Source organism: Scomber japonicus, chromosome 14 (genome assembly GCF_027409825.1).
Source record: "Scomber japonicus isolate fScoJap1 chromosome 14, fScoJap1.pri, whole genome shotgun sequence".
NCBI lineage: Eukaryota > Metazoa > Chordata > Actinopteri > Scombriformes > Scombridae > Scomber > Scomber japonicus.
In genome coordinates, this window is record NC_070591.1 from 3,566,539 (window position 1) to 3,638,627 (window position 72,089).

General features: G+C 39.8%; 2 protein-coding genes and 1 pseudogene across 2 annotated transcripts; 1 reads left to right on the plus strand and 2 right to left on the minus strand.

Moving 5' to 3' along the window:
- Positions 1 to 5,332: 5,332 nt before the first annotated feature.
- LOC128372456 (immunoglobulin lambda-1 light chain-like) lies at positions 5,333 to 27,351 on the minus strand. Its single transcript, XM_053332523.1, has 5 exons — positions 27,296 to 27,351; positions 26,868 to 27,203; positions 26,404 to 26,448; positions 24,502 to 24,810; positions 5,333 to 5,688 (listed from the first exon to the last, which is right to left on the minus strand). The coding sequence occupies exons 1-5, from the start codon at positions 27,336 to 27,338 to the stop codon at positions 5,447 to 5,449; spliced, it is 975 nt and encodes a 324-aa protein (XP_053188498.1). The 5' UTR covers positions 27,339 to 27,351; the 3' UTR covers positions 5,333 to 5,446.
- On the minus strand, positions 8,776 to 9,630 carry LOC128373206 (zinc finger protein 239-like). The gene has a single exon (XM_053333503.1). It carries the CDS (start codon positions 9,628 to 9,630, stop codon positions 8,776 to 8,778), a length of 855 nt encoding a protein of 284 aa, XP_053189478.1.
- LOC128372457 (immunoglobulin lambda-1 light chain-like) lies at positions 15,912 to 18,906 on the plus strand (annotated as a pseudogene).
- Positions 27,352 to 72,089: the final 44,738 nt, after the last annotated feature.

Here is a 72,089-nt window from a genome sequence, read left to right on the forward strand (position 1 = left end):
ACCCAAAGTGCAACACAAAGAATTTGTTCTGAACTGAGGGCATGTCCACGATCATGTGTCATACAGACAATACGAAGGCTGAATATTTTGTTCAGATAATCATCAGAGAATGATAAAACATCCCAGCGGGGTCAATTCACCCTCTGATGGAGATTTCTGCTTAGTATTTGAGCTTCAATATTAACTGACTCTTTAAGAAAAGGATACACCATGTCTGACCTCTCCTTCAGTCTGCAGGCTTCAGTTAAAAAGGAAGAGAAACTCATGTTTAGTTGAAGAAAACCTGCCAGTGAGCAGGTTAGTGTCACTGAGTATGTTGCCAGGGTAACTGAGTTAATCTGAACTGGCTTTGTGTTTCCTTCAACTCTGAGTCAACTAACTAAACCTGCTTTCTGAAACAGGACCCTGGTAATAGGAGTCACACTGTTGATGTTAATTTTGGTCACATATTGTGTGCTCCCACTGGTTCAGATGATAGTAAAACAAAAAAGATGCTGCCACAGCTATTAGACAATTTCCTGCAATCGCCTGATATTGAAGCAAATCCACATATTGAGAAAGAAAATGTTGATGAAATGGCAAATCATAGCTTAAAGACAATAAAATATAAACAAAGACTGTATGACTTGATAATATAATAAGAAAAAGTTTTAAAAAAACTTTGAAGAAAAGGACATTTGTAAGAAGCCATGTTGACAAGACAGCAAACAATATTTTCATAGCTTACAATATAAACTTAATATGAATTAAAGTTAATAAAGGCCTTCAGCCACATTTTTTATTTTAGTATAAATTGGAATAAAAAATGATGAATCAAAATAAACAATAGTCACTGGATCATAGCCAATATACTGTGACTTTAGTAATGATCATTTAAGAAAAGGTTTGGAGCCAATGGCATAAAAACATCTGGACTTACAGAGGACAGCTTGGAAATAACTGTAAAATGCCCAAACATGTGAAAGAGAAGGATATGAAGAAAACTGAGCTCCACCGCTGATAAAGCTCATACAGATGAACTGTAAGAATGAGTTTTACCAATAGACATTCAGTGCGTTTGTTCCATGAACAGCTCTCGGTTTGCTTGTATCACATTTTTGATGCACAGTCCACTGAACTCTGCATGACTCAGTGTCTAATGTTACTGTATGGATGTGTTTTTATGTGAATGTTTCACATTAAGTGGAATAAACCTATTATAACATAATCTTTTTTTTATGTTCTTTTTTAATCAACTGAAAATACATGTCATGGAGAACCATAAATTTCAAGTGGTGTAGTTAAAGGTTTTTTCTGCAACAGCTCCACCTAGTGGCACTAACAAATCCAAACTAAAATGGGAGGTGGTGCTCTATAATAACTTTGTTATCGACTTTCTGACTCTCCTCCACTTCTGTTTAAATATATTTATTTAAAGCAGTCTTATTATCGTCGGTTTTACTGCAGAATAATGAATAATGAAAGAATAGTAAATAAAGAGGGAGATGGTTTTTAGTTGTTTCCTGTGTTTGGTGTCACTAGCAGACATCCCAACTCTGCCGTCTGCGTGTGTGTTTGTGTGACTATAAATGCAGCGCGCGTGAGAGCAAAGCGTCCTTATAGCTCTGTGTTGCTGCTTATTAGACCGACACCGATCGCACCCCTCCCCCGGACCGACACCAAGTGTAACAACCCCCACAACCCCGGAACGAACCTCCCTGAAATGACTTTTTGCAGGTTGGGACTAGTTCCACTACAGAGCCAAACTTATAAGAAACAGAGAGAAACACTGAACACTTTCTGTAGTTTTTACGGCTGAGAAACTGACCTGTTTATCGGTGGTAGCAGACAGTGAGTCCGGGTTCTGGTTCTCCTCCATGCTGCTCCTGTAGTAGTTGTAATTTGTGAAATCTTCTTCCTCTTCTTCTTTCTTGGACCGACACCAAGTGTTACAACCCCCACAACCCCGGAACGAATCTCCCTGAAATGACTTTTTGCAGGTTGGGACTAGTTTTCACTACAGAGCCAAACTCATAAGAAACAGAGGGAAACACTGAACACTTTCTGTAGTTTTTACGGCTTAGGTAGCTGGTCTAGGCTGGTTTAGCTGGTTTACCAGGCTGCACAACCTGGTCAGGCTGGTCTTACTGGTTTGTCAGTATAGTTGGTCAGCTTGGTGTTGCTCAGAGGAGTCAAACTCATTTTTATTAAAGGGCCACATACAACCCAATTTGATCTCATGTGGGCCGGATCATTAAAAAGAAGGAAGGAAGGAAGGAAGGAAGAAAGAAAGAAAGAAAGAAAGTTTAACTGCCATAAATATTATTTATGTTGTCATTTATGTTTGTAGAATATTTTATTTAAGACTGTTTATTTTTATGCATATTTAATTTCTTTATTCAACACTTCAGCCTAAGAGGAAATAATGTCTCTCCAAGAAGAAGAAGAAAAAGAAATGTTTTGTCGCATGGTGGACACATTCCCTCAGGGGTGCAGCCAGCGAGGTATTTAATTTTCTTATACTGTGTTGTATGTTTCTGTATATGTGTGAAACATGTTTAATTGCGTGTTGTATGTTAACAGTTCGACGGTGATGGTCGTAATAAAATCATCTGTAACAAAGAACTGTGGTCCGTGCCTACCTGACGGGAGTGATAGAAAGTAAAAAAGGAAGGAAGGAAGGAAGAAAGAAAGAAAGGAAAAAAGGAAGGAAGGACAGAAAGGAAAAAGGAAGGAAGGAAGGAAGGACAGATGGAAGGTAGGACAGAAGGAAGAAAGGGAGGAAGGACAGATGGAAGGATGGAAGGAAAGACAGAAAGAATAAAGGAAAAGAAGACAGGAAGGAAAGTGGGCCGGATTGGACCCCTCAGCGGGCCGGTTTTGGTCCGCGGCGGCATGTTTTACACCCCTGGTGTAGCTGCTCTGACCAGCAAGTTTAAAAAAGGAATGAATTTAGTTTTTAGAGAACTTACATGGACTGCCCCATGTAATATACGAAAATTAATAATTTTATACATTTTATTTTATGCATGAGATACAATTAGTTCACCATTTTCTTGTGATGGTGACACATTTATATTTAAACTTACACATTGTGATTTTGGTAATGAGAACAGCAATAATAATAATAATAATAATAATAATAATATAAAATATAATTGCATTTCATTTCCTGTGTGCCAATTTGTGTTGTTAAAAAAACAACTTGTCTTTTAAAATTATTATAATTATTATTACTATTATTGATACTTTACATATGTATGTATTTTATGCATGACTTTATGGAGTTTATGGATTCTTTGGATCTTATGTAATTTCTGTAAACTGCATGTCTGTTATTGGTAAGCCCAAGACAATTTTCCACCATGGTGGACAATAAACTTCTATGCTATTCTATTCTGTTCTATTCTATTCTATTCTATTCTATTATCATCTAACCAAAAAAGTATCAAAGCTAAAGTGTACTCAAGACCATAACAGTTTGACCGGTTAATAGATGATGGATAGATAGATAGATATGACCACTGTAAATTATTTCTGGCATTTCACAAGACGTATTATCACTTCACATGCTTTTACTGTGAAGTTTTACAATATCATAATGTATTCCGAATTTTATTGTGAAATGACCGAAACACGGGAAGCTGCCGTTGGAGTTACGTCACTCTGAAGTCTCCCTGTCGCTACCCGATGTGAGTCGCTGAGACCTTTTTCTTTTTACTGTTGCACTAATTAATAAGGGTTTTGAGAGATTACATTACTTAGACTCTATATATTTTTAAAAAGCCTTTAAAGGAAACATTTATGAGTATTAATGTGAAAAATACACAGACACAAACTTTCCTCGGGTCACGTGTATAATGACCATAGACTGTATAAATGTAATGACTCTACACTCCCTCTGCTGGAGTCCTGCAGTAACTACACAACACTACTTCTGCTGTTAGATTAACATTATACACAAAAAACATGAAAAATAACTCTTCTCTATGGAAGCGTATCTGCATGTGCATCTATGTGTGTGTGTGTATATATATGTAAATAAAAAAGATAGATAGATAGATAGATAGATATTGGTCACTCTGAATCGTCTTTTCTCATACTCACGAAAGCAATGGCTGTAACTTTGTTCATTTGATGTAATATATAATATATGTAATGTTAAGTTTAGTATTGTAATGTGTGATGTTTATTAACTGGGAAGTAGTGTTAAAAGTAATTTGAGAGCTGATGTAAAGTGAGCGTTGCTTAGCAACGATGTGTATCAACTGTTAAGGTAAACGGCTCATTTGTGCCGTGTAGTTTTTTAGCTATTGTTTAAATATTATTCCTGTTTATAAGTTTTCTTTACAGCGTGTCGCTAAGGTTTTGTATTGTCTTTTATTTGCAGGTCACTCGTGGTATTTCAACAGAAAAGAAGGAAATAAAAGGAGCAAGACGCTCTGATCCTGGCTCAAGTGTTATACCTGAGTTTGGCTGACTGTTAAACTGTGATAACGTACACGAAGCACATAACACGCAGGGAGACCAGTACAATGGATTTGTATCATTAATAGTTGTATTACTTTCTTGTTGCTGTTTGTTTTATCATCATTTTTATATGAAGTTGATTTTGCTAATAAAACAAACTCATTTTTTTTATTTGTGGTGTTTCTGAAATCTTTCAACTTCTTCTAAATTGCAGTTTTTACCACGACACTGTCTCTGTGCAAAGTTTCAAATAAAACAACATCCCATGTTTGTTATCATCAATCAGAACAGCAGAACACAAACCATAATGACACAGAAATAGAAACCACTGAGACAAACAAGTCATTTTATACACTGAATGACTTTTGTATTTATGTCTGCTGTATAAATCTAAAAACATTTAGTTTCATTATAAATGTTTTAAATGTAAATGCACCAAACTATTTAGTCTGGATAAAACTACAAGAGCCAATCAGTATTTTAGTGATTTATTTGATATATTTCTTCATTGTACATTCAGAAGTGACTCTATATTGGAAATGAACGAGAGCATCATAAGACTGAAATGAAGTTATATAATCAGTAACTGTTGAGACTTTATATTGTAAATATAAGAATATCATAATTATGAATGAAAAAGAGAAAATGTAACGTTACAGAATACATTAAACACAAAACAATAAACATAATAAAGGTTTGTAAAGAACTAAAAACTAAGTTATATTTCCTGTATTTGCTTTTATTTTCTGTACACATGTCAAAGTTTAAAGCAGGAATCAAACAATCTGAGCTGAAGAAGTAACTGTTAAGGTAAATATAAATGTGTACATATGTATTTATATATTTAGCACAACTGTATCTAACTTGTGCACGAAGAGAGAGAACGTAAAAACAAACACAACACAACGTCATAAGTGACATTTGTGAAGACTGATTAAAGTGATGAATGAGATGAATTGATGAGATGTGATGGTGAGAAAAGGCGAGCAGGAAACAGTCAGTCAGCATGTGTGCAGTTGGTGGACGGTCCCTTGTTTCTGAGGATCATCAGCAGAGAGAGTCCACAGCAGTACACCAGACTCTTCACTATCAGCACTGTGTACAGCACACAGAGCAGCAGCACCTGGTACTGAGACGGGACAAAAGCTGCTGGAGATGTTGGTGGTGGTGGAGATGTTGGAGTTGGCAGAGCTGGTGGAGATGTTGGAGTTGGTCTTGGTGGAATAAAAGTAGAAAACTCTGAAACAGCAAAAAGTGAAAAAGAAATGTCAGCGCTCTGCTCCTCTGCTCTCTCTGACAGCATCTCCAGATGAAGCTGAATCACTGCTGAACACAGTCACCAAGCCTTCATTACCTTGTTCTGTTCTCACTGTGTCCCCCCTGTGCTTGACGTAGCAGCTGTATTTATATGTGCTGTCCTCTTGCTGATGGAGCAGCAGGATGGAGGCGCTGCGTCCCAGCTCTCTGAGCTCCAGCTGCTCTCCCTCAGCAGAGGTCAGCTCCTCCAGCGGGCCGTTCTTCTTCTGTCTTTTCCAGGAGAACTGGACCAGAGGAGGAGACATGGCTGAGGCCAGACACAGCAGGGAGCTCTTCCCCTCCAGGTGGGCTCTGGATGCTGCTGGGTACACGCTCACCAGGGGCTTCACTACCTGCTCAACTGAAGTTTGACAGCAGCAACAAGCAGCACAGACACACATTCACACAGTCAACGGCAGCTTACAGCACTGCACTGCATTCAGTCTGATCCTGGAAACTACATGATCACTAAACTACTCATCAATACACCACAAACATCATCTACTGGACACTGGATCAATAATCATATGTCATCATATGTCATGTAGAAAGATTCAAACACAATGTACCACTCTTTATCAATATTTACCACTACATTAATTACTAATATAATAACATTTGTAAAAGTGAACATATATCATGACATAACAGCCTCATAAATACATTTGGTCATGATTATAGCGCTTTATATAAAATACATTTACAACCATGCAACCGACTCACTCAAAAGAGTCGGTGTTTCCATCACTAACACGACTCAATAGATTAAAGTTCATGAATATTTTACAAACTGCTCTGAGAAAGCAGGAAGCAGAAAGGTAAAGACTAAGAGGGATGTACTGTAGAAGAGGAGAGAGGACAGACACACACACAGAGGTCAGGAGAGGTGACTGAGAAAGGAGGAGTAACAGGCAGGAAACTGTAATCACTCATCAATTTAGTGTGAATGATGAAATCAGTTAAAACATGCTCTCAAACATCTGCTGCTTATCTTGGCAGGTAAGACATGACGGTGTACCTGCAGACGTCCGGAGAAGAGATTCTGGACCACCATCCAGCGTCTCAGGAGGGCGAAGCAGTGCGCCATCAACACTGTGTACGGTGGGGACGGTGCGCTGCTGACCTCGACTCGGGACGTTGTGGATCGGTGGAGGGAATACTTCGAAGACATCGCAGAGGTGGTCAAAAAGCTCCTCAGTGGGAGGGCCCCGGGGGTGGAGGAGATCCGCCCCGAGTTCCTCAAAGCCCTGGATGTTGTGGGGCTGTCATGGTTGACACAACTCTGCAGCATCGCGTGGACATCGGGGGCAGTGCCTCTGGATTGGCAGACTGGGGTGGTGGTCCCTCTTTTTAAGAAGGGGGACCAGAGGGTGTGTTCCAACTACAGGTGAATCACACTCCTCGGTGTCCCTGGTAAGGTCTATTCGGGGGTGCTGGAGAGAAGGGTCCGTCGGATAGTCACACCTCGGATTCAGGAGGAGCAGTGTGGTTTTCGTCCAGGCCGTGGAACTGTGGACCAGCTCTATACCCTCTGCAGGATCCTTGAGGGTGCATGGGAGTTTGCCCAACCAGTCCACGTGTTTTGTGGACTTGGAGAAGGCATTCGACCGTGTCCCTCGGGGAGTCCTGTGGGGGGTTCTCCGGGAATACGGGGTAATGGACCCCCTGATAAGGGTCGTCCGTTCCCTGTATGACCGGTGTCAGAGCTTGGTCCGCATTGCCGGTAATAAGTCGGACTTGTTTCCCGCGAGGGTTGGACTTCGCCAGGGCTGCCTTTTGTCACCGATCCTGTTCATAATTTTTATGGACAGGATTTCTAGGCGCAGCCAGGGCGTTGAGGGGGTCAACGCCCTGGCCTCCCCTCAGGATTGGGTCACTGCTTTTTGCGGATGATGTGGTCCTGTTGGCTTCATCAGACCGTGACCTCCAACTCTCGCTGGATCGGTTCGCAGCCGAGTGTGAAGCGGCTGGGATGAGAATCAGCACCTCCAAATCCAAGTCCATGGTCCTCAACCGGAAAAGGGTGGAGTGCACTCTCCGGGTCGGGGACGAGATCCTGCCCCAAGTGGAGGAGTTCAAGTACCTCGGGGTCTTGTTCACGAGTGAGGGAAGGACGGAGCTTGAGATCGACAGGCGGATCGGTGCGGCGTCTGCAGTAATGTGGACTCTGCACAGATCGATCCTTGTTCACCTATGGTCATGAGCTTTGGGTAGTGACCGAAAGAACAAGATCGTGGGTACAAGCGGCCGAAATTAGCTTTCTCCGTAGAGTGGCTGGGCTCTCCCTTAGAGATAAGGTGAGAAGCTCAGTTATCCAGAGGGAGCTTGGAGTAGACCCGCTGCTCCTCGGCGTCGAGAGGAGCCAGATGAGGTGGCTCGGGCATCCTGGACGCCTCCCTGTGAGGTGTTCAAGGCACATCCCACAGGTAGGAGACCCCAGGGAAGACCCAGGACACGCTGGAGAGACTATGTCTCTCGGCTGGCCTAGGAACGCCTCGGGATCCCCCGGGAAGAGCTGGATGAAGTGGCTGGGGGAGGGAAGTCGGGGCTTCCCTGCTTAGGCTGCTGCTCCCATGACCCGACCCCGAATAAGCGAAAGAGGACGGTACGGTAAGTGGATATCGCCTTCAAAGATGGTGCCCCATTCATTCCTGTCAGCCACATAATATTTAGAGTACACAAGAGAGAAATAAACATGAGGAGGGCTTAACAACAGCCGTTATTGAATCAAGACTATTTTTACAAAACATTTTTCACCTGGAAATCTACAACTTTAAATGAAAGGTCACTATTTCTTTCAATGTGTTCTCCAACTTGATGACGTTTATATATAAAATCTCACAAATACATTGCTTTTCTTAGGAAAAACAAAAATCACACCATCAATATTTTCAACTGTTGTCAATGTAACATTTCAGCTTTTCTACAAACGGGTGGCATGTTAATACTGTCAAAGGTTAAACTTGGTAACCATAACCGCTGATTTGGGATACAACATGAAAACGCAAACACACGTTGCATCATAAATTATCACAAATCATTCTCTCCAGTGTGAATGCGTTGGTGTGTTTTTAGGGAGCTGTTGTGAGTGAAAGTTTTCCCACATTGCTCACACCAGTAAGGCTTCTCTCCAGTGTGAATGCGTTGGTGTCTTTTTAGATGACTGTTACAAGTGAACATTTCCCCACATTGCTCACACCGGTAAGGCTTCTCTCCAGTGTGAATGCGTTGGTGTCTTTTTAGATGACTGTTACAAGTGAACATTTTCCCACATTGCTCACACCAGTAAGGCTTCTCTCCAGTGTGAATGCGTTGGTGTTTTTTTAGGGAGCTGTTGTCAGTGAAAGTTTGCCCACATTTCTCACAGCTGTACGGCTTCTCTCCAGTGTGAATGCGTTGGTGTGTTTTTAGATTACTGTTACAAGTGAACATTTTCCCACATTGCTCACAGCTGTACGGCCTCTCTCCAGTGTGAATGCGTTGATGTCTTTTTAGGGAGTTGTTGTGAGTGAAACTTTTCCCACATTGCTCACACCAGTAAGGCTTCTCTCCAGTGTGAATGCGTTGGTGTGTTTTTAGGGTGCTGTTGTCAGTGAAAGATTTCCCACATTGCTCACACCAGTAAGGCTTCTCTCCAGTGTGAATGCGTTGGTGTGTTTTTAGATGACTGCTACAAGTGAACATTTTCCCACATTGCTCACAGCTGTACAGCTTCTCTCCAGTGTGAATGCGTTGGTGTGTTTTTAGACTATGGTTACAAGTGAAAGTTTTACCACACTGCTCACAGCTGTAAGGCTTCTCTCTAGTGTGAATTTTCTGAGGAATTGGTAAATATCTTGATGTGGTGATGGCTTCGTCAGAGGGCTGACAGCAGTGATATTTCATTTCCTTTCTTCCTGTTTGTTTCTATGACAACAGACAAATACACAGAGAAAGAGAGAGAAAGAGTAAGTTAGATGACAAGTCATTAAAAAAAAACAGAGTTGCACTTTGAGAAATCAAGGATCCAGTATTTTTTAAACTTGACCCTGACTACATCAGGACATCTAGTCCTCTCCTGACCTTTGTGAAGCCATTAATAGAGCACTGACAAAAAAGAAAATGAAAAAACAAGCAATACAATAAGAAAAACGCAAAGAGATCGATATGGACTGTTAGTCGGGAAAAACAAGACATGAAGATGATTAAGGTCTTACTCAGAGATGTGCCACTATAATATCATGGTAATCAGTACTATCATGATAATCGATAAATTCCCTGAAACTCTTCTTTTAGTGTAAAAATATAGTTTAATGATTTTCCAGTTTAACCACAATCACCTCATCCCCTGAGCAATATTTTGTTGCAGCTTGGTTAGACTCTGCAAAAATCAAATCCACAGTTTCAACTCTAAACGACAGCAGGTTGTTCAGTTTAACACTGGAAAATATCTGGAAATCACTTTAAATTAAGCAAAAGGGCCCTGAGAAGATGGTATCCTCACATTTCAACACCCTCCTAATCCTGGTCAACTTGCACAGGTGGGGAATGGGGAGGACCCCATGTGTCAGTTGTGTGGAGTGAAAGGAACACATCCTATCAGGGCATAAAACCTTTTACCCAGAGGAGATATATACGTGGTGCCATGACAAGGTGTTAACATTGCTCACTGACATCTTGGAGAAGGAAAGAAGAAACAAAGGCTGAACAAGGTACCGGTGGTGATACAGTCTACAACCCTAAGACCAGAAATCATCATGTGGTCTCAGGAGGGAAATATGTGGAGCATAAGAACTGAACGCTGCTTCTCCATGTTTAGTTTTGACTCTGGGACAGAAAGCAGACCTGTCCCAGATGACCTGAGAGGTCTCTGGATGTTTCATAACACAGAAGCAGAGCTCCCCTGCTAATCCGAGTCAAACCTCAGTTTTATGCAAGTTGATTGTCTAAACAGTATGCAAGTTATGTAATAGCATTTGTCATGTAAATACAAGACAAATGGTACATGTATGATAAGCCTGTGTAATCATCAGTTAAGAAGATATTTAGTTCCAAATATTGTCACAATTTCTACTTCTTGTAACACTACTGCCCTCTAGTGACAAAATCAACTGTGTGATTATGTTTTAAAATTCATAATGTGTTTAACTTTTGCTCCGTTAACCCTGTAGACGTATTTTAATAATAAATAAAATAAGTAGTTGTATTGCAAAAAATAAACTTTTCTATAAAGATATTTTTCCCATTGAATGGTCTTTTATTTTTAGTAAATATGTATTTAAAATAAATGATAATAAAAAATAACTGAATTATTTCTAAATAAAATAAAAAAAGCGCAGTCCTTCAACTGAGGCTAAACCTGCAGCTCAAGTCACAACATAAATGAATTATTTTTTGTGAGAAAAAAAACAAAATGCAAATAAATGCAATCACTTAACCTGTGGCTCAAGATATCAGAACATAAATAATTGAAAAAAGTAAAAACACTTCTAAGATAAATATAAATAAATAAATGCAGCAGGAGCTTAAAACTGAATCAACAATTTTTGGAGACTTGCTCACTATAGGATGTATTTCCTCCTCGCGCTGCTACTGTCCGTTACCTTCTTCCTCCAAGACGCGGCCGTCTGTCTTTTTACGGTAGCCGTAGTATAAATACAGCCGACTTGGTCCTTTTAGACGGGGGGAAAGTTCGGGGCGCTCGCCTCCTTCAGCCATCATACAGCCTGCAGAGCTACCTGCTTGTAACAGCAACCAGAGTATGGGAGGGGTTGTACTTCACGCTGCAGCTGCACACGACCAGGGACCTCCACTCTCTCTCTGACCAGACGTCACATTAAAAAAAAAAACCTGATCATACCGCAGGAACGGTATGACGGAAATTTTTAGTGGTTTTGAAACCGTGACTTTTTCATACCGTGGTATACCTTGAAACCGGTAACCGGCCCATGCCTACGTGTGATCGTATTGGCGATGAGTGTTCAGTATACAGATATCTTAAAGTGGCATTGACAATAAGGGATTGGTTAATTAAAATAGGCCTGGGGCCTGTTTCAGGAAGCAAGTTTAACAAGCCGAGTTAAAACCTTAACTCTAGGTTGACTAACTCTGAGCTGTCAAACTCAGAGTTTTCAGTTTCAGAACAGCTGATAACAGTTAGTTCAATCAACTCTGAGTGAAGTTTGTGCATGAGGAGATAATAAGCCTTCATCACTGAAACAGATAATATGATTCACCATGACAACAGGAGAAACAAAGAGCTCAGTCCTCCTACTTCTCCATATTCCGTGTATGTGTGTGCGCGGTACATTTAATATTCATGCAGACCCCAACAGGTACAAAACATAGACCTACTTGGCAGCAACTGAAGATGAAATATGAAAATATAGCTCAAACAAATAAGGTATAATTTACAAGCAGCTGTGTTGTTGTTTAGCCTGCCCTACCTTCTTCCACGCAAAAAAAGTCAATTTTTCAGCCATCCCAACACTGCCAGTATTTAATATTGTCGGTTGCCCTGGAAACATGCTCAGCGTCATATGTTATATATAAAACCCAAAGTGCAACACAAAGAATTTGTTCTGAACTAAGAGCAAGTCCATGATCACGTGTCATACAGACAATACGAAGGCTGAATATTTTGTTCAGATAATCATCAGAGAATGATAAAACATCCCAGCGGGGTCAATTCACCCTCTGATGGAGATTTCTGCTTAGTATTTGAGCTTCAATATTAACTGACTCTTTAAGAAAAGGACACACCATGTCTGACCTCTCCTTCAGTCTGCAGGCGTAAGTTAAAAAAGAAAAGAAACTCATGTTTAGTTGAAGAAAACCTGCCAATGAGCAGGTTAGTGTCACTGAGTATGTTGCCAGGGTAACTGACTCAGAGTTAATCTGAACTGGCTTTGTGTTTCCTTCAACTCTGAGTCAACTAACTAAACCTGCTTTCTGAAACAGGACCCTGGTAATAGGAGTCACACTGTTGATGTTAATTTTGGTCACATATTGTGTGCTCCCACTGGTTCAGATGATAGTAAAACAAAAAAGATGCTGCCACAGTTATTAGACAATTTCCTGCAACCACCTGATATTGAAGCAAATCCACATATTGAGATAGAAAATGTTGATGAAATGGCAAATCATAGCTTAAAGACAATAAAATGTAAACAAAGACTGTATGACTTGATAATATAATAAGAAAACGTTTTTAAAAAACTTTGAAGAAAAGGACATTTGTAAAAAGCCATGTTGACAAGACAGCAAACAATATTTTGATAGCTTACAATATAATTTTAATATGAATTAAAGTTAATAAAGGCCTTCAGCCACATTTTATTTTAGTATAAATTGGAATAAAAAAATGATGACTCAAAATAAACAATAGTCACTGGATCATAGCCAATAGCCTATACTGTGACTTTAGTAATGGTCATTAAAGAAAAGGTTTGGAGCCAATGGCATAAAAACATCTGGACTTACAGAGGACCGCTTGGAAATAACTGTAAAATCCCCAAACATGTGAAAGCGAAGGATATGAAGAAAACTGAGCTCTACCCCTGATAAAGCTCATACAGATGAACTATAAGAATGAGTTTTACCAAAAGACATTCAGTGTGTCTGTTCCATGAACAGCTCTCGGTTTGCTTGTATCACATTTTTGATGCACAGTCCACTGAACTCTGCATGACTCAGTGTCTAATGTTACTGTATGGATGTGTTTTTATGTGAATGTTTCAAATTAAGTGGAATAAAACTATTATATTATATTCTTTTTTTATGTTCTTTTTTAATCAATTGAAAATACATGTCATGGAGAACCATAAATTTCAAGTGGTGTAGTTAAAGGTTTTTTTTCTGCAACACCGCCACCTAGTGGCACTAACAAATCCAAACTAAAATGGAGGTGATGCTCTATAATAACTTTGTTGTCGACTTTCTGACTCTCCAGACTTATGTTACTGTATAGATGTGTTTTTATGTGAATGTTTCACATTAAGTGGAATAAAGTATATTTTTGTATAGTTCTTTTTAATCAGTTGAAAATACATGTGGTGGTACAAGTGTAGTTAAAATTTTTTTCATGCAACAGCTCCACCTAGTGGCACTAACAAATCCAAACTAAAATGGAGGTGGCGCTCTACAATAACTTTGTTGTCGGCTTGTTGTCTCCTTCACTTCTTAAAGCACATTGAGTTGCCATTGTGTATGAAATGCGCTATATAAATAAAACTGCCTTGCCTTTCCTTCTTTTTAAATATATTTATTTAAATCAGTCTTATTATCGTCGGTTTTACTGCAGAATAATGAATAATGAAAGAATAGTAAATAAAGAGGGAGATGGTTTTTAGTTGTTTCCTTTGTTTGGTGTCACTAGCAGACATCCCAACTCTGCCGTCTGCGTGTGTGTTTGTGTGATTATAAATGCAGCGCGTGTGAGAGCAAAGCGTCCTTATAGCTCTGTGTTGCTGCTTAGTAGACCGACACCGATCGCACCCCTCCCCCGGACCGACACCAAGTGTAACAACCCCCACAACCCCGGAACGAACCTCCCTGAAATGACTTTTTGCAGGTTGTGACTAGTTCCACTACAGAGCCAAACTTGTAAGAAACAGAGGGAAACACTGAACACTTTCTGTAGTTTTTACAGCTGAGAAACTGACCTGTTTATCGGTGGTAGCAGACAGTGAGTCCGGGTTCTGGTTCTCCTCCATGCTGCTCTTGTAGTAGTTGTAATTTGTGAAAGCAGCGGCGGCGGTGGCGACTGCTGCTGCTGCTGGTGCTGCTGTTTCTGCTTCTGCTACTTCTTCTTATTATTATTATTCTTCTTCCTCTTCCTCGTTCTTGTTTATCGTGGTTGGTCATCCAGCTTTTGGTGCATTACCGCCACCATCTGTTCTGGAGTGTGAAACAGAAACTCTTCTTACAATCTACATTATTCTGGGAAGAGATATAGGCTTCCCCTGTGCAGGCACAATCAATACAAACATTCCTTTGTTCATGTGTCAATCAAGCTCCTTAACAGCCAGAAATAAATGAATGTGATGGTTTTGTATTTGTATTGTGACTGCTCCAGGTATTATTTCCTTTTCTTGGGGTTTCATGATTCTGGGTTCGGCTCTATCAGTGTGGCTGCTGCTCTTTTATAGTCAGCGAGCTGGTTTAACTTTGTACACATTTATACTCTTTATGCACATTTGGGGCCATGAAAACAAAACTATGAAGAGACTAGTAGTAGTAGAAGCAATGTGTTGTTGCAGCCACCAGATGGCAGCAGTGTGAAGGTTTTATCACGGCTGTCTATAGAGAGAGTATGGACAACTCCACCACAGTGCCATGTTGTCACCATGGACATGGGGTGAATCATATACACTGTGTCCTATTCACCAGTAAAATGCAGAGAGAGGTTGGATCTCAATATGATCATAGGCGGAGGTGAGAAGTAATGAAGTATTTGTACTTGGTTACTGTACTTAAGTAGATATTTCAGGTATCTGTACTTTACCTGAGTATTTTTTTCCTATGACTTTTGACTTTCCCTCCCTACATTTGAACACAGATATCTGTACTTTCTACTCCTTACATTGTTAAACAGGCTCGTTACTTGTTTATAAAAAGAAGACATGACGTGTAAATAAATGATAGAAAACATGATAGTTTTCTTTTGGTGATTTTGCACCGTGTCCCCCGGTAAGATGCCCCCCTGGGTGACTGCTCATATCTAAATGTGCTATTGGAAGAAAAGTCCAACAATGTACTACAGCAGCACACAGCAGATAGAGGTAATGTAATATTAAGTGGAGAATGAGATGTAAACTATAGGTTTAAAGTGTCATTAAACGCCTGAACATCATTAACAATATATCATATAATGTGTAAAATGTATTATAAAATGTATTGCTGCAGGTTGTTATTGATAGCATTTTCTCTTATTGTTGCAATATTAAAATTATAGTTGAATAATATTATTAAAATAATTAACACTAGACTATTTTTTCACTCAGCGGAAAACCACACAGCAGCAGCAGCAGCCTTATGTGTCCGCTGCAGGGGCTGATGGGAGGTTTGAGGACCTGTTAGAAACCACGTGGCCCTCGTCTGATCTCACAGCTCGTCCTTGTTTGGCCTCAGCTGCATCAGAGCGCCACTTCTTCCCAGGTTCACCAGAGGAAACACCACTTCACAAAATGCTTTTCCTCCCAGCTGCTGCTCTGTGCTGTCTGTGTTCAGGTGAGTGTTTCCAGCCAATCAGGAGCCTTTAACAAACACTGTCACACTGACCTTCATCTGTGTGTCTGTTTCTCTACAGTGCTGGTTGCCATGGCAGCACAGCTGATTCAGGATGATTTAACATTGACCAGGAGAGCTGGTGAAACAGTCTCCTTCATCTGTCGAGGAACGGAGCAGTGTAGCACTGACTGGGTCTTTTGGTACCAAAAAAAAGAAACATTCACAGTGCTTCTTGAGATGAATAAGAAAGAATCAAAAAACTGTCAAATGGATAAACGTTACAATCATCCACAGAAAAATGATTTCACAGCCGAGAGAAAAGGAAACGGCTGTGAGTTGGTGATCCGGACAGTTCAACTCTCACATTCAGCCACCTACTACTGTAACTGTTTAGTGAAAGGTTCCCACAGTGAGAAATGATTCCTGCAGCCTGTACAAAAACCTCCAGATGTCAAACATTGCTTGTGACAGGAAGAGAGCAGTAAACCACAGCCCAGGTCAAATCAATAATTGAATCCTCTGGGGACCGTGAACGTCTGAACAACATTTAATTACAATCCATCCGTCCTTTGATCCAGAATCAGATCCAATCCATCTGCACTTAAGTGGAGGACCGACCAGCTGACTGACATTAGTATCCATATAGTCACACTGCTAATGTGGCTAAAATCAAATAAAAGAAGAGACAGTCATGTTGATGTGAACATTAGATAAACACATCATGGAGATGAAATATGATTCTGCTTAAAAATGTGGATTATTTCACCTCAGCTGACACTCAACAGCAGACAGGTTTTTGTACAACGCTTTTTCACTGTGTAGGCTGGGTCCGGAGCTTTCTCTCTGGAACTAAACTGTTTGTAGGTAAGTCTAAACTTTCATTTTCCTTCAGTTGTTTTATTGAACAAGTAGAAAATGTGTTTGTAGTTTTAGTTTCTGCTGCTTCAGGCTTTACATGTTAGTTTTGTCATATTTAGTAGAGAATTCTTCATGCAGCCATTCTTACATCAAACTAATCAATAACTCCTGAAAAGAGCTTCAAATCTCACTGCACACCACAAGTTATTCTTTATTTATGCATCACATCAAAGTTTGTTTCCAGCCAAAAAGTCTGATATCAGTAATGTTACAAATAAACAGGATTTAATAATCTCAGTGATTCAGCAGCAGCTGCTGTTTGTTAAAAAACAAGATGATATATGATGTGAAACATCATTTAATAAATGTTCCTAAATGTCATTTTAGAAGCAAATAAATAAATATATTGTGTGTTAAATATACACTATATATTTGTAAATGATCAAATGTATCTCATGATAATTGTGTTTTTATGATGATAAATATGTTTTTTAGTAGAAAATATATTAATGCATGAAGGTAAAATAGATGAATGTTATTACAATAATAATAATTAAAATTAAAGTATATAATTGTAAATCTTAATACACATTTAATATAAATGTAATTAGTAAATGAAATCAATGTGATGTCAATTATATATTATTAAGAATATTTCAGAAAGTATATAGTAGAAAATCTCTTACATAAGAAAACTTATTGTAATTTAATATATATAAAATGAATGTATAATTTCATAATTTCATTAGAACACTTAGAAATATATTATTCTTATATTTATTTGATAAATCTGAACATGTGTTAATTATATTTTATATAAAAGCAGAAATATTTAAAATATTGATGAATTGTGTGACTGATTAGATTAAAGTATATGATGGTAAATATACTTCATATAAAACATTATAATCATTTACAAATATAATATATATTATATGTGAATATAATATATTTTAAACAAGTAATAAAACTATACTTTCAATTTTACAAAGACAAATGTCATATTATATTATGTTGCATTATATTATATTTGACATATTTCTACATGTTGAGGTGATTGGGTTTTATGAATTAAGTATATGGTTGTAAATATATTTTATATAAAAAACTATAATCATGAACAAATGTATTTTCTATGAGGCTGTTATGTCATGATATATGTTCAGTTTTACAAATGTTATTATATTAGTAATTAATGTTGTGGTAAATTTGATAAAGAGTGGTACATTGTGTTTGAATCTTTCTATATGACATATGATGAGCTTCCATGATGCTTTAGTCTGATATGATTATTGATCCAGTGTCCAGTAGATGATGTTTGTGGTGTATTGATGAGTAGTTTAGTGATCATGTAGTTTCCAGGATCAGACTGAATGCAGTGCAGTGCTGTAAGCTGCCGTTGACTGTGTGAATGTCTGTGCTGCTTGTTGCTGCTGTCAAACTTCAGTTGAGCAGGTAGTGAAGCCCATGGTGAGCGTGTACCGAGCAGCATCCAGAGCCCACCTGGAGGGGAAGAGCTCCCTGCTGTGTCTGGCCTCAGCCATGTCTCCTCCTCTGGTCAAGTTCTCCTGGAAAAGACAGAAGAAGAACGGCCCGCTGGAGGAGCTGACCTCTGCTGAGGGAGAGCAGCTGGAGCTCAAAGAGCCAGGACGCAGCGCCTCCATCCTGCTGCTCCATCAGCAAGAGGACAGCACATATAAATACAGCTGCTACGTCAAGCATGAGGGGAGCACAGTGGTGGCCCAAACAGAACAAGGTAATGAAGGCTTGGTGACTGTGTTCAGCAGTGATTCAGCTTCATCTGGAGACGCTGTCAGAGAGAGCAGAGGAGCAGAGTGCTGACATTTGACTCCTTTTCTGTTTCAGAGGTTCCAGCTCCAGCAGCTTTTGTCCCGTCTCAGTACCAAGTGCTGCTGCTCTGTGTGCTGTACACAGTGCTGATAGTGAAGAGTCTGGTGTACTGCTGTGGACTCTCTCTGCTGATGATCCTCAGAAACAAGAGACCGTCCACCAACTGCACACATGCTGACTGAGTAACTGTCCTCCAGCTTTAACTTCTCACTGACAACTGTTAAATCCTGAAGATAAAGTCGACAACTGATCCATCCTGAGGAATGTGAGGATCTCATTAGCTTTTTCTTTCAAACTAGTGACAACAAGTATTGATTGTGGAGACAAACTGCTGACCAAGAGAAATGTAAGAATAAAAAAGACATATCGTTGCATTTGGGTGAAGTAAATCATTTTCACGACATTCCGTCAGATGCATATTTGGTAATCTGCATATAACTTCTTGAGCATACACATCTCTGTTATGTCGATAAACTGCATAACATTGCACTAACATTCCCATCCTTTGATGCTTTTTTCTAGAAACAATCTCATCTCCCTTTCTGCCTTCGACATGTAAAAAATTATGTATACAACACAGGCATAAGCGTTGACAACATATTGTACATCTGAATTTACCTTCCACCATTTTAATAGGGGTTTATCAAAACTTCATTAAGGGTTAGGGTTAGACAAAACCTACTGACCAAAATAAACAAAACATTTAAAAATAAAAGACATATTGTTGGATTTGGGTGAATTAAATCGTCATCAGGAATATTCCTTCAGATGCATATTTGTTAGCGTATAAACAGCTTCTTGAGCATACACATCTCTGTTATGTAGATAAGCTCTGCCTAAGCTTCTCAATCCCTCTTCTGCACTAACATTCCTGTCCTGTAATGCTTTTCTTTGGACATTATTTAGCAACAATCCCATCTCCCTTTCTGCCTTCGACATGTAAAAGATTATATAAACAACACAGGCATAAGCGTCGACAACATATTGTACATCTGGATTTACCTTCCGATATTTTAATAGGGGTTTATCAAAACTTCATTAACTTGCTTTTTTAAATATTATATGTGTTTTTACAGCTATATATTTATATGCAGCCTCAAAAGTAACTTGACCAATCCCTGCACATCAAAACAAACTTTCAACAATATCATAGCTGCTGTTCTCATCTGACTGTCATCATGAACAAAACAGTTTATATTATTTTCCTTTTTTTCCTGCAGTGTGATCAGCATTTTTAGATATTTTGTTAAGATTTCTTGTTGTATAGAAATAAATAAAATTGGTGAAAATAAAAACTGTCATGTCTTACAAGAGTATTTTGTCATTTTCTTGTTTTTGTTTCTGTCACTTTTCCTTCATTCCAGTTTTCAGTCTGATCTATATGTTATGTTTGTTAGCTCAGCTGCTCTCAGTTTGCTTAAAAGTAATAAACAGGATGATTGACAAACTGTTGCTGAGAGTGTCAATTTGTTTTTTTCACCATGATTTACTGTAAAATATATATCACAAAGCAATAGGTGCTGCTTCTGAGTCCTGTCTTGGATCCTCCTTTTGTCAGCAGCTATAAGTGGACAGTACATAATGACACACTAATGCAACCTGGCTCCAAACAACACAAACAGTCAGACAACAACACAATGAAGTTTCAACTTCTACCCAAAGTGTAGAATCAAGCTAACACCAAAGCAGAAGATGCTGTTATTTTTTCTCCTAGACAGATCTTTATTTGTCATTGTACAAAGATACAATGAAAATCTGTTTAGTAGCTCTTCAGTATATAAAAAAGGTGCAATCAATAAATGCACAAGATGAAAGACACATTAAAACACATAAAATGACAGTTTAAAAAGGGACAGACAGCAGAAAGTGAGCAATGCATATGTGGTAATACATTTCAGACTCTTGCAGTTAATACTTCTTTACAGGTTATTGTTTTATATATAAATTACAGAAATATTAGTTGCAAAATGTACTTCAAGTATCTAACGTAAAGTACTTATGATGTAAATTGGCTCCACACAGTGTTTCATAGATCATATACATACATACAGTGGGTCTTGAAATGTTTCATGTTTTATTGTTTGACATTATGAAGTCAAAGGGGATTTAATGTGGCTGAAAAGACTCTTATATGTCAAAGTGAAAATAGATCTCTACAAAGTGATCTTTATCAGTAAAATCTACATCTGAAAAGTAAGTAGTACCTATAGCTGTGTAATGAATGCAGTGAAGTAGAGAGTAAAATATTTCCCTCTGAAATGTAGTAAAGAAGCATAAAATGTAAATATTCATGTAAAGTACCTCACAATTGTACTTTATTATATTCCACCCCTGCTGTAAAGAGAACATTTGGTGACTAAAAACTGGTGGGAGCGCTCAGTGGAAAAAAGGTTTATAGACAACAAGACAAAAGAGCGACATAAATGAGATGGAGGGAAGTTCATGAGTGTACAGCAGCAGATATGAATCTGTTCTCTGTGGTTATTAGGACTCATAAAAAAAAACTGTTGACAGCGAATCAACACTTCCTTTCCTGCAGCAGACGAGCCGTGTGGGTTTCTGCTCAGCAGCCTCCACACTGTTCACTGTGGTTTTTCACTTTAACAACACAATGACGGTTACAACCATCCACTCTGGTTAAACTATCATTCCAGGAACTTCAGTGTGAACTCAGTGGTTGCTGTCTCAGGTTTTTATATTTGTGTTAATAATCTGTGAGAGAAGCAGCTCAAATCCTAAACTCAGAGCTGAGAAACTGACATGATTAAATAAAGGGAGACATTCAAACTCCTGCAGTCTGCTCAGCTCCCACAGTCTGTACTGTGACTCATGGAAAATAAAGTAGAAACATTATCAAGAATGCACAAATCCATTTTCATACTATAAACCCAATTTAAATCTCATGTTTTAATACCAAACACAATGATATACACATGAAACAACATAAACATCAAATGTATGTTAAAATTTTTAATGAACAGAGCAAATACATGTTTTTCATCTAAAATACATAAGAAACACACACACACACACACACACACACACACACACACACACACACACACTCAGTTATAGTTGTACAGCGATCTGGAACTTTATTTTGAAGGCTACATAACGGTTTATACTTGCAGTAACGTAGCAACCAGCAGTAAGAAAGACGGATGGTCACTCTGAATCTTCTTTTCTCATACTCACGAAAGCAATGGCTGTAAGTTTGTTCATTTGATGTAATATATAATATAATATGTAATGTTAAGTTTAGTATTGTAATGTGTGATGTTTATTGACTGGGAAGTCATACAAGAAGTGTTAAATGTAATTTGAGAGTTTATTTAAAGTGAGCGTTGCTTAGCAACGATGTGTATCAACTGTTAAGGTAAACGGCTCATTTGTGCCGTGTAGTTTTTTAGCTATTGTTTAAATATCATTACTGTTTATTAGTTTTCTTTACAGCGTGTTGCTAAGGTTTTGTATTGTCTTTTATTTGCAGGTCACTCGTGGTATTTCAACAGAAAAGAAGGAAATAAAAGGAGCAAGACGCTCTGATCCTGGCTCAAGTGTTATACCTGAGTTTGGCTGACTGTTAAACTGTGATAACGTACACGAAGCACATAACACGCAGGGAGAACAGTACAATGGATGTGTATCATTAATAGTTGTATTACTTTCTTGTTGGTGTTTGTTTTATCATCAGTTTTATATGAAGTTGATTTTGCTAATAAAACAAACTCATTTTTTTATTTGTGGTGTTTCTGAAATCTTTCAACTTCTTCTAAATTGCAGTTTTTACCACGACACTGTCTCTGTGCAAAGTTTCAAATAAAACAACATCCCATGTTTGTTATCATCAATCAGAACAGCAGAACACAAACCATAATGACACAGAAATAGAAACCACTGAGACAAACAAGTCATTTTATACACTGAATGACTTTTGTATTTATGTCTGCTGTATAAATCTAAATACATTTAGTTTCATTATAAATGTTTTAAATGTAAATGCACCAAACTATTTAGTCTGGATAAAACTACAAGAGCCAATCAGTATTTTAGTGATTTATTTGATATATTTCTTCATTGTACATTCAGAAGTTACTTTATATTGGAAATGAACGAGAGCATCATAAGACTGAAATGAAGTTATATAATCAGTAACTGTTGAGACTTTATATTGTAAATATAAGAATATCATAATTATGAATGAAAAAGAGAAAATGTAACGTTGCAGAATACATTAAACACTAAACAATAAACATAATAAAGGTTTGTAAAGAACTAAATACTAAGTTATATTTTCTGTATTTGCTTTTATTTTCTGTACACATGTCAAAGTTTAAAGCAGGAATCAAACAATCTGAGCTGAAGAAGTAACTGTTAAGGTAAATATAAATGTGTATATATGTATTTATATATTTAGCACAACTGTATCTAACTTGTGCACGAAGAGAGAGAACGTAAAAACAAGCACAACACAACGTCATAAGTGACATTTGTGAAGACTGATCAAAGTGATGAATGAGATGAATTGATGAGATGTGATGGTGAGAAAAGGCGAGCAGGAAACAGTCAGTCAGCATGTGTGCAGTTGGTGGACGGTCCCTTGTTTCTGAGGATCATCAGCAGAGAGAGTCCACAGCAGTACACCAGACTCTTCACTATCAGCACTGTGTACAGCACACAGAGCAGCAGCACCCTGCACTGAGACTGGAAGAGCACTGACACACACACACACACACACACACACACACACACACACACACACACACACACACACACACACACACACACACACACACACACACACACACACACACATATATACAGGTCTGTTCAACTGTGGACATTTCATCACAATATCATCACATTTTCTTCACTATAACTTGGACTTTTCCACACGGGACGAGCAGCTTTACATGAAGACAGGGGTCCACTACAGTTTGACTGACAGCTCAAAGGCCCTTATTAAATACAACAAATCAGGGCCGGACCCAGCTTTTTAGGGGCCCTCAACAGGATTTGACTTCCTGTTTTTCACTTCAAATAACTTTTTAATCCACAACTAATAAACTACAATTGATAACAATTCAAATCACTCAAGTATAAAACACACAGGTTACCATAGATGTGAAGTTTTTCCCACTTGAATGCAGAATAACTCCACAACAAGCTAACAAACTCATCTCTGACATATTATGGTGTGTGTGCTGTTTGCTGCTGGGCAGGTAGTGTACAGTGGCTTTATCAGGAAACAGCTGCTGCTGCTGGAACACTGAGACTGAACCAGACAGGAAATGTGCTGCAAAACCACAACTAGCAGCTAAAAGAGGCTCAAAAGCTCATTTAGTCATTAGATTCTTTCTCTATATAAAACTATTGATTAGTGCAGCTTTAAGATAGACTCCCTAAACTTGTTGTATCACCTTCAAAGCCTAAAATGTAGTATAGCTCCTCTAAAAGGTGTTATTAGTCAGCCTGTGCAGTGAAAGCTCTCTCAGTGGGACTTGTTGTGCTGTGGGACACTCTAACAGAATCAGGGAGTGTATGTTTAAATCCTTCAATGATGAGCAGAAAGTGAACAGACTGATATGCAGCCCTAACTGCAGCAGGACATTGGAGCTGTCAGAGCATGCAGAGAGGCAGCAGGTGATCTTACAGTCAGCTTGCTGCAGAGTCGGCAGGTCTGCTGGCTCTCTCTCTGGAGGACAGGAGGCTGCTGGAGCTGGAAACTCTGAAACAGAAAAGGAGTCAAATGTCAGCGCTCTGCTCCTCTGCTCTCTCTGACAGCATCTCCAGATGAAGCTGAATCACTGCTGAACACAGTCACCAAGCCTTCATTACCTTGTTCTGTTTGGGCCCTCACTGTGCTCCCCTCATGCTTGACGTAGCAGCTGTATTTATATGTGCTGTCCTCTTGCTGATGGAGCAGCAGGATGGAGGCGCTGCGTCCCGGCTCTCTGAGCTCCAGCTGCTCTCCCTCAGCAGAGGTCAGCTCCTCCAGCGGGCCGTTCTTCTTCTGTCTTTTCCAGGAGAACTGGACCAGAGGAGGAGACATGGCTGAGGCCAGACACAGCAGGGAGCTCTTCCCCTCCAGGTGGGCTCTGGATGCTGCTCGGTACACGCTCACCACGGGCTTCACTACCTGCTCATCTGAAGTTTGACAGCAGCAACAAGCAGCACAGACACACATTCACACAGTCAACAGCAGCTTACAGCACTGCACTGCATTCAGTCTGATCCTGGAAACTACATGATCACTAAACTACTCATCAATACACCACAAACATCATCTACTGGACACTGGACCAATAATCATATCAGACTAAAGCATCATGGAAGCTCATCATATGTCATGTAGAAAGATTCAAACACAATGTACCACTCTTTATCAAATTTACCACAACATTAATTGTGGTTAATGGGGCGGCTGTGGCTCAGGAGGGTAGAGCGGTCATCCTCCAATTGGAAGATTGGTGGTTCGATTCCCGGCTCCTCCAGTCCACATGCCGATGTGTCCTTGGGCAAGACACTTAACCCCAAATTGCTCCCGTTGCTGTGCCAACGGTGGGTGAATGTGTGTGAATGGTTAGACTCCTCTGATGAGCAGGCTGGCACCCTGCGTGGTAGCTCCTGCCATCAGTGTATGAATGTGTGTGAAAGGGTGAATGATTGTAATGTAAAGCGCTTTGAGTGGTCGCACAGCCTAGAAAGGCGCTATATAAGTACAGTCCATTTACCATTAATTACTAATATAATAACATCTGTAAAACTGAACATATATCATGACATAACAGCCTCATATAAAATACATTTGTTCATGATTATAGTGTTTTATTTAAAATTTATTTACAATTATATACTTTAATTTATTTTCATGACTTTTATCTTTTATTTCATTTAAAAACACTTTTTTCTTTAAAATTAAAAAAAAATATGTTCATATGTTAAAATAAATGTTGTAAATGATTATAGTGTTTTATATGAAGTATATTTACCACCATATACTTTAATCTAATCAGTCACACAATTCATCAATAGTTTTAAATATTTCAGCTTTATATAAAATATAATTAACACATGTTCAGATTTATCAAATAAATATAAGAATTATATATTTCTAAATGTGTATTCATTATATTTTTACATGTATATTAAATGTGTATTAAGATTTACAATTATACACTTTAATTTTAAATGATATTTATTGTAATAACATTCATCTATTTTACCTTCATGCATTAATATATTTTCTATTAAAAAACATATTTATCATCATAAAAACACAATTATCATGAGATACATTTCACCATTTACAAATATATAGTGTATATTTAACACACAATATATTTCTGACTATTTGCTTCTAAAATGACATTTAGGAACATTTATTAAATGATGTTTCACATCATATATCATCTTGTTTTTAACAAACAGCAGCTGCTGCTGAATCACTGAGATGATTAAATCCTGTTTATTTGTAACATTACTGATATCAGACTTTTTGGCTGGAAACAAACTTTGATGTGATGCATAAATAAAGAATAACTTGTGGTGTGCAGTGAGATTTGAAGCTCTTTTTAGGAGTTATTGATTAGTTTGATGTAAGAATGGCTGCATGAAGAATTCTCTACTAAATATGACAAAACTAACATGTAAAGCCTGAAGCAGCAGAAACTAAAACTACAAACACATTTTCAACTTGTTCAATAAAACAACTGAAGGAAAATGAAAGTTTAGACTTACCTACAAACAGTTTAGTTCCAGAGAGAAAGATGAGGTAGCGTCCTCCTCCTGACACACAGTGAAAAAGCGTCGTACAAAAACCTGTCTGCTGTTGAGTGTCAGCTGAGGTGAAATAATCCACATTTTTAAGCAGAATCATATTTCATCTCCATGATGTGTTTGTCTAATGTTCATATCAACATGACTGTCTCTTCTTTTATTTGATTTTAGACACATTAGCAGTGTGACTATATGGATACTAATGTCAGTCAGCTGGTCGCTCCTCCACTTAAATGCAGATGGATTGGATCTGATTCTGGATCAAAGGACGGATGGATTGTAATTAAATGTTGTTCAGACGTTCACGGTCCCCAGAGGATTCAATCATTGATTTGACCTGGGCTGTGGTTTACTGCTCTCTTCCTGTCACAAGCACTGTTTGACATCTGGAGGTTTTTGTACAGGCTGCAGGGATCATTTCTCACTGTGGGACTCTTTATGCCAACAGGAGCAGTAGTAGGCAGCTGAATGTAAGAGTTGAACTGTCTGGATCTGCAACTCATAGTTGTTCTGTTTCTCTACAGGTGAGAAATCATCTTTCTGAGGATGATTGTAATAATCTTTATTATATACTGTACCACTCGTCTTGTCAATGTCCAGAATCCCTGTGAATGTTTCTGTGTCTTTCTTCTGGAACCAGATTACATAATAACCAGTGCTACACTGCTCAGTTCCTCGACAGCTGAAGGAGACTGTTTCACCAGCTCTCCTGGTCAATGATAAATCCTCCTGACTCAGCTGTGCTGCCATGGCAACCAGCGCTGTAGAGAAACAGACACACAGATGAAGGTCAGTGTGACAGTGTTTGTTAAAGGTTGAGTTTGTGGGCTCCTGATTGGCTGGAAACACTCACCTGAACACAGACAGCACAGAGCAGCAGCTGGGAGGAAAAGCATTTTGTGAAGTGGTGTTTCCTCTGGTGAACCTGGGGAGAAGTGGCGCTCTGATGCAGCTGAGGCCAAACAAGAACGAGCTGTGAGATCAGACGAGGGCCACGTGGTTTCTAACAGGTCCTCAAACCTCCCATCAGCCCCTGCAGCGGACACACAAGGCTGCTGCTGCTGCTGTGTGGTTTTCCGCTGAGTGAAAAAATAAATTAGTGTTAATTATTTTAATAATATTATTCAACTATAATTTTAATATTGCAACAATAAGAGAAAATGCTATCAATAACAACCTGCAGCTGTTTCAAAAAGTAACTCTGCCTCTTTTTATTATATAAGACATTTTATAATATATTTTACACATTATATGATATATTATTAATGATGTTCATAATATATCATATCATATATCATAACTCAACTAATAATATTCATTCAAACATGTTAATTTTTAAAAATTGTGTTAATCTCTCCTCGCTGACTCACTCACTGTCACAGATGTTATAATGGAGCTGTGTAAACTGTGCACAGCATGTGTTCATATGATAGGAGTCTTCCTGCTGCTGTCATATTCCTGCACTGTCTGCACATTATTGGACTTTCCTTCCAATAGCACATTTAAGATATGAGCAGTCACCCAGGGGGGCATCTTACCGGGGGACACGGAGCAAACACACCAAAAGAAAACTATCATGTTTTCTATCATTTATTTACACGTCATGTCTTCTTTTTATAAACAAGTAACGAGCCTGTTTAATAATGTAAGGAGTAGAAAGTACAGATATCTGTCGTCAAATGTAGGGAGGGAAATGTATAATATTATTCAACTATAATTTTAATATTGCAACAATAAGAGAAAATGCTGCCTGTTTTTGAATAACTAAATATTTATGCATGTTTATTGAATCAAAGAACAAAGAACACCTGCAGCAGTCTACATGTTCATCTGTTTCCAAAAGTAACTCTGCCTCTTTTTATTATATAATATTTATAATATTACATATATTTACACATTATATGATACATTATTATTGTTGTTTACATGTTTTATGACACTTTAAACCTATAGTTTAAATCTCATTCTACACTTTATATTACATTACCTCTATCTGCTGTGTGCTGCTGCTGTCAGTAATAAAACCTTTACACTGCTGCCATCTGGTGGCTGCAACAACACATTGCTTCTACTACTATTAGTATTAGTCTCATAGTTTTGTTTTCATGGCCCCAAATGTGTATAAAGAGTATATATGTGTATGTATGTATCATGTGTACAGTAAAACTGAGAGTTGAGCCATAGAGTTGATGTGTGATTCTTTTTAGTTGCAGAGTTTTCAGATGTTTTGTAAGGTCATCGTTGGACTCTAGGTTAAATGTCTCCCTATTATAATAAGCTCCTCTAGGCTGAGACACTTACTTAATGTCAGTCTACCCTAAAGACTGTTTCACCATTAAAACAGTTTGATTTTCTTTGATATATTCTCCATTTGAGTGTGATTTGTTTGGAATGGCATTTATTTCGGATAATTACAACATTTATATATAAATAAATTGTTAAATACACTTGTAATCGTGTTTGGTGTTTTATATTAATGCTTTTTATACTAAACATAATGTAAAATAATGTTAATCTGGAAATGATGAGGTCAAGCATACTTACACTGAATAACTTATGTGATATACGTGCACACATACCAATCATAAGTGAATTATAAAAGTCAGAAGTTGTAATAAATGAAAAGCTGTTTGGGAGCTGAAAGAGCCAAATGATGTGAGTCACTAACACGACTCAATAGATTAAAGTTCATGAATATTTTACAAACTGCTTTGAGACTGGAGTGTGTTCACCTACTACTGAGGGATAACAAGTGTGTGATGTGCTTAGAAAGCAAAGACACCACGAGTTTGTGTTTTTTTGTTTAAAAAAAAATAATTAAATCATTCCTGTTAGGGATGTAAAAAAAAAAAAAACGAACGGCGGTACAAAAACTCTACGGTATTTTACCGTAGCCATTTTCTTGTAAATCGGGGTTGTTGTGTGTGTTGAACCCATAGACTGTATATAACACAGGCGGGGAGTTCCTGTCCTCTGAAAAGAAGCCAATGCGGAAGTAACTTAGAGCTGCATTCTATCAAAAGGCCACCAGGGGGCGACCGTCTCTATACAAGTCAATGGAGAATTCACCAACTTCTCACTTGATTTCTAACCTCAGTAAACGTTTTCAAAATGTGTTTATGGTCTCAATCGCTAGTTTAAAGCCTTCTTCAATGCAGTATGCAGAGAGAGAGAGAGAGAGAGAGAGAGAGAGAGAGAGAGAGAGAGAGAGAGAGAGAGAGAGAGAGAGAGAGAGAGAGAGAGAGAGAGAGAGAGAGAGAGAGAGAGAGAGAGAGAGAGAGAGAGAGAGAGAGAGAGAGAGAGAGATGCACCATGGATAACTGAGGAGACGTGACAGTGGAGCAACGTGAACCTGTGAGTTATGGTCTAACTAGTCGCTCTCCACTTATTCAACGTGCTTAAATATCGCTTAAATATCGTCATCGTCAAGTCAACACAGAGCAGATCGTGCGGGACAGGAAATCGTGTACAAAATACATAATAAAACACCGGGTTAACTTTCAAAATAAAATGCACCGTGTTTACGGCGGATCATATTTCCCTCACTACAGGTCTGAAGTACAGGTCCGAGGTTTAGATATAAAGTTTATTGTGACTTTGATAATGTGAATAAACTCATGTTGACACAAAAGAAAGAGAAAATGCATATCACTTTCACCTACACAGGACACACAGCTAAGTAGTTAGCTTTCTATTAGCACTTTATTTTTTAATTTTACATTCATTTCCAATCATAAAATCAAAAATCATAGTGCGCTCTGCACGCACACATGCTGCCTTTTTCTGAGTTTGAGCCACTGCCCCTCTATAATCATGTGCACGTCCCTGACCACAGGTGAGGTCTAAATCAAAGCAGGAAGCAGAAAGGTAAATACTGAGAAAGATGGTGCCCCATCTATTCCTGTGGCTGCAGAAGAGCTGGCTATACTGTCAGCCACATAATATTTAGAGTACACAAGAGAGAAATAAACATGAGGAGGGCTTAACAACAGCCGTTATTCAATCAAGACTATTTTTACAAAACTTTTTTCACCTGGAAAACTACAACTTTACATGAACATTGATTAGGAATTACATCCTTTGTTAAAAACATTTTTATCTTGGGATTACTTTATAAAACATGACATTTAGATACCTTAAACTACACTCCTTTACGAAGTGCAGGTGATACCATCGAGGTTGTTAGAGCCATTTGGTAATTTACACACAAGATGGTAAATAATTTAATTTGTTGGATTTACCCTTTATGTATTATTTGAGGTATAAGAGTACCTATTGGTTAATAGCAGCTGCTCTCTTCTTATTGGCTGAGACGTGCGTAATGTGATAGCCTATGTGCGTAATTTAGTTCTGTATGACTATGGAGGCGAGGAGAGCACACTAGTTTTTGACCGTGACAGCCGTGAACGTGACAAAAGTGGATTTATGATAATGATTATCGCCTAGGTTTGGATTGCTGCACAGTTTATTTCTTTTTTGTTGTAACTTTAAGAAAGGTTTCAATAAACCCTCGTGAGAAAGAAGAACTGTGGAGTTTTTTGTGGCCTAAGACACGCGTCAACTACCTGCTCGCTCCATAATTGAAGTGTGTTTTTTATGAAAGATAAAGAGACGGAGCCACACTTACATTAGTCAAAAACTAAGCTCGTTGAGATAACGACGCACACGGATGGATACCTCTACAGGAGACGAAGAGGAATAAAAAAGAAGATAGAACAAGCGCCGTTCTGGATGTGGAGAAGCCACGCAGTGAGTAACGGAGACCACGGAGCAGCAGCCACAATTAAGCCGCGGTGGTTAACCTTAGAGCACACTTGAAGTTTAAACTCTTGGAATGTTTCGCGGACATGTTTTAAGAAGAGTGAGAAGCTGTCATCAAGTAAGCAAGAGGACAGTTTGTGTGCATTAAAGTTAATTAAGAGTGAAACCGTGCATAATGGACGTTGCGGCGGACGGCCAGAAGAGGACGCCCAAGCCCACGGCAAAGGCTGTAGAAGAAAAATTGAACAGGCTCAAGGGTGAAAGAAAAGGCAAGTTATCACAGATTACTCGCAAAGCAAATCACATTCAAGCCTTAAAGGAAAACAGAGCTAATGTGGAAATCATTAAAGAAGAAGCACTGTTTATTTTTGGCAAGTTCTATGGACAATTTAAAGAGATAAATGCTGCATTGATGCCTCTTCTTGAGGAAGAAGATTTGAAAGAGGATCAGGAAAAATGGTTTATGCCCAAATGTGTGGACATTGAAAACTTTGTTAAAGAAACAGAGGATTGGATTGACAGGATGGAGAATTATCCTGAAGAAGAAAAGAACGATGATGATAATGAGTGCGATGATGATGTGAAGCCAAGTGACAGCATCTCTGAGGTTATTGGTCATGCATCCAAAGAGAGAAAAGATGGCTCAGTGGCAAGTCGCTCATCACAGGTTTCCACCACAAGTTCCGCTCGTCTAAAGCTGGAAGCAGAACGTGAAGAACTGCGAGCACAAGCCGCCTTCTTAAATAAAAAACAAGACATTGAGATGGAGGAGGTTCGCTTAAAGGCACGCAAAGAACAGTTGGATCTAGATGCCAAGATTGCTGCATCAAATGCAAAGATAAAGGTTTACACAAATTATGAAGATGGTCAGGATGGAATGAATGAATATTACGAATCAGAACGCAGGCACAAGGCAAGTCGAAGGGTCACCTGTCAAGTTAAAGACGAAGATGAGGAGTCATGTACGCAAGTGAGTTACACCACACCTATGGTTGCGCTCCGCACATCTCAGCCTGCTAATGTTCATCATGCCGCTTCATCACATGCACATATGGGCACACAGCAACCAGCCTGGATCGCTAATGTTCATGCCAGGGCTTCAGCTTATGGAGCAGATAGTTCAGCAGCACCTGTAAACCATGTGCAGCAAGCAGTCACATCTGATGGCATTTGTAAAATAATGCAGCGTCAAAACGAGATAACAGAGTTGTTGGTGAGGCATCAGCGCACGTCACAACTTCCAAGAAGAGATGTTCCAATATTCTATGGAGACCCGCTCAGTTATCACTCATTCATAACAGCGTTTGAGCAAACTGTTGAGAGAAAGACTGCCAGTCAACAGGACAGGTTACTTTACCTGCAACAGTACACAAGTGGAGAACCTCGTGACCTTGTTCTCAGCTGCGAACATATGAAACCAGATCAGGGTTACGAAGAAGCAAGGAGGCTACTCCAACAGCACTACGGGGACGAACTGAGAATAGCCACGGCTTACATGAAGAAAGCTCTCCAATGGCCACAGATAAAAACAGAAGACAGGAAAGCTCTACATTCATACGCGTTGTTCCTAACAGGGTGTAGAAACACCATGAGTAACGTGGAGTACATGGTTGAGATGGATAACCCCAGCAACATGAAAACTGTCATCTCAAAGTTACCCTTTAAGCTGAAAGAGCGCTGGAGGAATCAAGCATATGAGATTCACACAAGCCAAGGAAGAAGAGCCAAGTTTTCTGACATTGTGGATTTTATCAACTGGCAGGCAGAGGTTATCAACGACCCGCTGTTTGGAGACATCTTGGACCTCACCATAGAAGAGAAGGGGAAAACCAAGGTAAACATTAAGAGAAGTAACCCCAAGAGTAGCTTTGCTACAACTGTCTCTCCAGCTGGAGGACAGAGTGGCGCTCAACAGTCACATCAGAAGGAGCATGGCCCAGCCAAATCAGCCGATGCTTTTCAAAGTCTTTGCATGTACTGCAAAAAGAGTCACACATTGGAAGTTTGCGAGAAAATAAAGGAACAGACCCCTAAAGAAAGAATCAGATTCCTAGCCACAAAGGGACTCTGCTTTGGCTGCCTCACACAAGGTCATCTGAGTAAAAGTTGTCGCAAAAGGATGCAATGCAGCGAATGTTCAGGAAAACACCCAAGCATTCTACATGTCACAAGAGATGCTCCAGCCCTGCAAGAGAGGGATGAAAACAGGAACACAGAAGTCACTGGCGAAGTCACCAGTGCTTTTGTAGAAGCTGAGCATGAAAACAGAGGACATACTGGGGCAGGTAATAAAGAAACTATTCTCCCCATAGTTCCAGTGAAGATAAAGTCCAAAAGAAGTGACAAGGTAATGCAGGTCTACGCATTTTTAGACCAAGGAAGCACGGCGACCTTCTGCACTGATGATGTTATGCAGCAGCTTAACCTCCGAGGAAGAAAAGCAGAGCTTTTACTCACTACTATGGGTTCTGAGAAGAAAGTAAACACTCATGTTCTGTCAGAGTTGGAAGTGTGTGGCTTGGAAGAGGAGAATTACATACACCTTCCACAGGTGTTCACTCAACCAAGTATACCAGTGAAAAAAGAAAACATTCCCCTGCAGAGAGATGTGGATCAGTGGCCTTATCTGCATGAAGTTCGCCTCTTGCACATAGAGGCAGAAGTTGGCCTGCTTATTGGCACTGATGTCTACAAAGCCATGGAGCCTCGGCAGATAATAAACAGTAGAGGTGACGGGCCCTATGCAGTTAAGACATCTCTTGGATGGGTTATCAACGGCCCGCTCAGAGGCACTGCAGCAGCTAACCAAGACGTTGTGAGTCATTCAGTCAACCGCATTTCTGTGTCCAACGTGGAAAACCTTCTGACTCAGCTGTACAACGCGGATTTCCCAGAGAGAGGATACGATGACAAGTCAGAGATGTCACAGGAAGACCATCAGTTCCTCGACTTAGTCAAAGAATCCACACAGCTAGTTGATGGTCACTATTGTATTGGATTGCCACTGAAGGACAAAGAAATAAAAATGCCGGACAATAGATCTCTAGCTGAACAGCGCCTCACAAGCCTCAAGAGGAAGTTTCAAAGAAACCCTGACTTCTACCAGGAGTACAACAGATTTATGACAGAGTTGGTAAACAAAGGTTACGCCACCAAGGTCCCAGAAGAGGAACTGCAGTGTGAGGATGGGAGACTCTGGTTCATTCCTCATCATGGAGTTTACCACCCAAAAAAGAAGAAGTTAAGAGTTGTCTTTGATTGTACTGCATCATATCAGGGAGTATCACTGAACAACAGACTCCTTCAAGGCCCTGACCTCACGAACACGCTGGTAGGAGTTCTGACAAGGTTCAGGAAGGATACGGTGGGCATGATGGCAGACATTGACTCCATGTTTTACCAGGTGAAGGTACCCAAGGAGGATTCAGATCTGCTTCGCTTCTTATGGTGGCCGGACGGCAACCTGAGCTCAGAGGCAGCAGATTACAGAATGTGTGTTCACCTGTTCGGAGCAGCATCCTCACCGAGCTGCGCCTCATATGTATTAAGGAGGACAGCTGAAGACGGAAAAACATGGGCATCGCCTGAAGCAGTTGAGACAATCTTAAACAATTTTTATGTGGACGATTGTCTGAGCTCAGTGTCATCAGACGAGCACGCTCTTGCGCTCGCAAAGGATTTGAGAACACTCTGCCTCAGTGGAGGATTTCACTTGAGCAAGTGGACAAGTAATTCCAGAGCACTGCTAATGTCAATTCCAGAAGAAGACAGAGCTTCAGGAATTAAAGATCTTGATCTGGATAACGACCAGCTACCCACAGAGAGGGCGCTAGGCGTCCATTGGTGCACAAACTCTGACATGTTTAAGCTTAAGATTGAAGTACAGCAAAAACCATGTACTAGAAGAGGAATCTTGTCAGTTGTGGGCTCAGCTTTCGACCCTCTGGGCTTCCTGGCACCTTTCGTCCTTCCTGCCAAGCTGCTTCTGAGGGAACTCTGCAAAGAGAAAAAAGCATGGGATGATATAGTGTCAGAAGAACAAGCAAAGAAATGGAAAAAGTGGCTGTCAGATCTACAAAAGTTGTCATCTTTCTGTGTCAGTAGGTGCATCAAGCCTGCAGGATTTGGTGTCATCAAAACGGCTCAATTGCACCACTTTTCTGATGCCAGCAATGACGGCTATGGCACTGTGTCTTACCTCCTATTGACCAATGAGAAGGACCAGAAGCTCATCTCATTCATGATCGGGAAGTCAAGAGTGGCACCGCTCAAACTGATTACCATTCCCAGGATGGAGTTAACAGCGGCTGTTATAGCTGTGAAGGTGGATAAGATGCTTCAGTGTGAGCTGCAGCTGCAGCTGAGTGAGTCAAGATTCTGGACAGACAGTGTGACAGTATTAAAGTACATTGAAAATGATGCTGCACGCTACAAGACATTCGTAGCTAACAGAGTCTCATTCATTAAAGAAGCTACAAAGCCGTCGCAGTGGAAATACGTGAGCACAGCAGACAACCCTGCGGATCAGGCTTCGAGAGGGTTAAGCGCTGAGAGTCTGCTGCAGAGCAAGAACTGGATACAGGGGCCAGAGTTCCTGCTAAGATCTGAGGATGAATGGCCTAAACGCCCAGACCAGCCCATTTTCTTAGAAGAAGAAGATGCAGAGGTCAAAAGGTCAGCTCAAGTGTCTCTGGTGCAAACAGATGAAAAATTGGACGTAATGAGTCAGTTTGTACGTCACTTTTCAAGTTGGTATAAACTCAAAAAGGCAACAGCATGGCTGATACGCCTAAAAGAGATCCTGCTCAACATGAAACAGAAAAGAAAAGAGCTCCAAGAAACAATACAGAAACATGAAAACGACACATTTAAAGCAGAGTCTTTGCTTCTGCAAGAGATGCTTAAGTACAAGCAAAGCTTTGGAAAACAAGTTCTCACCACTGAAGATCTCGCCATGGTGGAGACAGAGTTAATTCGCCTGTGTCAGAGAAGAAAATATGCAGAAGAGCTTAAAGCCCTGCTGGATGGAAAGGATCACGTCAGAAAGGATAGTCATATCTTTAAGTTGGATCCATATTTGAAAGATGGAGTGCTGAGAGTAGGAGGACGGCTAGGCCGGTCTGCGATGCCATTGGATGCCAAACACCCGGCTATTTTGCACAAAGATGATTGGATCGCTAAACTCATCCTCCGTCACATACATGAAGCGACAGGACACTCCGGGAGAAATTACATTCTTGCCAGACTGAGGCAGAAGTTCTGGATACCAAAAGCCTGCTCAGCAATACAAAGAATGATTTCAGAGTGTAACACATGCAGAAGACTACACGCTAAGGCCGGTGAACAAAAAATGGCAAATTTGCCAGAAGATCGGTTGTTGCCAGATAAGCCGCCCTTCACAAACACCGGCGTGGATTTCTTCGGCCCATTTGAAGTCAGTCGAGGCCGCAGCAAAGTGAAGAGATATGGTGTGCTTTTCACGTGTTTAACCAGTAGAGCAGTTCACATAGAGGTAGCGCATTCCCTCGACACCAGCTCATGTATTAATGCACTACGTCGCTTTCTAAGCAGAAGAGGACAAGTGTCTGTTCTCCGGTCCGACAACGGCACTAATTTCGTCGGTGCAGAGAGAGAGTTGAAGGAGTCTTTAAAAGACCTGGACCAGCCTAAGATCCAAGAATCAATGCTGAGAAGAGGAGTTAAATGGATATTTAACACACCTGCTGCATCCCACCACGGAGGTGTTTGGGAACGCCAAATAAGAACAGTCAGGAAAGTCCTAAGTTCCCTGTTGAAACAACAGTTATTGGACGATGAGGGTCTACAGACACTCTTGTGTGAAGTGGAGAGTATCATCAACGACAGACCCATAACAACAACCTCGAACGACCCCAATGATCTGGAGGCTTTGACCCCAAATCATCTGCTGGTGATGAGAACACAGCCAAATATTCCTCCAGGTGTCTTCTCCAAGGATGACCTCTACGCACGCCGCCGCTGGAGGCAAATCCAATATATGGCAGATTTATTCTGGCGTAGGTGGACACAAGAGTATCTACCTCTTTTACAAGAAAGACAAAAATGGAGCACAACAAGAAGAAATTTCAGCCTGGGAGACGTCGTCCTCATTGTGGACTCCTCTGCGCCACGGAATTCCTGGCTGATAGGGAAAATTGTCAAGATCATGCCGGACTCAAAGGGGACGGTCCGCAGCGTCTGTGTTCAGACCAAGGCAAGCACGTTAGAGAGACCCATCACCAAGATATGTCTCTTGGAGGAGGCATCGTGAAGACTAAAAGAGTCTGAATAAGACAAGGACATTCGTTTATTTGTTTTGAATGAAGACATTTATTTACCTTGAATCACATGTAAAAAAAATGTGAAAAGGATTTATTGTTTACATAAGGGCTCTAAGTGTTTGTGTTTGGTAATTGATATGTCGTTAACCTAGCAATTAGGGGCAGGTTATGTTAGAGCCATTTGGTAATTTACACACAAGATGGTAAATAATTTAATTTGTTGGATTTACCCTTTATGTATTATTTGAGGTATAAGAGTACCTATTGGTTAATAGCAGCTGCTCTCTTCTTATTGGCTGAGACGTGCGTAATGTGATAGCCTATGTGCGTAATTTAGTTCTGTATGACTATGGAGGCGAGGAGAGCACACTAGTTTTTGACCGTGACAGCCGTGAACGTGACAAAAGTGGATTTATGATAATGATTATCGCCTAGGTTTGGATTGCTGCACAGTTTATTTCTTTTTTGTTGTAACTTTAAGAAAGGTTTCAATAAACCCTCGTGAGAAAGAAGAACTGTGGAGTTTTTTGTGGCCTAAGACACGCGTCAACTACCTGCTCGCTCCATAATTGAAGTGTGTTTTTTATGAAAGATAAAGAGACGGAGCCACACTTACAGAGGTCACTGTTTCTTTCAATGTGTTCTCCACCTTGAAGACGTTTATACATAAAATCTCACAAATACATTGCTATTCTTAGGAAAAACTAAAATCACACCATCACTATTTTCAACTGTTGTCAATGTAACATTTCAGCTTTTCTACAAACGGGTGGCATGTTAATACTGTCAAAGGTTAAACTTGGTGACCATAACCGCTGATTTGGGATACAACATGAAACGCAATAAAAAAAACAGTTGTTGCATCATAAATTATCACATATCATTCTCTCCAGTGTGAATGCGTTGGTGTTTTTTTAGACTATTGTCTTGAGTGAAAGTTTTCCCACATTGCTCACAGCTGTACGGTCTCTCTCCAGTGTGAATGCGTTGGTGTGTTTTTAGACCACTGCTACAAGTGAACATTTTCCCACATTGCTCACACCAGTAAGGCTTCTCTCCAGTGTGAATGCGTTGGTGTGTTTTTAAATGACTGTCTTGAGTGAAACTTTTCCCACATTGCTCACAGCTGTACGGTCTCTCTCCAGTGTGAATGCGTTGGTGTTTTATTAGATTACTGTTACGTGTACAACTTTTCCCACATTGCTCACAGCTGTATGGCTTCTCTCCAGTGTGAATGCGTTGGTGTTTTTTGAGAGTACTGTCTTGATTGAAAGTTTGCCCACATTGCTCACAGCTGTACGGCTTCTCTCCAGTGTGAATGCGTTGGTGTTTTATTAGATTGCTGTTATCCGTGAAAGTTTTCCCACATAGCTCACACCAGTAAGGCTTCTCTCCAGTGTGAATGCGTTGATGGGTTTTTAGGGAGCTTTTGTGAGTGAAAGTTTTACCACATTGCTCACAGCTGTACGGCTTCTCTCCAGTGTGAGTTTTTTGAGGAATTGGTAAATATCTTGATGTGGTGATGGCTTCGTCAGAGGGCTGACAGCAGTGATATTTCATTTCCTTTCTTCCTGTTTGTTTCTACGACAACAGACAAATACAGAGAAAGAGAGAGAAAGTTAGGTGACAAGTCATTAAAAAAACAGAGTTGCAGTTTGAGAAATCAAGAATCCAGTATTTTTGAAACTTGACCCTGACCACAGACTACATCAGGACATCTAGTCCTCTCCTGACCTTTGTGAAGCCATTAATAGAGCACTGACAAAAAAGAAAATGAAAAAACAAGCAATACAATAAGAAAACTGCAAAGAGATCGATATGGACAGTTACTCGGAAAAAACAAGACATGAAGATGATTAAGGTCTTAATCAGAGATGTGCCACTATAATATCATGGTAAACAGTACTATCATTTTTAGTGTAAAAATATAGTTTAATGATTTTCCAGTTCAACCACAATCACCTCATTCCCTAAGCAATATTTTGTTGCAGCTTGGTTAGACTCTGCAAAAGAAATATCATGAAAAACACAGTTTCAACTCTAAATGACAGCAAGTTGTTCACAGTTCACACAGGAAAATATCTGGAAATCACTTTGAATGAAGCAAAAGGCCCCTGAGAAGATGGTATCATCACACTTCAACACCCTCCTAATCCTGGTCAACTTGCACAGGTGGGGAATGGGGAGGACCCCATGTGTCAGTTGTGTGGAGTGAAAGGAACACATCCTATCAGGGCGTAAAACCTTTTACCCAGAGGAGATATATAGGTGGTGCCATGACAAGGTGTTAACATTGCTCACTGACATCTTGGAGAAGGAAAGAAGAAACAAAGGCTGAATGAGGTACCGGTGGTGATACAGTCTACAACCCTAAGACCAGACATCATCATGTGGTCTCAGGAGGGAAATATGTGGAGCATAAGAGCTGAACGCTGCTTCTCCATGTTTAGTTTTGACTCTGGGACAGAAAGCAGACCTGTCCCGGATGACCTGAGAAGTCTCTGGATGTTTCATAACATAGAAGCAGAGCTCCCCTGCTAATCCGAGTCAAACCTCAGTTTTATACAAGTTAATTGTCTAAGCAGTATGCAAGTTATGTAATAGCATTTGTCATGTAAATACAAGACAAATGGTACATGTATGATAAGCCTGTGTAATCATCAGTTAAGAAGATATTTAGTTCCAAATATTGTCACAATTTCTACTTCTTGTAACACTACTGCCCTCTAGTGACAAAATCAACTGCGTGATTAAGTTTTAAAATTCATAATGTGTTTAACTTTTGATCCTGTAGACGTATTTTAATAATAAATAAAATGAGTAGTTGTATTGCAAAAAATAAACATTTCTATAAAGATATATTGTTTGGAGGATCTCAGGTTGAACTTGTCTTGTTTCATTAAACAGTTGTATTGAATATTTTTATATCATAAAGAGTTGAGTTTATATTTGAAAATGTTTCATCTAGACATACAATCACTGCTTTAAATTTATTTCATTCCATCTAAGTATCAAACTTTATTTCACTGTAGATGTTTTGATTAAGCTGAATCAAATAAAAATAGATGCCTAGACATCATGAAGTGCTAAAATGAAGGTCAATCTTGCTGCATTTAATATTTACACTGTTATATTTTAAAGTTAAAAATACAGGTTTTAATGATATCACTTGAAATTCATATATTACGACATAAAACTTAATGAGTGTTTACACACTGTATCCAATATTACTTGTGGAAAAAAAGATACAATGTTAGCAGAAGATCAGGGAGCGTGTGATCGTATTAGCGATGAGTGTTCAGTATACAGATATCTTAAAGTGGCATTGACAATAAGGGATTGGTTAATTAAAATAGGCCTGGGGCCTGTTTCAGGAAGCAAGTTTAACAAGCCGAGTTAAAACCTTAACTCTAGGTTGACTAACTCTGAGCTGTCAAACTCAGAGTTTTCAGTTTCAGAACAGCTGATAACAGTTAGTTCAATCAACTCTGAGTGAAGTTTGTGCATGAGGAGATAATAAACCTTCATCACTGAAACACAGATAATATGATTCACCATGACAACAGGAGAAACAAAGAGCTCAGTCCTCCTACTTCTCCATATTCCGTGTATGTGTGTGCGCGGTACATTTAATATTCATGCAGACCCCAACAGGTACAAAACATAGGCCTACTTGGCAGCAACTGAAGATGAAATATGAAAATATAGCTCAAACAAATAAGATATAATAATAATAATACAAGCAGCTGTGTTGTTGTTTAGCCTGCCCTACCTTCTTCCACGCAAAAAAAAGTCAATTTTTCAGCCATCCCAACACTGCCAGTATTTAATATTGTCGGTTGCCTTGGAAACATGCTCAGCGTCATATGTTATATATAAAACCCAAAGTGCAACACAAAGAATTTGTTCTAACCTAAGAGCATGTCCACGATCACGTGTCATACAGACAATACGAAGGCTGAATATTTTGTTCAGATAATCATCAGAGAATGATAAAACATCCCAGCGGGGTCAATTCACCCTCTGATGGAGATTTCTGCTTAGTATTTGAGCTTCAATATTAACTGACTCTTTAAGAAAAGGACACACCATGTCTGACCTCTCCTTCAGTCTGCAGGCTTCAGTTAAAAAGGAAGAGAAACTCGTGTTTAGTTGAAGAAAACCTACCAGTGAGCAGGTTAGTGTCACTGAGTATGTTGCCAGGGTAACTGACTCAGAGTTAATCTGAACTGGCTTTGTGTTTCCTTCAACTCTGAGTCAACTAACTGAGTTTTCACTAAACCTGCTTTCTGAAACAGGACCCTGGTAATAGGAGTCACACTGTTGATGTTAATTTTGGTCACATATTGTGTGCTCCCACTGGTTCAGATGATAGTAAAACAAAAAAGATGCTGCCACAGCTATTAGACAATTTCCTGCAATCGCCTGATATTGAAGCAAATCCACATATTGAGATAGAAAATGTTGATGAAATGGCAAGTCATAGCTTAAAGACAATAAAATGTAAACAAAGACTGTATGACTTCATAATATAATAAGAAAAGGTTGTTTTTTTAAACTTTGAAGAAAAGGACATTTGTAAGAAGCCATGTTGACAAGACAGCAAACAATATTTTGATAGCTTACAATATAAACTTAATATGAATTAAAGTTAATAAAGTCCTTCAGCCACATTTTTATTTTAGTATACATTGGAATACAAAATGATGACTCAAAATAAACAATAGTCACTGAATCATAGCTAATATACTGTGACTTTAGTAATGATCATTTAAGAAAAGGTTTGGAGCCAATGGCATAAAAACATCTGGACTTACAGAGGACAGCTTGGAAATAACTGTAAAATCCCCAAACATGTGAAAGCGAAGGATATGAAAAAAACTGAGCTCTAACCCTGATAAAGCTCATACAGATGAACTGTAAGAATGAGTTTTACCAATAGACATTCAGTGCGTTTGTTCCATGAACAGCTCTCAGTTTGCTTGTATCACATTTTTGATGCACAGTCCACTGAACTGTGCATGACTCAGTGTCTAATGTTACTGTATGGATGTTTTTTTATGTGAATGTTTCTCATTAAGTGGAATAAAGCTATTATAACATAATCTTTTTTTATGTTATTTTTCAATCAACTGAAAATACATGTCATGGAGAACCATAAATTTCAACTGGTGTAGTTAAAGGTTTTTTCTGCAACAGCTCCACCTAGTGGCACTAACAAATCCAAACTAAAATGGAGGCGGCGCTCTATAATAACTTTGTTGTCGTCTTTCTGACTCTCCTCCACTTCTGTTTAAATATATTTACTTAAAGCAGTCTTATTATCGTCGGTTTTACTGCAGAATAATGAAAGAATAGTAAATAAAGAGGGAGATGGTTTTTAGTTGTTTCCTTTGTTTGGTGTCACTAGCAGACATCCCAACTCTGCCGTCTGCGTGTGTGTTTGTGTGACTATAAATGCAGCGCGTGTGAGAGCAAAGCGTCCTTATAGCTCTGTGTTGCTGCTTATTAGACCGACACCGATCGCACCCCTCCCCCGGACCGACACCAAGTGTAACAACCCCCACAACCCCGGAACGAACCTCCCTGAAATGACTTTTTGCAGGTTGTGACTAGTTTCACTACAGAGCCAAACTTATAAGAAACAGAAGGAAAAACTGAACACTTTCTGGAGTTTTTACTGCTGAGAAACTGACCTGTTTATCGGTGGTAGCTGACAGTGAGTCTGGGTTCTGGTTCTCCTCCATGCTGCTCTTGTAGTAGTTGTAATTTGTGAAAGCGGCTGTTGCTTCTTCTTCTTCTTCTTCTTCTTCTTCTTCTTCTTCGTTCTTGTTTATCGTGGTTGGTCATCTAGCTTTTGGTGCATTACCGCCACCATCTGCTCTGGAGTGTGAACCAGAAACTCCTCTTACAATCTACATTATTCTGGGAAGAGATATTGGCTTCCCCTGTGCAGACACAATTGATACAAACATTCCTTTGCTCCTGTATCAATCAAGCTCCTTAACAGCCAGAAATGAATGAATGTGATGGTTTTGTATTTGGAAATGAATGTATATGTATGAGTCCAGCTAGTGTATGGATATATGCGAGTGAGTGAATGGATCAATGAATGTTTGTGATAGAGTGCTGGGATGTGTGACTGAATCTATATTTCTGACAGAATGAATGTTTTGGTAGGTTGACATGGTGATGTGGTGAGGGTGATATGATGATATAAACTAGACTGAACAAACTACTGTGGTGGTTGAACACTGACTAAATATTTCATGGTCTTTATTGACTCAATGTGTGTTACTGCTAACTGTCAACACACATTACAATAACGCTAGCGCTGTTAGCACCAACGGCTGCTAACGGTCGCTAACGTTAGCGGTTGCTAACGGCTGCTAATGCTCACAAAGCGCTAACGTTTTTGTTTAACTCACTGACTCTACCGGTTAATAAAACTATATTGATATGAAAACAAGTAGGAATTAACAACTCACCGAGACTTTCTTCGGCATAGAGCAGCAGAATTGTGACTGCTCCAGGTTTTATTTCCTTTTCTTGGGGTTTCATGATTCTGGGTTCAGTATGGGTGCTGCTCTTTTATAAGCAGCAAGCTTTTATTATATTAATACTGTTAAAAATTAAATATGTATTTTTAAATTGTATTAATTTTTTATTTAAATAATTTCCACATAAATTCACCTTAATTCACCGTGTTTTGGTAACCAGGGGTTACAATTGCACCCAGAGTCCAACAATAACCTTACAAAACATCTGAAAACTCTGCAACTAAAAAGAATCACACATCAACTCCATGGGTCAACTCTCAGTTTTACTGTACACATGATATATGCATACACATATATAAGACATTCATACTCTTTATACACATTTGGGGCCATGAAAACAAAACTATGAAGAGACTAATAGTAGAAGAAGCAATGTGTTGTTGCAGCCACCAGATGGCAGCAGTGTAAAGGTTTTATTACTGACAGCAGCAGCACACAGCAGATAGAGGTAATGTAATATAAAGTGTAGAATGAGATGTAAACTATAGGTTTAAAGTGTCATAAAACATGTAAACAACAATAACAATAGAGTATAAATGTCTTTATATATGTGTATGTATGTATCATGTGTACAGTAAAACTGGGAGTTGACCCATAGAGTTGATGTGTGATTCTTTTTAGTTGCAGAGTTTTCAGATGTTGAAATGTCTCCCTATTATAATAAGTATTGATCCTCTTATTAAACCTTTATCTAATTTTGGTTGAATTGTGATAGGAATGGTATTTGTTTTGTATATTGTTTTTTCATTGTTTTAATTTACAACATACACTATTAAGGGCAGATAATAAGAGGGGGAACAAACTGGATCAGCTCCTCTAAGCTGAGACACTTTCTTAGTGTCAGTCTACCCTAAAGACTGTTTCACCATTAAAACAGTTTGATTTTATTTGATATATTCTCCATTTTGAGTGTGATTTGTTTGGAATGGCATTAATTTTGGATAATTTCTTGAATCAAATTTACAACATTTATATATAAATAAATTGTTAAATACACTTGTAAATAAATCAAAGCAGGAAGCAGAAAGGTAAACACTTAGAGGGATGTACTGTAGAAGAGGAGAGAGCACAGACACACACAGAGGTCTGGAGAGGTGACTGAGAAAGGAGGAGTAACAGGCAGGAAACTGTAATCACTCATCAATTTAGTGTGAATGATGAAATCAGTTAAAACATGCTCTCAAACATCTGCTGCTTATCGTGGCAGGTAAGACATGACGGTGTACCTGCTTCCTTATTTTGTATGGTAATTACAGCCAATCACACAATACACTGTGTTTTTATTTCAAAGGGTCTTAGGCTGTGTTCAGACAGCCCTGTGTGAAAAACTCACCTCCCTCATTCATTTGAAAGGAGAAAGTCCAGTGATGTAGTGGGGGTGCCTAGCATGAATTTATTAAGCAAAAGTGGATACCGCCTTCAAAGATGGTGCCCTATCTATTCCTGTGGCTGCAGAAGAGCTGGCTATACTGTCAGCCACATAATATTTAGAGTGCACAAGAGACAAATAAACATGAGGAGGGCTTAACAACAGCCGTTATTCAATCAAGACTATTTTTACAAAACATTTTTCACCTGGAAAACTACAACTTTACATGAACATTGATTATGAATTACATCCTTTCTTAAAAACATTTTTATCTTGGGATTACTTTATAAAACATGACATTTAGATACCTTAATCTACACTCCTTTACAAAGTGCAGGTGATGTCATCAAGATCGCTGTTTCTTTCAATGTGTTCTCCACCTTGAAGACGTTTATACATAAAATCTCACAAATACATTGCTTTTCTTAGGAAAAACAAAAATCACACCATCACTATTTTCAACTGTTGTCAAAGTAACTTTTCAGCTTTTCTACAAACGGGTGGCATGTTAATACTGTCAAAGGTTAAACTTCGTAACCATAATCGCTGATTTGGGATATAACATGGAACGCAATAAAGAAACAGTCGTTGCATCATTGATTACCACAAATCATTCTCTCCAGTGTGAATGCCTTGGTGTGTTTTTAGGGAGTTGCTATGAGTGAAAGTTTTCCCACATTGCTCACAGCTATATGGCTTCTCTCCAGTGTGAATGCGTTGGTGAACTTTTAGATGACTTTTAAGAGCGAAAGTTTTCCCACATTGCTCACAGCTGTACGGCTTCTCTCCAGTGTGAATGTTTTGGTGTCTTTTTAGATGACTGTTACAAGTGAACATTTCCCCACATTGCTCACACCAGTAAGGCTTCTCTCCAGTGTGAATACGTTGATGTCTTTTTAGGGAGTTGTTGTCAGTGAAAGTTTTCCCACATTGCTCACACGAGTAAGGCTTCTCTCCAGTGTGAATGCGTTGATGTCTTTTTAGGGAGTTGTTGTGAGGGAAAGTTTTCCCACATTGCTCACACCAGTAAGGCTTCTCTCCAGTGTGAATACGTTGGTGTTTTGTTAGGGAGCTGTTGTGAGTGAAAGTTTTCTCACATTGCTCACAGCTGTATGGCTTCTCTCCAGTGTGAATGCGTTGGTGAATTTTTAGATGACTTTTAAGAGCGAATCTTTTCCCACATTGCCCACAGCTGTATGGCTTCTCTCCAGTGTGAATGCGTTGATGGGTTTTTAGGGAGCTGTTGTCATTGAAACTTTTCCCACATTGCTCACATCTGTACTGCTTCTCTCTAGTGTTAGTTTTCTGAGGAATTGGTAAATATCTTGATGTGGTGATGGCTTCGTCAGAGTGCCGACAGCAGTGATATTTGATTTCCTTTCTTCCTGTTTGTTTCTATGACAACAGACAAATACACAGAGAAAGAGAGAGTAAGTTAGGTGACAAGTCATTAAAAAACCATAGAAAGGGAAAGCAAAGTCAGTCAGACTTTGTGAAGTGACATACTCTGTTGTTCGTCAGGGATAGGAAGATCTCGACCCAGAGCTCTGTATGCTTTATTCATTTACTGCTAAATAAAATGACGTATTGAGACCCAATATCTTCTCCTATTGCTTTATTAAACAAACACACGGACTCAGCTCACACATAGTGTAAGATTAACTAGTAAAAAGAGCTCAAGTCCAACAGCAACAACTGAAGATGAAGATGAGTTTTAGCTACATAAAAATGTAGCTAAAGCAAATAAGGTATAATTTCATTACAAGCTGCTGTGTCCCAGTGGGGTCAATTCACCCTCTGATGGAGATTTCTGCTTAGTATTTGAGCTTCAATATTAACTGAATCTTTAAGAAAAGGACACACCATGTCTGACCTCTCCTTCAGTCTGCAGGCTTCAGTTAAAGAGAGAAACTCATGTTTAGTTGAAGAAAACCTGCCAGTGAGCAGGTTAGTGTCACTGAGTATGTTGCCAGTAGTGTTGTGTCGTTCGCGAACGTGTCGTTCGAACGAACGAATCTTTTGAGTGTACGAAGTGAACTGAATCACTTCATGAACTGATTCGTTCCTTTCTCAGTTCAGTTCAGTTGAGCTCAGCCGTGAGCATGGCTGCCGGTCGGGAGTGGAACTGCCGCAACTCACTCACTCGTTCACTGCGAACGAATCACTCAGTGAACGAGTCCCTTAGTCAGTGAGTGACTGACACAGCGCCACTTTCAGCACAGTACGTGAACGAGATTCATGTCCTCAGCATGTCGTTCAATGATTCGTTTGCGAACGTGATTCGCCGTCATTCAGTTCATGATTCAGCCCACTTTCAGCACAGTACGTGAACGAGATTCACGTCCTCAGCATGTCGTTCAATGAATCGTTCGCGAACGAATCACGTTCGCGAACTGCTGAAAGTGGCGCTGTGTCAGTCACTCACTGACTCAGGGCACTGAGGGCTGAGGAGTTGATTCACGTTCAGTACATGTACTGCTAACATTAGCGCTGTGTTGCTAACATCAGTGTAGCATCATGTTATGTTATTTTACTGTGCACAGAGGACACTTTCACTGTGTAATATTTTTAGTGCATGTATAAGCAGCGCTGCGTCTCCCGCGAATGATTGTATAATATAGTCCTTGAACGCACCGTCCCTCAGTAAGTGAACGTGAACCTCAGGGCTGAATCATGAACTGAATGACGGATTATTTGGCTGTTTATCAGTTCAGGGAGTTGGAGAGCACTGAATGATTCGGTGAACGAATCTTTTGAACGAATCATTTTAATGAACGGATTATAAAGATTCAGTACAGTAAAAAGAACTGCCGTTCCCATCACTAGTTGCCAGGGTAACTGACTCAGAGTTAATCTGAACTGGCTTTGTGTTTCCTTCAACTCTGAGTCAACTAACTGAGTTTTCACTAAACCTGCTTTCTGAAACAGGACTCTGGTAATAGGAGTCACACTGTTGATGTTAATTTTGGTCACATATTGTGTGCTCCCACTGGTTCAGATGATAGTAAAACAAAAAAAATGCTGCCACAGCTATTAGACAATTTCCTGCAATCGCCTGATATTGAAGCAAATCCACATATTGAGATAGAAAATGTTGATGAAATGGCAAATCATAGCTTAAAGACAATAAAATGTATGACTTGATAATATAATAAGAAAAAGTTTTTAAAAAACATTGAAGAAAAGGACATTTGTAAAAAGCCATGTTGACAAGACAAGCAAACAATATTTTGATAGCTTACAATATAAACTTAATATGAATTAAAGTTAATAAAGGCCTTCAGCCACATTTTTATTTTAGTATACATTGGAATAAAAAATAAGGGTGAATCAAAATAAACAATAGTCACTGAATCATAGCCAATATCCTGTGACTTTAGGAATGGTCATTATAGAAAAGGTTTGGAGTCAATGGCATAAAAACATCTGGACTTACAGAGGACAGCTTGGAAATAACTGTAAAAGCCCCAAACATGTGAAAGACAAGGATATGAAGAAAACTGAGCTCCACCGCTGATAAAGCTCAAACAGATGAACTATAAGAATGAGTTTTACCAAAAGACATTCAGTGCGTTTGTTCCATGAACAGCTCTCGGTTTGCTTGTATCACATTTTTGATGCACAGTCCACTGAACTCTGCATGACTCAGTGTCTAATGTTACTGTATGTTTGTGTTTTTATGTGAATGTTTCACATTAAGTGGAATAAACCTATGATAACATATTCTTTTTTTATGTTCTTTTTTAATCAACTGAAAATACATGTCATGGAGAAACATAAATTTCAAGTGGTGTAGTTAAAAGTTTTTTCTGCAACAGCTCCACCTAGTGGCACTAACGAATCCAAACTAAAATGGAGGTGATGCTCTATAATAACTTTGTTGTCGACTTTCTGACTCTCCTCCACTTCTGTTTAAATATATTTACTTAAAGCAGTCTTATTATCGTCGGTTTTACTGCAGAATAATGAATAATGAAAGAATAGTAAATAAAGAGGGAGATGGTTTTTAGTTGTTTCCTGTGTTTGGTGTCACTAGCAGACATCCCAACTCTGCCGTCTGCGTGTGTGTTTGTGTGATTATAAATGCAGCGCGTGTGAGAGCAAAGCGTCCTTATAGCTCTGTGTTGTTGCTTATTAGACCGACACCGATCACATCCCTCCCCCGGACCGACACCAAGTGTAACAACCCCCACAACCCCGGAACGAACCTCCCTGAAATGACTTTTTGCAGGTTGTGACTAGTTTCACTACAGAGCCAAACTTGTAAGAAACAGAGAGAAACACTGAACACTTTCTGTAGTTTTTACGGCTGAGAAACTGACCTGTTTATCGGTGGTAGCAGACAGTGAGTCCGGGTTCTGGTTCTCCTCCATGCTGCTCTTGTAGTAGTTTTGATTCGTGAAATTTTCTTCCTCTTCTTCGTTCTTGTTTTATCGTGGTTGGTCATCCAGCTTTTGGTGCATTACCGCCACCATCTGTTCTGGAGTGTGAACCAGAAACTCCTCTTACAATCTACATTATTCTGGGAAGAGATATAGGCTTCCTCTGTGCAGGCACAATCGATACAAACATTCCTTTGTTCCTGTATCAATCAAGTATCCTTAACAGCCAGAAATAAATGAATGTGATGGTTTTGTATTTGGAAATGAATGTATATTTATGAGTCCAGCTAGTGTATGGATGTATGCGAGTGAATGGATCAATGAATGTTTGTGATAGAGTGCTGGGATGTGTGACTGAATCTATATTTCTGACAGAATGTGTTACTGCTAACTGTCAACGGCTGCTAACGGTCGCTAACGTTAACGGCTGCTAACGGCTGCTAATGCTCACAAAGCGCTAACGTTTTTGTTTAACTCACTGACTCTACCGGTTAATAAAAGTATATTGATATGAAAACAAGTAGGAATTAACAACTCACCAAGACTTTCTTCGGCACAGAGCAGCAGAATTGTGACTGCTCCAGGTTTTATTTCCTTTTCTTGGAGTTTCATGATTCTGGGTTATTGGGTGCTGCTCTTTTATAGGCAGCGAGCTGGTTTAACTTTTATTATATTAATACTGTTGAAAATTAAATATTTAATTTTAAATTGTATCAATTTATTATTTAAATCATGTCCACATAAATTCACCTTTCTCAAATCAAGTAACCTATTTTATATAATTTATCTAATTTCAGTGTTTTGGTAACCAGGGATTACAATTGCACCCAGAGTCCAACAATGACCTTAAAACATCTGAAAACTCTGCAACTAAAAAGAATCACACATCAACTCTATGGGTCAACTCTCAGTTTTACTGTACACATGATACATACACATTTATACTCTTTATACACATTTGGGGCCATGAAAACAAAACTATGAAGAGACTAATAGTAGAAGAAGCAATGTGTTGTTGCAGCCACCAGATGGCAGCAGTGTAAAGGTTTTATTACTGACATCAGCAGCAAACAGCAGATAGAGGTAATGCAATATAAAGTGTAGAATGAGATGTAAACTATAGGTTTAAAGTGTCACAAAACATGTAAACAACAATAACAATAGAGTATACATGTCTTTATATATGTGTTTTATATGTATGTCTTTTTATAGATGTTTTGTATGATGCCTTGCCTTGCCTTGTAAGGTCATCGTTGGACTCTGGGTGAAATATCTCTCTATTATAATAAGTATTGATCCTCTTATTGAACCTTTATCTAATTTTGGTTACTGAGAGATAACAAGTTTGTGATGGGCTTAGAAAGCAAAGACACCACGAGTAGAGAAAAGTGGGAATCAGTGGAAACAGGTGAGGTCTAAATCAAAGCAGGAAGCAGAAAGGTAAAGACTTAGAGGGATGTACTGTAGAAGAGGAGAGAGGACAGACACACAGAGAGATCAGGACAGGTGACTGAGAAAGGAGGAGTAACAGGCAGGAAACTGTAATCACTCATCAATTTAGTGTGAATGATGAAATCAGTTAAAACATGCTCTCAAACATCTGCTGCTTATCGTGGCAGGTAAGACATGACGGTGTACCTGCTTCCTTATTTTGTATGGCAATTACAGCCAATCACACAATACACTGTGTTTTTATTTCAAAGGGTCTTAGGCTGTGTTCAGACAGCCCTGTGTGAAAAACTCACCTCCCTCATTCATTTGAAAGGAGTAAGTCCAGTGATGCAGTGGGAGTGCCTAGCATGGATTTATTAAGCAAAAGTGGATACCGCCTTCAAAGATGGTGCCCCATCTATTTCTGTGGATGCAGAAGAGCTGGCTATACTGTCAGCCACATAATATTTAGAGTAGTACACAAGAGACAAATAAACATGAGGAGGGCTTAACAACAGCCGTTATTCAATCAAGACTATTTTTACTAAACATTTTTCACCTGGAAATCTACAACTTTACATGAACATTGATTCTGAATTACATCCTTTGTTAAACATATTTGTATCTTGGGATTACTTTATAAAACATGACATTTAGATACCTTAAACTACAATCCTTTACAAAGTGCAGGTGATGTCATCAAACTCACTGTTTCTTTCAATGTGTTCTCCACCTTGAAGACGTTTATACACAAAATCTCACAAATACATTGCTTTTCTTAGAAAAAACAAAAATCACACTATCACTATTTCAACTGTTGTCAATGTAACATTTCAGCTTTTCTGCAGACGGGTGGCATGTTAATACTGTCAAAGGTTAAACTTCGTAACCATAATCGCTGATTTGGGATACAACATGAAACGCAATGAAGAAACAGTCCTTGCATCATTGATTATCACAAATCATTCTCTCCAGTGTGAATGCGTTGGTGTGTTTTTAGGGAGTTGCTATGAGTGTGTAGGGGAATATGTATCTTAAAGATATTGAAAATAGCTCTCGTAATAAGGGGCACCACCTTCGTATGAAGGAAAAGATTTTTACTTAATTGGTTGTTTGATTAGCCAATTAATAAATCATAATAATTAATAAATCAATACATTTCTGAATCAGTCAAATATCTAAAGTTCGTGGCTCTACGGTTCAATAGATCCCCTGTATCACTTCAAAGAATAGACATACACAATTGATTGAGTTTTATGGGTTTTATTAACTACACACTACTAATAAATGATGTATAAATAAATGTAATGATACAATGCAATATGAATTCAAGAGGTTACTCGATATAGCAACATGAATGAAAGATGATGGTGAATGATGAATTTAAATGAAAGATATGTAATTATGTGGAAACTAAGAAAACTTAGCCTATAAGTTTTACCGAGCCTTACTTTTAAAGGAAATTTGAATTACTCGATCTGACATCAACCCTTGATTAATGCAATGTTTGGATCCTACTTTCATCCATGGAGGGTTTCAGCTGTCCGTCCTTCAGAATTACGCATACGCACACCAAGTGGAAGATCTCAGAGAGCGTTGCCGATTCGGGTCGGGGTTTAGATGTCCGGGTCGGCTGGCCTTCGTCAGACTGCCTGGTTCCGGTCGTTGTCCGCTGGCAGACTTTGTTCCTCTCGGTCGTAGGGTTGACAGACGTTTGTCTGCCCAAAAGTTCTCTCAGGTTGATGAAAGATGGAGGAAGGGTCTAATTTAACTAGCTCTCTTTCTGGAGAGATCTCAGCGTCAAAATCATCAAAAATGTCAAAACAGGCTGAATGCAAAACTTAATGACGTGTTTACTTAAAGGGCCTTTTCTCTGGACGTTGCTGGTGAAAGTTACAAGATTACAAAACTTAAGAAAACTTAGATAAAGAATAACTAAAGATTAAGCTAAGAATGTGTGAGGTGAAGAAAAGAAAAGATGGACAGAGCAGAGCCCTGTTCGGGTCGCAGAACCCTATTCAGGTCATGCTAAGACCGCAAGTCTAAGCAGAGAGAGAGAGAGAAAAAAAAGAGTGTGTTCATGGGTGCAGCTCGTTTTTGTCCCTGGAGAGGGTTTGTGTGTCAGCCAATCAGATTCATCAGAGCTCACCCTGAGGATCTAATTTCCAGCTTTTTATCATGAAACTTTTCATCATCATCATTCATTCAGTATTTAATCCTGATTATAAAATGCATACTATAATCTATTGACACAGAACACAGGATGTATTATTCTGGCATTGATATGACATCAGCTTGATTCATCAAGCTGCCATTCATTAAAACCTGAAGAGGATTAATATGATCAAGCATAACACATAGTTATTCTACTTATTCCATGATAGATAATTGATTATCACCAAAATGTAAGCATAACATCAGTGTAACACTTGCTCACATTAAACAAACATTTTCATACCAAAATTTAGTAAGTAAGTAAACTAAAGTAAGTAAGAAAGTATAATGACAGTTCTTCAAATACACATTTATCTATGATCGCTGTAATAGCTGTTACAGTGGAGGTTTCTTTAGGTAATTGATAAGGATATAAGTAATTGGTATTGTTTAAACCATACTTTTCACTAAGATGTTCTTATTTAAGTATTTAGCACTAATTTTCTCACTTTCATGCTCTGTGTGGTTTCAGGAGACACAGAGAGGGGGAAGTCAGGAATGTGTCTTTTAGTTTACGACCGTTGTCTGTGTGACTCTTCTCTGATGAGAAGGAGTCTCTCTGATAAATTATGACGTCCGAAGGAGACACCAACGTCTGTCTTTCGTGAATCACAAGCTTCTCATGAGACCCGGAGGGAAGCCAGGGTCTGTCCCTGCTCTGGGTGAAAAGTTCGTTGGGGGTGTAAAAGGGTCATTTTTCACGCCTCGGGTTAAACCTTATGACCGGAAGAGGACAACTGGCCCATTCTTACTATTGCGGCACACACAAACCTTTGGCCGCGGAGAGTAGGTTGGGTCCTCAGTTAAGTCAATTTGTGACGCGCTACTAAATTATGATAACAGCCTCTTAAAGTATTCAAACGGTGCATTTATTGTGCATAAACAACACAACAGGGATGGATGAATGAATAACTGAAACCAGCGGGTTAAACTGATAAAAAAGGGGTGATAACTGAACGGTGAAAAAGCGGTCAACAAAAATTATGGCTTCTCCCCAAACCCGACTCTCTCTCTCTTCCTCATCTGGATCACCGGTGAGTGCCCACCTTTACGCACACACACCTCCGCACGCACACACGCCTACTCCATGAGGACCACCCACTCACTCCACACACACACACTCAATACACCGTGCTGCTATCTTCATCTATGTCTCTTACACACCAGCCCCTAATTATTAGGTCCCACATAATAATTCATATTTCATAACACAATAAGAGACATAATAAATCGTCATATCAATTTCAGAAAAAATGCAAAAAATGTCCAATAAATTGCTCAAGTTCATGAATAAGTCATTAAAGATATTCCTTCTTCTGGTCTATGACCGATTAGCGCGAAGTCCAGATCAGGTCAGGAAAAACAAAGTCCATATAGAGGTCAGCAACGTCCTTATGCTGCCTCCTCCTTCTCCAGCAACAAACACACCTTGGATATGGGTCTGTCCAGGCAACTAGTTCTCGTCTTGATCCGAATTTGACGCACAAATCCCTTGCGATCCGGAAAAGTTTGCAGGACACGTCCCATAATCCAAGAATTACGTGGTGCGGTACTGTCCATAAGCAAGACCAGATCTCCTGCAACAAGATTCCTCTGGACTCCAGTCCATCTCTGTCGTTCCTGTAACAGAGGCAGGTACTCCTTTGTCCAGCGCTTCCAGAACAAATCAGATACATACTGGACTTGCCTCCATCTTCTCTGTGTGTACAGGTCGGCTGCTTGGAACTCTCCAGGTGGAAATGAAGGCTGGTTTTTAAGCAGTAGCAGATGGTTCGGCGTCAGTGCTTCCAGGTCATTGGGATCGGTGGAGGCCTTGGTGATGGGCCTGCTGTTGACAATGGCTTCCACTTCACAAAGAACTGTGTGGAGTCCCTCCTCATCCAAACGTTGTGCTTTGAGAGTGGAGTTCAGAACTTTCCTCACCGATCTAATAAGCCTTTCCCACACTCCTCCATGATGTGATCCTGCAGGGGGGTTGAATGTCCACTTTATGCCCTTTTGGAGTAACACATCATGCACCTGTGCCTGGTTCCACTGCGCAATAGCTGTTTTTAACTCACGTTCTGCACCCACAAAGTTAGTCCCATTATCAGAGCGCAGCTCGCGGACCTGTCCTCTTCTGGCTATAAAGCGCCTCAGTGCATTTATGAAGGAGTCAGTGTCCAAAGAAGATGCCACCTCAATATGAATAGCTCTCAATACAAGGCAGGTAAACAGGACACCATACCTCTTCACTGTACTCCTCCTGCTCCTCACTTCAATGGGTCCAAAATAGTCGACCCCTACACAAGTGAATGGGGGTTCATCAGGCTTGAGTCTGTCTGTCGGCAAGTCTGCCATCTGCTGGCAAACTGGAGTGGCATTGAGTCTTCTGCAGATGGTGCACTTTGACAGAACCCTCCTAATGGCAGTGCTTGCTCCTGTCATCCAGTATTTCTCCCTGAGCTTGGACAACATGTGGTTGCGACCGCTGTGTCCTACCTCTTGATGGATATTTCTCAGTAGCAGGGTAGAAATATGAAGATCTTTTGCCAGAATGATAGGATGCTTAGACTCCAAAGGCAGTGCTGCTTTGCTAAGCCGTCCTCCCACACGCAAGACTCCATCCTCCAGCCTTGGACACAACTTATACAGGTTACTACTTTTCTTGACATTTTGTTGCTTTTCCAGACAAGAGAGCTCCTCAAAAAATCTTCTTCTCTGGCAAAACTGAATTATGGCCAACTCAGCCTTGTCAATGTCCTCCACTGTAAGAGCTCCCAGAACCACTGCTCCTTTAAATGTGCACTTTTCTTGCTCCACAATGCTCTGTTGCCGTGTGCTCTCTTCACTCTGGTTGGCTGTTAACGTTTTCCTCTTCCTGACACAGGACCTCAACCACTCCTTGTATTTCAACCACCATGCCACAGCTTTTTTCAAGCGGATCCACGAGGAATAATGATGGATCAGGTGAGTAGTGGGATCCTCTTCAGCTTGTACAGCATTGACAACAACACTTTTCTTCACCTCTGGATCTTCCTGGGGGAGATGGCTCACAGGCTCAGGGTTCACAGGCCATTCTGATTCAGGTTGACAAAGAAACAGAGGTCCCATTAACCAGAGTCTGTCCTTCAGAAATGCTTCCACTTTAACCCCTCTGGATGCTGTGTCTGCTGGATTTGAAGCTGTATCCACGTACCTCCACTGAGCAGGGCGAGTTGATTTCAGGATCTCAGAAACACGATTGGCAACAAACACCTTAAATCTGGAGCTTTCGTTGTTAATGTATTTTAGCACAGAAGCACTATCAGTCCAAAACACAGATTCCTGAAGACTCATGTGTAGCTTTTCCTTCCACAGAACATCCATGCGACTGGCCATCGTTGCTGCAATCAGTTCCATTCTTGGAATTGTAACTGTCTTCAGTGGGGCAACACGAGCCTTTCCCATAATGAAAGCAGTGTGCTTTTGATGGTGCTCGTTCTGTAACAGCAGGTAAGTGACTGTACCATAGCCTTCCTCAGAAGCGTCGCAGAAATGGTGTAATTGTGCAGTAATAACATGCCCAAACTCCAGAGGTTTCAAACATCTGGGTAGCTCAAAGTTGTCCAGTAGGTGGAGCCCTTGCACCCACTTAAGCCACTCTTTGGACACAGTCTCTGGTATAGGGTCATCCCAACCAACTCCTCTTCTGCACAAATCTCTCAAAATCCTTTTTGCTGTCAGAACAAGGGGACTTAACATGCCGAGGGGGTCGTAAATGGAGCTTACAGTAGAAAGGATGCCTCTGCGGTTGAGTGGTCTGTCTTTCCATACAATTTTGAATTTAAAGTTGTCTGACTTGATGCACCACTCCACACCCAGCACTCTTTCAATGGCCACAAACTCCCGGTCCAGATCCAACTGCTCCACACCTTTAGCTCTGCGAGGCTCTGGGATGGTCTTGAGCACTTCAGATCTGTTACTGTGCCACTTGGTCAAACAGAATCCCCCTTTGGCACACAGAGACATGAGCTCATGACAGAGGGTCGTTGCTTCCTCCTCCGTTGCAACTGCCACCAAACAATCATCCACATAACAACAGTGCTGCAGTTTGTCCACTGTCTCCTCCTTATGCTCATGTCCAAAATCCTCTGCACATTTCCTGAGGGCAAAGTTGGCGCAGCTAGGGGAGGATGTAGCTCCGAAAAGATGCACCTTCATCCTGTATTCACATGGTGCTTGGTTCAAGTCTCCTTGTGGCCACCAGAGGAATCGCAGCAGATCAGCATCATCTGGGGGCACATGCACCTGATGAAACATAGCTTCTATGTCAGCCATGATGACCACAGGTTCCCTCCTGAACCTGGTCACAACACCAATTAGTGAGCTGGTTAGATCGGGCCCTTGCAACAACTCTTCATTCAGAGATTGTCCCTTGTAACTCGCACCACAATCAAACACAACTCTAAGTTTTCCCTTTGTCGGGTGGTGGACACCATGGTGCGGTATGTACCAGACCTTGCCATCATTTCTTTCCAGCTCTCCCTCAGGAACTCTCTCAGCATAGCCTTTATCAAGTAAATCGTTAATAAATGTGTTATACTCCTTGTAAAACACTGGATCCCTCTGAAGCCTCCTCTTCAGGTGGTTTTGACGTTGCTCCACCACTTTCCTGTTATTTGGCATGCTGACATTTGAATTTTTCAAAGGCAGGGCAACCTGGTAATGACCATTAACATGTTTGGCTGACTTTGTGACCATGTCCATAAACCTCAGGTCTTCTCTAGACAGACCAACTTGTTCCTCCACAGCTGATTCTGGAAAGTCCATCTTAAATTGCTGTTGCCACAGTTCATCCAGATTCACAATGGACACACGATTCACAGTTACTGGCTGCTCACAGTAATTGGCCTCTCCACCGTTTCCTGTCAGTGGTCCATTTACCGTCCAGCCCAGTGCTGTCCTTATAGCATAGGGTCCATTATGCTCACTGTGGATGACCTCCAGTGGTTCCATGGCTCGTGGCACATTCGTTCCTATCAGCAACTCAATTCCAGCCTCAATCTGTGGTAAGGAGATGTGTTTTAAATATGGCCAACTTGTCAGATCCTTATTTGTGGGTATGTTTGCTTTGTGGACTGGCATTGACAGCTGAGTATACGCTTTTGGCAACTCAATGAAGCTGTCATCCTCAAGTGCTGCCACCTCCAGCTCTGGCACGATGTAGCTACTGACCACCTTCTCCTGCCCCATGGTCCTGAGAAGAATGTTGGCTCTCTTCCCAGACAAATTGAGCTTCTGCTTCAGGCTCTCAGTACAGAACACTGCAGTACTGCCCTGGTCCAGAAAGGCATAGGTGAGAATGATTTTATTGCCCTTCTTCGCCTTCACTTGGATCGGCACGATAGGAAGCTTGCAATCCATCTCACCAGCCCCTGTAAGCCCACTGGAAACCAAGGTGTCCTCCACTGCAACCTGATTGCTTCTCTCAGCCGGTTCCGCAGTTGCCACACTGTCCTTATGAAGCACAGTTGGATGTCTTTGACCACACTTAGAACAGGAAATCTTCCTTTGGCAATTTTTGCTAATGTGTCCTATACACAAGCAGCGAAAACAAGCACCATTTTCCTTCAGGAAGTCGATTTTCTGTTTGTGTGACATTTTTTCCAACCGTGCACACACATCCAATGTGTGTCCTCCAGTGCAGCAGGGACAGATCTTCTTACCTGGCGGTTTTATGTCTGCAGCTTTATTCACAGGTTGAGCTGTTCTCTCCACACGATTCACTGTGGTAGCAAAGCTGGTTCCTTTAATGCTGGAGCGAGGGGGAGGTTTGTATTTCATTTGTTTAGTTGTTATTACAGTGTCCTGAATGTTTCCAAACACAGGATCTGTCAAGATTTTCACCTGTTTTTCCACAAAGTTGGCAATGTCCGTAAACCTTGCTCTTCTGTTGTATCTTTCCTGCAGGTCACACGCATCGCACCTCCAGCGGTCTCGAAGTTTGTACGGTAGTTTTTTAATGATTTCCAACATGTTTGTGGGTGTGTCCAGATCATTTAAATATTGCACATCCTCCATTGCGTTGCAGCATCCTCGCAGAAAGAGGCCGTACTCCTGTAGGGCTTTCACATCCTCTGTTTTGATAGTGGGCCATGACAAAGCTCTCTCCATGTATGCTGCTGCCACCTTTTGCTCATTGCCATAATGCTCTTTCAACAAAGCCTTCGCCTTCACATATCCTCTGCCCGACTCAATGTGCTGACAACTCCTCACTAGTCCCTTTGCATGCCCTTTGGTGTGCTGTTCAAGGAAGTAAAGTCTGTCACAGTTGTTATTGGTGTTCCGTTCAACTCCATTTTCAAATGCTTTAATAAAGGAATGGTATTTAAGTGGGTTACCATCAAAAATGGGAATTTCTCTCTTTGGGAGTGCTGAGAGGCATTGTTGTTGCATTAAAAGAGTTGAAATTTCATTTTGTTTTCTCATTATGTCTAGCACACTGTCCTTTTGTGATGCCTCAGTTTGTGTAACATTAGTCACAGGATCTTCAGGGGCCGTTAAATAACGTTGCAGCATGTATGAAGGACCTGGGAGATATTGTATGTCGGGTAAGTGAGTGACTTTAGGCTTCACAGTTGCCTGAGTGGTTTCCATTGTGTTGGGTCTTAGTTTAACTGGCAGTGATGGGACAAATTTGGTGGCATTGATGTTAAGTTGTTGTTTTGAGCATGTCTTTTCCAAGTATGAGTTCATCCCATCTGAAACTTTTGACTTTGATTTACCACCAACGCCGCTTTGTGATTTTATAACACTTAGTTTTGCCATTTCCTCAGCAATTTGATTCTCCAGTACCAGCTGTTCCCTTCTTTTGCGTAGCTTTAATTCCTCTTCATCCAATGCATGCTTTTCCTTTAATGCCTTTTGTTTTGCTGCCAAAATTGCAATATTTGCTTCTGTTTTTAAGCGAGCAGATGAGCGTGAAGATGAGGATGAGGAATGATGTGAGCGTGACTTCTTGGTTGCATTTGAGATGCTGTCACAGGGCTGTAGTTCATCCTGAGGATCTTTTACAGTGGCAACAGGTACTGGGGGTTCAACATCAGACAAATCCTTGCTTTTTTCAACAGGCATTTGTTCTTCATTATTTATTTCCTTTGTTGGTTGTTCAAAAGTTGTCTGAAGTGGCAATTCATTTGAGTTTTCATGCGGATTTTCCTTTATCCATTTTTCCACTTGTTCCTTGAATGCATCACTGTAATCCATAATGCTGGAAAACCACTCTTTTTGTTTTTTATCCTCATCATCGGGAAGCAGTGGCAATAATTCGTTGTGCAGGTCCGTGGCCTTTTTATGCAGTGCATTCAAGTTATTCAGTTGTGAGGGGATTTCAGTTACATTTTCTTTTGATTTCATGTGCGCTTTTAACTGCGGAATGAGGTCTTTGATTTTATGAACGGCAGTTTTGCGCTCGTGCTGCAGCCGTTCAATTTTATTTTCCAAAGCCTTGGCCGTCAGTTTGATTTCCCTCTTTTCACGTTCCATGTTTAAACATTCAGCATCATCATTTATTTGACTCATTTCCATTAGATTGTATTTTGTATGAAGCAACACAATCACGTTTCATTCAAGAGCGCATTCAAATCCATCCATAGACATTGCATTTAATTCACTGACAGAGCAGATTCGATCCAAGCATTTCAACCAGCAATAGGCCGTTAGACAACATCAGCCGCAACTTATTTATGCCACAAAGTCCCGACATCACAATCCAATAAAGCACGGAGAAGTTGCGCCACCATCAATGCGCCAATACAACCAGCGTAAACATCCATTTAATACATTGTCCTCCTTTCCTCATTTGACACAATGCATTCCAATCGCAGCGGATTGCTTGATCCACAAACATCAACAGGTTCAGGCCTACCTGCTCCCAGGTGAGGTGGATGGCGTGGTGTGACACTTAGCTGTGGTGGCTCTTTGTTCCCAGGCTAGTCGGTGCGTGACGACTTGATTCCTGTTGCGCGGCTTGATGATTTTCATTAAACGCCTTTTTTGTTGACAAATATTGCGGCACACACAAACCTTTGGCCGCGGAGAGTAGGTTGGGTCCTCAGTTAAGTCAATTTGTGACGCGCTACTAAATTATGATAACAGCCTCTTAAAGTATTCAAACGGTGCATTTATTGTGCATAAACAACACAACAGGGATGGATGAATGAATAACTGAAACCAGCGGGTTAAACTGATAAAAAAGGGGTGATAACTGAACGGTGAAAAAGCGGTCAACAAAAATTATGGCTTCTCCCCAAACCCGACTCTCTCTCTCTTCCTCATCTGGATCACCGGTGAGTGCCCACCTTTACGCACACACACCTCCGCACGCACACACGCCTACTCCATGAGGACCACCCACTCACTCCACACACACACACTCAATACACCGTGCTGCTATCTTCATCTATGTCTCTTACACTTACAACGTGAATTATTATTTAATTGCCTTCTTGCAATTAGCTCAAAGCATGATTCTGTCCCATGGAATGATAAGGGATCTTTGTTTGTCCAAGAGAAGGACCCTGTCTGTCTCTATATCAGACCTGGTTCAATTTCCTCATCTGAGGGTCAAAGGTGACTCTGACCCGAGGATGTTCTGAGCAGTACTGATGTCGTGTTCACTACAAGTGAAAGTTTTCCCACATTGCTCACAGCTGTACGGCTTCTCTCCAGAGTGAATGCGTTGATGTCTTTTTAGGGAGTTGTTGTCAGTGAAAGTTTTCCCACATTGCTCACACCAGTAAGGCTTCTCTCCAGTGTGAATGCGTTGGTGTGTTTTTAGATTACTGTTAGAAGTGAACATTTTCCCACATTGCTCACAGCTGTAAGGCTTCTCTCCAGTGTGAATGCGTTGGTGTTTTTTTAGATGACTGTTACAAGTGAACATTTTCCCACATTGCTCACAGCTGTAAGGCTTCTCTCCAGTGTGAATGCGTTGGTGTTTTTTTAGATGATCGCTAGAAGTGAACATTTTCCCACATTGCTCACAGCTGTACGGCTTCTCTCCAGTGTGAATGCGTTGGTGTTTTTTTAGGTAGCTGTTGTCAGTGAAAGTTTTCCCACATTGCTCACAGCTGTACGGCTTCTCTCCAATGTGAATGCGTTGGTGTGTTTTTAGGGAGTTGTTGTGAGTGAAACTTTTCCCACATTGCTCACAGCTGTACGGCTTCTCTCCAGTGTGAATGCGTTGGTGTGTTTTTAGATTACTGTTAGAAGTGAACATTTTCCCACATTGCTCACAGCTGTACGGCTTCTCTCCAGTGTGAATGCGTTGGTGTCTTTTTAGATTACTGTTAGAAGTGAACATTTTCCCACATTGCTCACAGCTGTACGGATTCTCTCCAGTGTGAATGCGTTGGTGTCTTTTTAGATTACTGTCTTGAGTGAAAGTTTGCCCACATTGCTCACAGCTATATGGCTTCTCTCCAGTGTGAATGCGTTGGTGTTTTTTTAGATGATCGCTAGAAGTGAACATTTTCCCACATTGCTCACAGCTGTAAGGCTTCTCTCCAGTGTGAATGCGTTGATGGATTTTTAGGGAGCTGTTGTCGGTGAAACTTTTCCCACATTGCTCACAGCTGTACGGCTTCTCTCCAGTGTGAATGCGTTGATGGATTTTTAGGGAGCTGTTATTGGTGAAACTTTTCCCACATTGCTCACAGCTGTACGGCTTCTCTCCAGTGTGAATGCGTTGGTGTGTTTTTAGATTACTGTCTTGAGTGAAAGTTTGCCCACATTGCTCACAGCTATATGGCTTCTCTCCAGTGTGAATGCGTTGGTGTTTTTTTAGATGACTTTTAAGAGTGAAAGTTTTCCCACATAGCTCACACCAGTAAGCATTCTCTCCAATGTGAATGCGTTGGTGTGTTTTTAGATGACTGTTACAAGTGAACATTTTCCCACATTGCTCACAGCTGTACGGCTTCTCTCCAGTGTGAATGCGTTGATGAATTTTTAGATGACTTTTAAGAGTGAAAGTTTTCCCACATAGCTCACACCAGTAAGGCTTCTCTCCAATGTGAATGTGTTGGTGTGTTTTTAGATGACTGTTACAAGTGAACATTTTCCCACATTGCTCACAGCTGTATGGCTTCTCTCCAGTGTGAATGCGTTGGTGTGTTTTTAGATTACTGTCTTGAGTGAAAGTTTGCCCACATTGCTCACAGCTATATGGCTTCTCTCCAGTGTGAATGCGTTGGTGTTTTTTTAGATGACTGCTAGAAGTGAACATTTTCCCACATTGCTCACACCAGTAAGGCTTCTCTCCAGTGTGAATGCGTTGATGGGTTTTTAGGGTGCTGTTGTCGGTGAAAGTTTTCCCACATTGCTCACAGCTGTACGGCTTCTCTCCAGTGTGAATGCGTTGATGGATTTTTAGGGAGCTGTTGTCGGTGAAACTTTTGCCACATTGCTCACAGCTGTACGGCTTCTCTCCAGTGTGAATGCGTTGGTGTGTTTTTAGATTACTGTCTTGAGTGAAAGTTTGCCCACATTGCTCACAGCTATATGGCTTCTCTCCAGTGTGAATGCGTTGGTGTTTTTTTAGATGACTGCTAGAAGTGAACATTTTCCCACATTGCTCACAGCTGTAAGGCTTCTCTCCAGTGTGAATGCGTTGATGAATTTTTAGATTACTTTTAAGAGTGAAAGTTTTCCCACATAGCTCACACCAGTAAGGCTTCTCTCCAATGTGAATGCGTTGGTGTGTTTTTAGATAACTGTTACGAGTGAACGTTTTACCACATTGCTCACAGCTGTACGGCTTCTCTCCAGTGTGAGTTTTCTGAGGAATTGGTAAATATCTTGATGTGGTGATGGCTTCGTCAGAGTGCCGACAGCAGTGATATTTGATTTCCTTTCTTCCTGTTTGTTTCTATGACAACAGACAAATACAAAGAGAGAGAAAGAGTAAGTTAGGTGACAAGTCATTAAAAAACAGAGTTGCAGTTTGAGAAATCAGGGATCCAGTATTTTTTTAAACTTGACCTGGACCACAAACTACATCAGGACATCCAGACCTCTCCTGACTTTGTGAAGCCATTAATAGAGCACTGACAAAAGAAAAAACAAGCAAGACAATAAGAAAATTGCAAAGAGATAGTTTAATGATTTTCCATTTTCACCACAATCACCTCATTCCCTGAGCAATATTTTGTTGCAGCTTGGTTGGACTCTGCAAAATAAATATAATCAAAAACAGTTTAAACTCTAAACGACAGCAGGTTGTTCACAGTCCTGGTCAATTTTCACAGGTGGGGAATGAGGGAGGACCCCCTGTGTCAGTTGTGTGGAGTGAAAGGAACACATCCTATCAGGGTGTAAAACCTTTTACCCAGAGGAGATATATAGGTGGTGCCATGACAAGGTGTTAACATTGCTCACTGACATCTTGGAGAAGGAAAGAAGAAACAAACACCCAGAAATCAAGGCTGAACAAGGTACCAGTGGTGATACTGTCGACAACCCTAAGACCAGACATCATCATGTGGTCTCAGGAGGGAAATATGTGGAGCATAAGAACTGAACGCTGCTTCTCCATGTTTAGTTTTGACTCTGGGACAGAAAGCAGACCTGTCCTAGATGACCTGAGAGGTCTGGATGTTTCATAACATAGCAGCAGAACTTCCCTGCTAATCCGAGTCAAACCTTCAAGTTAATTGTCTAAGCAGTATGCAAGTTATGTAATAGTATTTGTCATGTCAAGACAAATGGTACATGTATGATAAGCCTGTGTAATCATCAGTTAAGAAGATATTTAGTTCCAAATACTGTATCCAAAATTACTTGTGGAAAAAAAGATACAATGTTAACAGAAGATCAGGGAGCATGTGATCGTATTGGCGATGAGTGTTCAGTATACAGATATCTTAAAGTGGCATTGACAATAAGGGATTGGTTAATTAAAATAGGCCTGGGGCCTGTTTCAGAAAGCAAGTTTAACAAGCTGAGTTAAAACCTTAACTCTAGGTTGACTAGCTCTGAGCTGTCAAACTCAGAGTTTTCAGTTTCAGAACAGCTGATAACAGTTAGTTCAATCAACTCTGAGTGAAGTTTGTGCATGAGCTTTCATCAATAGAACACAGATAATATGATTTACCATGACAACAGGAGAGGCAAAGGGCTCAGTCCTCCTACTTCGCCACAGTGGAGTTAGAAAAATGAATGAATTAATGCAGATGATGAGTATATATTTAAGAAAAAAGCAACACAGTAGCAGCAGCAAAAGAACACAAGCTGGCGTGGCAGGAAATTACAGACAGTTGATGTGTGAGTATTAATGAAAAAAAAGAAACATTTTGTTTCGAGTGGTCTACTTATTCAACATTTATATTCTGTGTATGTGTGTGTGTGGTACATTTAATATTCATGCAGACCCCAACAGGTGCAAAACATAGGCCTACTTGGCAGCAACTGAAGATGAAATATAAAAATATAGCTCAAACAAATAAGGTATAATTTACAAGCAGCTGTGTTGTTGTTTAGCCTGCCCTACCTTCTTCCACGCAAAAAAAGTCAATTTTTCAGCCATCCCAACACTGCCAGTATTTAATATTGTCGGTTGCCTTGGAAACATGCTCAGCGTCATATGTTATATATAAAACCCAAAGTGCAACACAAAGAATTTGTTCTAACCTAAGAGCATGTCCACGATCACGTGTCATACAGACAATACGAAGGCTGAATATTTTGTTCAGATAATCATCAGAGAATGATAAAACATCCCAGCGGGGTCAATTCACCCTCTGATGGAGATTTCTGCTTAGTATTTGAGCTTCAATATTAACTGACTCTTTAAGAAAAGGATACACCATGTCTGACCTCTCCTTCAGTCTGCAGGCTTCAGTTAAAAAGGAAAAGAAACTCATGTTTAGTGGAAGAAAACCTGCCAATGAGCAGGTTAGTGTCACTGAGTATGTTGCCAGGGTAACTGACTCAGAGTTAATCTGAACTGGCTTTGTGTTTCCTTCAACTCTGAGTCAACTAACTAAACCTGCTTTCTGAAACAGGACCCTGGTAATAGGAGTCACACTGTTGATGTTAATTTTGGTCACATATTGTGTGCTCCCATGGTTCAGATGATAGTAAAACAAAAAAGATGCTGCCACAGCTATTAGACAATTTCCTGCAATCGCCTGATATTGAAGCAAATCCACATATTGAGAAAGAAAATGTTGATGAAATGGCAAATCATAGCTTAAAGACAATAAAATATAAACAAAGACTGTATGACTTGATAATATAATAAGAAAAAGTTTAAAAAAAACTTTGAAGAAAAAGACATTTGTAAGAAGCCATGTTGACAAGACAGCAAACAATATTTTCATAGCTTACAATATAAACTTAATATGAATTAAAGTTAATAAAGGCCTTCAGCCACATTTTTATTTTAGTATAAATTGGAATAAAAAATTATGAATCAAAATAAACAATAGTCACTGAATCATAGCCAATATACTGTGACTTTAGTAATGGTCATTAAAGAAAAGGTTTGGAGCCAATGGCATAAAAACATCTGGACTTACAGAGGACAGCTTGGAAATAACTGTAAAATGCCCAAACATGTGAAAGACAAGGATATGAAGAAAACTGAGCTCCACCCCTGATAAATGATGAACTATAAGAATGAGTTTTACCAATAGACATTCAGTGCGTTTGTTCCATGAACAGCTCTCAGTTTGCTTGTATCACATTTTTGATGCACAGTCCACTGAACTCTGCATGACTCATGTGAATGTTTCACATTAAGTGGAATAAACCTATTATATTATTATTATTATTATTATGTTTTATGTTCTTTTTTAATCAATTGAAAATACATGTCATGGAGAAACATAAATTTCAAGTGGTGTAGTTAAAAGTTTTTTCTGCAACAGCTCCACCTAGTGGCACTAACAAATCCAAACTAAAATGGAGGTGGTGCTCTATAATAACTTTGTTGTCGTCTTTCTGACTCTCCTCCACTTCTGTTTAAATATATTTACTTAAAGCAGTCTTATTATCGTCGGTTTTACTGCAGAATAATGAAAGAATAGTAAATAAAGAGGGAGATGGTTTTTAGTTGTTTCCTGTGTTTGGTGTCACTAGCAGACATCCCAACTCTGCCGTCTGCGTGTGTGTTTGTGTGACTATAAATGCAGCGCGTGTGAGAGCAAAGCGTCCTTATAGCTCTGTGTTGCTGCTTATTAGACCGACACCGATCGCACCCTCCCCCGGACCGACACCAAGTGTAACAACCCCCACAACCCCGGAACGAACCTCCCTGAAATGACTTTTTGCAGGTTGGGACTAGTTTCACTACAGAGCCAAACTTATAAGAAACAGAGAGAAACACTGAACACTTTCTGTAGTTTTTACGGCTGAGAAACTGACCTGTTTATCGGTGGTAGCAGACAGTGAGTCCGGGTTCTGGTTCTCCTCCATGCTGCTCCTGTAGTAGTTGTAATTTGTGAAATCTTCTTCCTCTTCTTCTTTCTTGGACCGACACCAAGTGTTACAACCCCCACAACCCCGGAACGAATCTCCCTGAAATGACTTTTTGCAGGTTGGGACTAGTTTTCACTACAGAGCCAAACTCATAAGAAACAGAGGGAAACACTGAACACTTTCTGTAGTTTTTACGGCTTAGGTAGCTGGTCTTAGCTGGTCTTAGGCTGGTTTAGCTGGTTTACCAGGCTGGACAACCTGGTGAGGCTGGTCTTACTGGTTTGTCAGTATAGTTGGTCAGCTTGGTGTTTCTCAGAGGAGTCAAACTCATTTTTATTAAAGGGCCACATACAACCCAATTTGATCTCATGTGGGCCGGTCATTAAAAAGAAGGAAGGAAGGAAGGAAGAAAGAAAGAAAGTTTAACTGCCATAAATATTATTTATGTTGTCATTTATGTTTGTAGAATATTTTATTTAAGACTGTTTATTTTTATGCATATTTAATTTCTTTATTCAACACTTCAGCCTAAGAGGAAATAATGTCTCTCCAAGAAGAAGAAGAAAAAGAAATGTTTTGTCGCATGGTGGACACATTCCCTCAGGGGTGCAGCCAGCGAGGTATTTAATTTTCTTATACTGTGTTGTATGTTTCTGTATATGTGTGAAACATGTTTAATTGCGTGTTGTATGTTAACAGTTCGACGGTGATGGTCGTAATAAAATCATATGTAACAAAGAACTGTGGTCCGTGCCTACCTGACGGGAGTGATAGAAAGTAAAAAAGGAAGGAAGGAAGGAAGAAAGAAAGAAAGGAAAAAAGGAAGGAAGGACAGAAAGGAAAAAGGAAGGAAGGAAGGAAGGACAGATGGAAGGAAGGACAGAAGGAAGAAAGGGAGGAAGGACAGATGGAAGGATGGAAGGAAAGACAGAAAGAATAAAGGAAAAGAAGACAGGAAGGAAAGTGGGCCGGATTGGACCCCTCAGCGGGCCGGTTTTGGTCCGCGGGCGGCATGTTTTACACCCCTGGTGTAGCTGCTCTGACCAGCAAGTTTAAAAAAGGAATGAATTTAGTTTTTAGAGAACTTACATGGACTGCCCCATGTAATATACGAAAATTAATAATTTTATACATTTTATTTTATGCATGAGATACAATTAGTTCACCATTTTCTTGTGATGGTGACACATTTATATTTAAACTTACACATTGTGATTTTGGTAATGAGAACAGCAATGATAATAATAATAATAATAATAATAATATAAAATATAATTGCATTTCATTTCCTGTGTGCCAATTTGTGTTGTTAAAAAAACAACTTGTCTTTTAAAATTATTATAATTATTATTACTATTATTGATACTTTACATATGTATGTATTTTATGCATGACTTTATGGAGTTTATGGATTCTTTGGATCTTATGTAATTTCTGTAAACTGCATGTCTGTTATTGGTAAGCCCAAGACAATTTTCCACCATGGTGGACAATAAACTTCTATGCTATTCTATTCTGTTCTATTCTATTCTATTCTATTCTATTCTATTCTATTCTATTCTATTATCATCTAACCAAAAAAGTATCAAAGCTAAAGTGTAGGCTACTCAAGACCATAACAGTTTGACCGGTTAATAGATGATGGATAGATAGATAGATAGATGTGACCACACTGTAAATTATTTCTGGCATTTCACAAGACGTATTATCACTTCACATGCTTTTACTGTGAAGTTTTACAATATCATAATGTATTCCGAATTTTATTGTGAAATGACCGAAACACGGGAAGCTGCCGTTGGAGTTACGTCAATCTGAAGTCTCCCTGTCGCTACCCGATGTGAGTCGCTGAGACCTTTTTCTTTTTACTGTTGCACTAATTAATAAGGGTTTTGAGAGATTACATTACTTAGACTCTATATATTTTTAAAAAGCCTTTAAAGGAAACATTTATGAGTATTAATGTGAAAAATACACAGACACAAACTTTCCTCGGGTCACGTGTATAATGACCATAGACTGTATAAATGTAATGACTCTACACTCCCTCTGCTGGAGTCCTGCAGTAACTACACAACACTACTTCTGCTGTTAGATTAACATTATACACAAAAAACATGAAAAATAACTCTTCTCTATGGAAGCGTATCTGCATGTGCATCTATGTGTGTGTGTGTATATATATATGTAAATAAAAAAGATAGATAGATAGATAGATAGATAGATAGATATTGGTCACTCTGAGTCGTCTTTTCTCATACTCACGAAAGCAATGGCTGTAACTTTGTTCATTTGATGTAATATATAATAATATATGTAATGTTAAGTTTAGTATTGTAATGTGTGATGTTTATTAACTGGGAAGTCATACAAGTAGTGTTAAAAGTAATTTGAGAGCTGATGTAAAGTGAGCGTTGCTTAGCAACGATGTGTATCAACTGTTAAGGTAAACGGCTCATTTGTGCCGTGTAGTTTTTTAGCTATTGTTTAAATATTATTCCTGTTTATTAGTTTTCTTTACAGCGTGTCGCTAAGGTTTTGTATTGTCTTTTATTTGCAGGTCACTCGTGGTATTTCAACAGAAAAGAAGGAAATAAAAGGAGCAAGACGCTCTGATCCTGGCTCAAGTGTTATACCTGAGTTTGGATGACTGTTAAACTGTGATAACGTACACGAAGCACATAACACGCAGGGAAAACAGTACAATGGATTTGTATCATTAATAGTTGTATTACTTTCTTGTTGCTGTTTGTTTTATCATCAGTTTTATAAATGCACTGGTCCAATGAATAAGGCCACGTCTCATACTGATGTCTCCAGTTGTTTTTATTCGTATCTCTTATCCTCTCAAGACACCGTGAAAACTATAAAAATAACACAAAACACAACAAGTCAAAAAATATCTCTCTCTATCCTCCACAGTCTCAAGTTTCTCTCATTACACAGGCCCAAGCATGGCAATAAAAGGCACACTAAATGTTTTTATAAAGAATTCCCACAAATGCCCCACAAATATGACAGCCGAAACCACAAAACAAGGCAAAACAGTTACCGTGTGCGCCTCTTGAACCATGCAAATTACTTTCTGGCTGTATGTCTTCTTTGTAGCCACGTTGTCGTTCTCCGTTTACATCTCTTCTCACCCATAATGCAGCACACCTCCCCAAACACTGACCTATGACCTTAACTTTCAAAATAAAAGATGAAATCTGTCTCCGAGACAGTTACACTCCCACCAAATTACTATGATTTATAACAACATTTATAGAAACATGAATGAATAAATCTGGTAATTTTCAGAAATAAACAACAGGCATTTTATACCTCACATGTCAACACTGATATTTTAAACTTTCCTTACTGGTAGATTCTTTAAGATTTGTGACTTTACCACACATTTTAGTTACTTTCTACAAGTACAACTAATTTATGTATAGGTCGTTCAAGAATGGATGAACTGGTGAGTCTTTGTCCTTCTTTACTGAGCTTTCTGTTTCCCATTTGTACTGTGGCTTTGCGCACTAACCCATCTTCATCTTTGCAGACCTCTAGCACCCTCCCAATTCTCCACTGATTACGGGGCACCTCATCCTCTTTGAGAATGACAATATCTCCAATCTTCACATTACGTCTTGTAGAGTGCCAGCATTGTCTGAGGGTAATATTTGCTAGATACTCCTTCCTCCATCTGCTCCAGAATTGCTCTGTCAGGTACTGTACCCTGCGCCACCTTTTCCTGGCGTATACATCTTCCGCAACAAATTCTCCTGGAGGAGGAAGCGGCACAGAGCTTTTCATGGTCAGCAAGTGGTTTGGGGTAAGTGGCTCTAGACTTTTGGGATCATTGATGCTGTCAGTAGTGAGGGGGCGGCTGTTCACAATTGCCATCGCTTCATAGAAAAATGTTCTTAGAGAAGCATCATCTAATCTTCCAGCACTCTTGGAAAGGACACAGCTTAAAACACTCCTAACTGTTCTTATCTGCCGTTCCCAAACCCCTCCCATGTGACTGGCATCCGGTACGTTCATGATAAAGTCACAATGCTTTTCTGCCAGGTAAGATGTCAGCCTGTCTTTATCAACTTCTGTTAAAGCTTTCGTCAGCTCATTTTTTGCTCCCATGAAATTTGTCCCTTGGTCTGACCTGATTTGTCTTACAGCTCCACGAATAGCTATGAAACACCGCAGT

What these genes read in the sequence shown, in the direction of transcription:
- LOC128373206 (XM_053333503.1), bottom strand. Translation starts at nt 9,630, where the DNA reads ATGAAATATCACTGCTGTCAGCCCTCTGACGAAGCCATCACCACATCA.
- LOC128372456 (XM_053332523.1), bottom strand. Translation starts at nt 27,338, where the DNA reads ATGCTTTTCCTCCCAGCTGCTGCTCTGTGCTGTCTGTGTTCAG. An exon ending in TGGAACTAAACTGTTTGTAG is followed by an intron (nt 24,811 to 26,403) that starts GTAAGTCTAAAC and finishes GTCAAACTTCAG; the next exon opens with ATGAGCAGGTAGTGAAGCCC. An exon ending in GAGGGCCCAAACAGAACAAG is followed by an intron (nt 5,689 to 24,501) that starts GTAATGAAGGCT and finishes TTGCTGTTTCAG; the next exon opens with AGTTTTCTACTTTTATTCCA.